At 38.0% G+C, this 72,089-nt stretch overlaps 1 protein-coding gene across 1 annotated transcript; it reads right to left on the minus strand.

The window, feature by feature from the left end:
- Positions 1 to 869: 869 nt before the first annotated feature.
- ZDHHC2 (zDHHC palmitoyltransferase 2) lies at positions 870 to 54,482 on the minus strand (the record flags this gene model as incomplete). Its single annotated transcript, XM_084231446.1, has 12 exons — positions 54,072 to 54,482; positions 23,677 to 23,703; positions 22,409 to 22,503; positions 18,630 to 18,750; positions 17,217 to 17,286; positions 16,422 to 16,454; positions 12,945 to 13,065; positions 10,617 to 10,749; positions 7,650 to 7,776; positions 7,261 to 7,353; positions 3,037 to 3,149; positions 870 to 910 (listed from the first exon to the last, which is right to left on the minus strand). Exons 1-12 carry the CDS (start codon positions 54,196 to 54,198, stop codon positions 870 to 872), a joined length of 1,101 nt encoding a protein of 366 aa, XP_084087572.1. The 5' UTR covers positions 54,199 to 54,482.
- Between the last annotated feature and the right edge of the window lie 17,607 nt (positions 54,483 to 72,089).

Below are 72,089 nucleotides of genomic sequence, written 5' to 3' on the forward strand. Positions count from 1 at the left end.
ATTATTACCACACATCTACTCATCAAAACCACAACAAATGAAAAACCAGGTATCCACAGATATACTCAGATACATCAAATTTTTAGATGTTACTCTCTTTCTTGCTTCTCTTAGATTTAGAATTCTGGATTTCACTTCTGTAATCTCTTGAGAGCATTACTGTCCAACTCTTCATATTATATTTATTTTTAACAGTTGATATAGTTGTTTTGTTCAGAGGTTTATGGCTTTGTTCTAAAGGGGCTCTTTATTGTAGCTTGCTATTGAATGCAGACTTATAAATATATTGTTTTAAAGAAACTGATTTGGAACTAGAGACTTAAATAACTGTGATATAAAAAAAATATTTGGAACACTTATTTTTTTAAGAATGACACAAGCGGCTGTCACCGTAAATAGAGATGACAAGGTCTGTGCTAACAAGATGTAACTGTAACTGTCTGGGACTTGAACTCATGAGGTTATGCTAATGGATGGATAGTGATATGACCACTGTATATCCTGAAGACAGAAAAAAAACTAAAAATTGCATGATGCTATGAAATGATTGTTTCAAGTTCAGTATTTTAGGATCAATCCTGCCATTTAACACATTACTATAAAAGTGAATTTTGTTCAGCATACTTCTATTACTTATCAAGTAAACCTAAATGAACTAATGCTGAAGCTAGATCTGTGTCCAGAGCTCTCTGGCATGATTAATGCAATGCCAAGGGCCAACTAAGACAACTTCTGATTTGAATCACTCAAAAGTGTTTATAGGAACTATTTCCCCAGGAAAATTAGAAAACTGTTAAAAATGTAAAACATAATAATAAAGGAAAAGACATCTTACTTTCATAAAGTATGAATTAAGTTTGTTTGAAGAATTAAGTCTCATTTTCCATGGTTAATGCAGGATTACTCATACCTTCAGGAAAGAAGATAAATTATTATTTTTTGTGGTTCCTTTTGAATAAATAGGTAGAGATTTATTTATCCATCCATATATCCCCTAGTAGACATCCAAAGATGACTTATAAACAGTATGGGTGTTTTTAAGATGGTTAAACAGAAACACAAATACAGCCACGCCTGATATCACAAAAAATTTTGAAAAATAAGTGAAATGCATAAGTGAAGTACGAGCAAAATGGCCTTTTTATTATTATTAAATATATTTATTTTCTTACATCGTTGTTCATTTTTGTACAGTATTGGATCTCTCCTCTCAGGTAAAGTCCCGGTAATTCTCCCACCACCACAGCACCCCTAGTATCACCATGGTGTCTTGTTTTTTCTTCCCCTGTTTTGAACCATCTGTCTCCCCGTCTCTTGCTGTATGCCTCAGATCTATGGTCAGCTTGCAAGTTTTGTCTTTTTCCTGACCCTTTGTTCTCTAAATTCCGCATGTAAGTGAAATCATGCGATATTTATTTTTTTCCTTTTGGCTTATTTCACTGAGGATAATCCCTTCCAGCCCCATCCATGTTGCTGCAAATGGCTTGAGTTTTCTTATGGCTGAGTAGTATTCCTTGGTGAATATACCACATCATCTTTGTAGTCATTTCCAAGTTTTTCATCTACCTACCTCAATCTAGTCAAAGCAATCTTTGAGTCCTTTCTCCTCTTATCCTTCCCAATTTTCTGTTCCTTCTTTTCATATCACCCTTTAAACTATAGATTCTCAATTCATCCATCAAAGTAACAGAAAAATTAACCTACTATTCTAAATAACAGCATAAAAACTGAAATCATTTTTATGTTAATGTAGAACTATAATGATGAAACACGAATCCCCTATGAAAAAAAGGGAATTCTTTGTCTTTACACACCCACAAAATTGACTCCCCAAGTGCATATCACACTTCCTTGCCTCTAAACTAATGGATTTGAGGAAAAGTAAGTATCACTAATTTTTCAGGACAATACCTAATCCTTTCCAAGAATTGAAAAATGAAATAGACTTGAACATGAAGAATGAGAAACTAAATTATGAATATTCAAATGATGGAGATCGTGGGAAGGCATTTACGTTCCTTAAAAATAAGATTAAAGAAAGCCTATAGTTCAGAAGAATATGAGTGATTACATATTTAAAAAATGCCCTTGGAATTTTTATTCAGGATTACTTGCTTTTCATTATTACTAAAATCCCAGAGATTTCAAACAAACCAGTAAACACTTTAAAATGCAAGGAACTGCAGTCAGGCAGGAGAGAGGTGAAGACTAGAAATGAAGGTGAAAGGATTGTGGAATTAAATTAACTTGGAGGTTTTCTGGCTAAGAGTGCCTTAATCATAGATGTATGGCTTTGTACTCACTTATGGGGACACCACTCACATATGCGCACACCTGCGTCAATGATCACATTGTTTTGGTTTAATTCATACCGACTCTGAGAAATAAGTATTTTAAGGATAAGAAAGCTAAGTCTAAACGAAACTAGGTAACTTAACAAATACCACATGATGTTTAGCACCCAAGTTGGGATTCCAAATCAGTTTTGACTTCAAAGCCTTGCTGCTTTGCCAATAAACTGTATCAACTGAAGAAATCAAAGCTTAAAATCAACAACAAGAGAAATGTGAGTGACATATGAGGAAATAACAGGTAGAGTTATGGTTATTATGCAATCACTTTACTTCAACATTTTGAAATTGGATAGACATGTTAGAGCAAAAGAATGATATAATTTTATATCCTCAGCAAATATTCTTCAACCTTTTGCCTAAGTTGGGTGGATGTTTTTCATTTTTTTAATAAACTACATTTGAGTTTATTTCTATCACTTTATTTAATATGCACTAATAAAGTCTGGTTCTATAAACTGGAAAAAAGCAATGTAAGCTATCTTTTATAAAACTCTTTTTTCCTGCTAACAGACATTAATGAACAGCATAATTAGAAGTTCTTTAAAAACAATTCTAAATTTACAGTGAGAATCCAAGTCCAAAGCAAGATAAATCCAATAGGTCATATAATGGAATTATTTTTTACCACTTCCATCTTTTCAGAATAAAATATACAAAAATTGCCAAGTAAACACAAACTTACCAGCTATGCCTTTTCCTGGGTTTGTGCCACTCTCTGTCCAAGACTGAGAATCAGTAAGAAGGTGACTCTGGGACTCTCTCAATGGTTTTGCAGGAAATTGATGGTTTTCAGGACTGAATAATAACAATCATCATATTAAGTCTTGATAGTATTAAGTTGAATTTTTCTTATAGTAAGGAACTCAAGCCACTGATGATGCAACATAATTGTAAGAATTACCCCAGAAAATCTACGGAATACAGGGACAAGGCATTAAGTCAAGCTGACACACAATGAAAAAATCTGTTCTCTTTAGTTCTTTTTTCATTCTTCTGGTTACAAAAAGATGATAATCTCTTATGCTGGCAAAGCTCAATTTTTAATAGCAAGAATCAGCCTCAGCCTCAGCCTTTGGCAGATAAGGGAAGCTAGTTAGAAATGAGTACTTTATTCTCAATTTTATGTTTTAAAGTTTATTATATTTATGTCAACTTATACTAGTTTCTCAATTATGATAGTGATACCAAGTTTGGTTTAAAAATAAAATTAAGTGCCAATTTAAATAAATATATTAAAGATAAATGTTAGTATTTAAGCAGTATGTGGTTACGGAAAAAAATATGATGGTGAAAATATAAGTTTAAGAAAAACTTGTCTAAATGTTTCTAAAGTAGCCTGACTGGTACTCAACAAAGAATTATTTTTCTCTATAAAACTGAAACAACAAATCTGAGCACTATCTTGCAAGAATGTTGAAAAAATATCTGACATCAGATCTTACGAATTTAATGTTTCATTTGGGGAATGAGTGGTTTTATTTTTTTTTAAATAATAGATTTTATTTTTATTGGGGAATGAGTGGTTTTAAAGGAATTTAAATTTTAAAGTTAAATAGTTATGCCACATATTGATATAGTGGATGACACAGAAAAAAATACATAAAATAACATTTCACCTATGTAGAAAAAATTACTGATTTGAAACTGTCAGTTAATTTTTAGAATACCCTGAAGAGTAATTATGTCTCAAAAGAAAAAAGTACTAAAGTTCCTCCAAGAACAAATTCACATATTTCAGTTGAATATAACTATTATAATTTTTTAGAGACTATGCTTTTTCTCTTTAATTGCCTCATATGTACAATTTGAGAATATTTCAATCATGTACATCCTTAACATGTCCTTATTAAATTTTTGGAGGTAAATCTTAAGTAAAAAAGAATGTCTCCAATTCATATGAAAAATATTGCCTACTCTAACATTTATTACTCCTCAGGAAAGGGACCATTTACCCAGGTTCAGCATACTAAAAGGTCCTAGTTTAGAAATTTCTTATAGAATCATTACTGCTAACAAGACTCTAACAATGACAAGAGTCCATTCATTTTATAGTATTCACTAGCACCTATTCTATCAATGAATAATGTCCTTGATTTCATGGACAATTTCATTGTAGTTGAGGAAGAAGAAGAATAAAATAAACATACAGTATTGAAGCAGCAAATAGAGCTATGTCAACAGAAAAGAGACGGTTTCAGAGGAAGTGGAGGAGTAGGTTACTATTTTACAAAAAAGGGTTTTCAAAGATGGCCTCCACTGTGAAGGTACACCAGAAAGTGAATGAAGAGAAGTTTAGTATCACTCAGATTCCTGAAGGAAGTATGGTTCGGAAGAGGAGCTGGCAAGTACAAAGGCACCAAATATGGGCATGCTTGGTATATTTAAGGATGAACAAAATCTTGTGTCTGAGGACTGTGGATGATGGGAAAGTGGCAGGGATGCCATCAGAAAGGTCTGGGGGCTAGATTAGACAAGACAAGGTAAGGACATTCATTAGCTTTGATTCTAGGTGAGATGGGAAAACAACAGAAGATTTTGAGCAGAAGAATAACACAATCTGTTTTGTGTTTTAAAAGGATCACATTGACTCTTTAATGGGAATAGAATTGAATAGGGCAAAAAATGGAATCAGAAAGATCATTTGGGGAGGTATTGAAGTAATCATGTGAAAAAAAATAGCTTGGGCCAGAAACCAGCCATGAGGTGGTAAGCAGATATCCAGATTATAGATAAATTCTGAGGAAACATCTGAGAGGTTTATAAATGGGGTAAATTAAGGAAATAGAAAGAAATCTAGGATGACTCCAAAGTGTCTGATCTGAGCACCTGGGAGAATGAGCTCACTAATACCATATATGGAAAAGAATCAGGCTTAGGGTTGGGGTGAGGGTGTAGATGACTGAGAATCAGGAGTTCTGCTTTGCACCTATTCAATTGGAGATGACTTTCAGACATCTGGGTGGGAATGTTGAGTAGATAGCCAGATATAGAACTGTGGGCTTCAAAGGAGAGAACAGCACTAGCCATAGAAATTTCATATGAGCTAATCAGGAGAAATTGTAGAAGTCAATAGAAGAGACTTTAGCGGTCAAAATACAACCTCAGCATTTAAAGGAAAGGAAAGGAAAGCCTAGAGAGGTTACTTCACCTCTTCAAGATTACCTATTTGGGTAACAGTGTCAGAAGTAAGATTCTTCCCAAGGCCCATGGGATAACTAGGAGGAGGAGAGATACTGTAACTAAAAACCAAATGTTCTTAAACTATAAAAAACACTTAACAAGGGTTAAAAATGATTGAAAACTACCATACTTTATAAAAGTTTGAAAACATTCTGAAATAGATTATTAAAACAAGATTTTTTTTTCTTTCTTTCTTTCTTTCTTTATTTTTTTAATAGAGGCATGCTTTATTTGTTTGCTGGTTTGTTTGTTTGTTTTGTTTTTTTATACATGCACTGGGTACAGTCAGAAGCGCGGGAGGGTGAGAGAATTCACCAGAGCCAGAGCGGGGAGCAGAGCAGGCAGAAGGACCGAAGTACACTGCTGAGGGGAGCAGCGGGCGGCAGGAGAGGTCTGCGCGCCATGTGGGACCCTCCTCCGGTGGCCGGGGAGCAGCCGGGGATCGAACCGGCGCCGCAGAGGCCGCGCGCAGTTTCGCAACTCAGCGCTCAACCGCTGCGCCACGGGGGAGGCCCAAGATTTTTTTTTCAGTAAGGTATTTAAAAAACCCAATTAATAGCTCCATGGAATTTTCAAGGCAATCCCATAGTTTGACCCAGCAAGACTCTACTGCCTTTGAATGTCTTTATGAAATCCATCAGAATGACCTCATTAACTGGTGGAGTATGCACACAACTAGCTCTAGGAATGAGGTGGCAAATAGGTTTCATCTCTTTTGACAACTAGAAGTGATTTTGGAATGGCTGTGAAGATCACTGCCTTGAGAAGAATTGTGAAGTCAAATCCAGCTTTAGTGGATCAAGTACTATGATCCCTATTTGACTTTACAAGAAATATGCACTGGATTGGAGGAGAGGAAGCATAGGATTGTGTACACAGCATACTGGCAACTAGTAAAACCGCTCAAATTTAAGTAGGAATATTATGGTTATGTTTGTGCTATAGATTTTCATTTAAAAATTAGAGAGTCTGTCTTATTCAAATAAACATTTTATAATATATAAAAAATCAGTGTTTCAAACTTAGAGTTTATACACAGCCTTTCATAAGTTTAAGTAGTTTTGCCAGTTAGCAACATCAGAACTGTCAGCACTTCCCATGGGCATTCTTAAATTTTTGATAGACTGGAACCCAAACAGACTTACAGCAAGGCAAATATCTTCAGACATTGCATTTTCAAGATCCCTCCCTTCTTTCTCCATGGAAATAGTTCTGATTATGCTTAGAGGTCTTTAAAGAGAACCAAGATTAGGGTGCACATTGCTAGTGGAATTGATGAGTGGCTATCTGGGATGCCATTTGATCTATAAAAGCCTGATCCAGGAGGTTCTTCTCATCTCTTTATAACAGTTACCACAGAGGAAAGACATGGAGAGTCAGAGGAAAGTTCTCCCTATTTGCTTACCTGAGCACTAGGGGAGCTAATTTGAACTTAAAATTTTTTTAGCATTACATTTTAGAAATCATAGTTATGTTTCAGCCAACCAAAATGTATACAGCATAAATACCTGTTTACCCACTACACAGATTAGATAACATAATTTCACAAATATACTTGGAACTCCCTACGCCCGCTCTCCAGTCATACTTTCCTTCATTCCAAGTGGAAATCATTGTGATAAACTGCCTCGTGCTTCATATTCAAAGGGACATATGCCCAATGTAAAAAAAAAAAAAAGGAAAACACATTCTTTTAAAGTAAAATAGGGGGATAAAAAAGGATTACTTTTTAGATGCTGAATTCAATGCTGCAGGAGTAGATGGTTGTTCAGGATCTTGATTAACAAGGCAAGTTGGAAAGGAGCAGCCATCACCTAGACTACAATTAAAATAAAGTTTTAAAATTGAACAGTCCAAAATATAATAGAGTAAAACTCTTAAAATGCTGATGTCTGTAAGCTGAACATAATTATGTTATGGACAAACATATATCAGACACTGACATCAAAACAATATGCTTAGGAAGATGATGAGTCAACTAATTCCTGTGTTGATATAATAACAAATCATAAAATAATACATTAAGAAACAGGAGTTCTAATGTAGAATTGTAAAGTTCTTTGATTGGATTACTGTTCATTAGTTTCACATTTGAAAAAACTCAAAACAAAGTACCTTGAAAAAATGGGTAGCAACCAGTACTTCTTCTCATCACCAAAAACTTGTCGCATGTTTTTACTAAAACCCAAGCTGAATCCATTCTTATCTGTTCCATGTCGAAACACTGGACTTCTAAACGCCTCTACAAAAGATGGTAGAGCAATTACATAAGTGACAGCCACAGCAACCAGTCACCCCTATATTTAGAAATGACTGAATTAAATGAGAAAACTGAAAATCAATAGCCAACCTGTACAAGTATTTATGCACCACTGACAATTTTGCAGCTTTAAAATGATTACACCTTTTTAATTTTTAAGTATCCCTTTTATTATGGAAGCTATATGCATTATAAAAATTAGAAAATACAAACAAGCAAATAAATTAAAACTACATTTTCTAGATCTTTTTTAAATAGATGGGTGGACACAGATAAATGATCAAAGGATATGGATACAAGTCTAGAGTCTTTTAAAACTCAAAATGAGTTTTATATATTTTGCAAATATTTTATAACCTGCTTGTCGATAACTTGCATTTTCCAATTTCATAATTCTCTCCATCTCACCAAAAAGGTACATAATAGCTGGCCTTCCTAAACCAGGATCCAAAGCAGCATATAGATTGTACCTGTCATGCCCTCTCTGCAGGTGAATGTTGAGATCCACAGTGGCTGTGGGATTATTTTTTTTTAAAGATTTATTTATTTATGCATGCAAGAACTGGGGTACAGGCCATAGGTGTGGGAGGTGAGCGGAGTCACCAGAGACAGAGTAGGGAACAGAACAGATGGATTGACTGAAATACACTGCTGAGGGGAGCAGCGGGCGAGTCAGGAGAGGTCTGCTGTGCCATGTGGGTCACCTCGCTGGCGGGGATTGAACTCGTGTTGCAGAGGCTGCGGATAGCTTCATATAGCTGCGTCTTAACCCTTTGAGCCACCAGGGAGACCTCCCCTCCTCCAGTCTTCTTAAGTAATGCTGAGATGCAAAAGCTACACTCTTATGTTTGGAATACGAGCAAACATGGAAATATAAAGCATTTTGTCTATTAATAAAAAGAAAAATCTAACCACATTGAAGGTGCTATGAAAAATGTGACAGTTCGCAAGAACTTTAGCATTTTTCACTGCTGATTATAAAGCTTTTTAATAATGTATTTTTATAATTACAAGACTATGTTGTCTAGAGGAAGTCCTTTCACTATGACCAGTTCAATCAAGAAGTTTCTAGGAGCTAACAGTTTCTTGAAACGATTTACTTCTTGAGAATTATAATTTATAGATGACTGTGGTACATATACACAATGGAGTATTACTCAGCAATCAAAAAAAAGATAAACACATGCAGTTTGCAGCAACATGGATGGAGCTAGAAGGGATCATGCTCAGCGAAATAAGTCAGAAAGAAAAAGGAAAATACCGGATGGTCTCACTTATAGCAGGAATTTAGAAAACCTAAATAAGGGACCAGGAAAAAGACTAATTAATACAAAGTAAAAATCAAAATCAACAAGCAACTATAAATCAGAGACACAATGGGGGGGCAGAGAGAGGAAGGATTAGAGTCAAAATAAGGAGGGGGTGCAATTGTATGGGGACTATTACCAAAATGAAAATGCATACATTGTGCAAAACTGAAAAATGATGTAAGAATTATATAAAATAAAATATTAAAAAAAGTATAAAAAAACAGAAAAAAAGAATTATAATTTACTTGTCCAACATGTAAGTTGAAACAATCTACTTTAAAAATTATTATAGCAATATTTTCACCTTAGTTGCGTTTTCTTGACTATTAAAAATCAACATTCATTAACTATAGAATACAATCAATCTTCACTGTTTCAATAATGGATTCTTGCAGCTAAAAGTGATTTGACATCACAAGGATATTAGTCCTGGCTGCATTTTTTAGTTTAGAAGACTCTATTTCACTTAGTCCCTTCTTCTCAAACTTTATAGTATCTTTTTTTTCCCTTCTATAGTTTTCTAGAATTTCCCTCTATAGTTTTCTCAATATCTTCTAACTTGTCTCATAAAAGGCTTTTTTTTTAATTCACAGAACGTAAAATTAGTCATATTAAAATGACCAATTCAGTAGCATTTAGTATCTTCACAATTCTGTGCAACTACTCTCCACAAAAAGTCCTGAATTATTTTCCCCAAAAGAAAAACCATACTCATGAAGCAGTAACTCCCCATTTTCCTTTCTCCCCAATCCCCAGAAATCAACAATATGTTTTCTTTCTCTATGAACTTACCTATTCTGGATATTTCATACAAATGGAATTACACAACATGTAATATTTTGTTTTGGCTTCTTATACTGAGCATATTTTCAAGGTTCATTCATGCCAGAGCATTTATTAGTTCCACTCTCCTTTTTACTGCCCATAACATACCAGTGTTTATTTTTTAAAAGATTGATTTATTTATGTATAGAAGAACTGGGGTACAGGCCAGAGGTGTGGAGGGTGAGAGGATTCACCAGAGACAGAGTGGGGAGCTGAATGGGCAGATCGACTGAAATACACTGCTGAGGGGAGTAGCGGGTAAGACAGGAGAGGTCTGCTGTGCCATGTGGGTCACCTCCTTGGCCGGGGATCAAACACATCCTGCAGTGGTTGCAGTGAGCTTCATAGTGTTGTGCCTCAACTCCCTGCACCACTAGGGAGGCCCCACACTTTGCACGTCATAATTGCTTTTATGTTTGGGTATTTATTTTATTTGGCCCTTACCATGGACTGTTTTGCCTTGTTCACCACTATAAATACACAATGCTTTCTTTACACACAATGGACAATCGATTAATACATGAAATGAGTGAACTTGTATAGGTCTAGGTAATCTCCCATAAAGCAATGTCTACAACAAGAACTATTTTCACTTCAGGATAGGCTGGTATTTAATCATATGGCAACTTTTGATGAATATCTATTGATGTACTTAACTTCTGTTAACTACAATAATTGAATACTCACCTAATGTAGATTTATTTTTGCTGACTAGCCAACAATGATAGCCAAACAGAGAAGACAAGCTGACAGAAAACATAGCTGCAGCAAAGAATAAAAACATAATATGGAACTTGGCTTGAGTATCAGGTAGGCCATTCTATAAAGAAAGGAAGAAAATAAAATGCTTTGTCAAAGGGGTAGGTATTCCCCTACTTTTATAAGTAAGATTATTTTTGCTTAAAATTTTTCTTAAATTTAGAGATGAAGATACATGATTTTATGCAAAACTGAGGGAAAAACTATATACTCAGATTAAAATACAGGTTTACCAGAATATCAATATATGGAAAAGGTATTAAAATTTGGAATGTTTATTTTGTCTTCCATGACTAAACATTAGAAAAGTTGTGATAGTGTGTATGTATGTAGGAAGCTTGTTAAGAGGAATTATAACATATGACTTTTACTACCTGAATATGTTTTGTTAACGTACCACACATTTACAAATGTTTATTTTTATATAATGCCAGGAAATGAAAGTTAAGTGGCATAAATTAGCTACTATTCTCATTGATGTTTTATATTACTTCAAACAACAGCATCAACCACAAGAACACATAGAACAATACATTCACAATAATACTTCAAGCTATTTAAGTGATAGCATCACAGAAAAGATCAACACTAGAGTATAATATGTGTCTAAAATAAACCTTACAAATCCACGGGATGTCAAATCCAGGCTATGTCAAAGCAAAATCAGATATACTCTCCATGTATGTATTGTCCAAGGAACCTCAAATTCACTCTTGAATGACAGATAGGCTTAGGGCTATGGACACTGAATGAAGACCCAAAGCTGCCAGGAGGTGGCCCTTTCAGATAGAAAGTTATACTCTTCAATACCCTGCAGTAATCTCCAGACTGACACAAGTCAGAAGATCTCACTAGTGGCTTTTGACAACAACGTCCTCACAGAGACTGGTTGCTTCTTTCAAATATCTTTATGGAATGGAATTAAAATCACTCACAGGAATGAAAGCAGTAAGGTGATACTTTCTCAGACATTCCATTAGGGATCTTTTCTTCAAGATGGACAAGGGAAGCATCACTGAATGCTAGGCACCATGGCCATTGACATGGGTATCCCTAGTGCTTAGCTTTGTAACTGGTACAAAGTAGGCACTCAATAAATCTTTAGTAGTGAATGTGATTCAGTTTTCACATAAATGATCTAGCAATTCAAAAACTCTTATCATAATAAAAAAATAATTTAATGAAAATAATAGCGCAATCCAGAGGATAACTTTTGTTTTTTACCATTGTTTGGAGTATTATCTATATATATTTAAAATACTCAATTTTAATTTTGTTTGACTTACATTTAAATTACATAGTACAGAAAACAAATGAGTTACCTAAAGCCTAAGCAACAACACCTAATAAAAACTCAGGACATTCCAGATACACATAAAGCACTTCTATTTTTAAATACCAAAAAATCTATGCAATCAATTCTTTATTTAAAAAAAATATTTATTTTATTTATGCAAGAACCAGGGTGCAGGCCAGATGTAGGAGGGTGAGAGGATTCACCAGAGACAGAGCGGGGAACAGAACAGGCAGACTGACTGAAATACACTGCTGAGGGGAGCAGCGGGCGAGACAAGAGAGGTCTACCTCACCATGTGGGTTGCGCTGAGGCCGGTGGGGATCAAACCAGCACCGCAGAGGCTGTGGACAGCATCATACGCTGCACTCAACCACCTGCGCCACCAGGGAGACCCTATGCAGTCCATTGTTTTATTGGCAGTGATTAAGTTCTACAGAGTTGCACAAACAGTTTGTAACTACTAAACCATCTTTCCTAGGAGAAATACTGCATTAGGTTTCCATGAACCTCTGGTCACAATACTTTATTCAACAGATCAATGTTAACACAGAACTCATAGGCAACAGTTCTCTAACACATGGCTGAGTAAAGCTTATCTATCTTTTTTTTTTTTGCTCAGAAACACCAAAAAGCACAAAAATGCAAAGACTGGGGCATTAAATAAACTGAAAAGCACACTTGTTTAAAGTATGAAGTTTGAAACAAGAAGGCAGAGAGGGAATTGCTTGTGGGGTAACTGTGCATATCTGCAAATGACCACAAACGCTCTATGAGCATTAATTCTGGGATTACAAATAAGTTTTAGCAAATAGGTGAATTCAGGAATACAAAATCTGTGAACAACAAGTACTGGGTATATATAAATGAATCCTACTGTATGAAATTAGTGTCTGACATAATTTGCTGGTGAATTTGTATGGCCGAAAACAAACAAAAAAACACCAAGGTAACTGACTTACTGTCCAAAATTTGATAAAATACTGTAAGTCCGTAGCAGCAATAAAAAGGCAATACAGCAGAGAATAAGCCAAGAAGAGGAGGAAAAATTTATAATTTGAAAATCCAACACAATTGTTCACCCTGTTAACAAAACAGAAACAAAGTTGTCAATGAATTATATTTTCAGCCTAGGTATTCATGTGCTCCTCTTAACAGAGGTTTCCTATCATTTAAAGTACAGTAGCATTTCTTTAAGACTCACTCATAAGATTTCATTACACACACAAGCATTAAGAAATCTACTTCACTAAAAAAGGAATTTCTGTATTTAGATTTTTTAAAATTCAGTATTTAACACTTTTTTAAGGAATCATGAACCATATATATTTCATGTCCAATTGTGCAAATAAGTATGTGCCTAAAAGCATAGAGCTTGTAAGAAACCTAATAAAATCAGCAGATAAGAGGAACTTACAAAGTTCTTTCACTATATTACCTTTGGTTTGATTTGCAACTACGATTAAGTAATTTTAAATCTTATTAAATGGGAGGTTTAAAAAAAGAATCAGAGAGGAGTCAGACAGCCAGGGTTACAATGCACATATGACACTGACTTTGTGGCCTTGAGAGAGTGGGACAGTCTATAAGAATTCATCTTCCTTATCTGAAAATAAGCATTCTGAGATACTTTTTGAGCATAAACTTGATTCCAAATATGGAGATATGATTCTCATTTCCTTCTCCAAAATTACTATATTATCAATAAGCATAAATACAAATACAACTTATACTTTGTAGTCACATTTCTATCTTTTCTTTTCTTTTCATGAAGACAAGGGAATTAATGGGTGACCTTGTGTAACTGTGATACAACACCTAAGTAGAACTGGCTAATATCATCACTGGTTGAGTTAACTGTGTTAGCTTGTGTAATAAGCCTACTGCATAGAACACAAACATATTGCTTCCTCTCCTCAAATGTCTTTGTTCCTACTCTAATGTTGGTAATTTACTATATCACTCTCTTTTGATTTTGTAATAAACAGAAAAAAATTATTTCCACACTTTTAAGTGGAACAATGTTTATATGAAAAATGTTCACTCAATTATACACGATGAATAAGTTCGAGAGATCTGCAGTAGAGCATTGTGCTTATAGCTAATAATATTGTACCTGCACTTAAAATTTTGTACAAGGTCAGATTTTATGTAAGAGTTCTAACAATTAAAAAATTATATTAAAAATAAAAATTTAAAGGTAAACCTTTACTTGGTTTATAATAAACCAGAAATTGGGGGGGGGGGGGAGAGGACAAAGAAAAATTTATATTTCTACCACAAAAAATTTAAGGAAAAGGGAACTACATGAGATTTAGGTGGGAATTTAAGGGGCTTGTATATAGTAAATAAATTCATAAAGAAGCAAAAAATTCTAGATACACAACTATCTGAACAAGTTATATTTAAGGCTCTAGGGATTCTAATGTGACTACAAATCAATTACTGAGATTGTCTTTCATGACATCTGAATGACATAACAGCAAAAAAAAAAAATCACAAACAGTTTCAAGTCTAACTCCATTCTGTCACAAAAGGGTAAGTGTTGTTTCAAGAGGAAAGAATGGCAGACACAGGCTGGAGTGCTGTGAGGCTTTGGACGATGTGGGTGAAGACAAGGACTCTTTGTGGACTAGAAGGAAATGAGAAAGGATAGGAAAGATGTTGTTTTTCCTACAGGATTGTAAAAGCAGCTTTTGTATTAAAAGATAAATAACATTTTTCTAGAAAGTAAATTTATTTTGATCATAGAATTGATGACACTGAATTTAGTTAGGTTACCTTCTGTGTAAGGGAATGGTGTAATTTGCCATGTCAGGGTCAATAGGAGAAAGTCAATAAATAAAGACTATATTTATTTGATATATATTTTAAACTTGGGGAAATAAAGTGATAATATTTATTTTAAATAATTCCTTATTCTCTTCATATCAGACCCAGTTAGGGTTAGATACTTTAAACTGCCTACTGCTTTGTAGATTCAATTTGAAAAGGAAGAGGATAAATTCTGAGTCTGAATGATCTTATATGAAGAAACAAAACATTCTAGGTAAATTTCCCTCTTCTGTTGTTTAAATTTAGTGTAAACCTCTGTTACTGCTGAGTCTAAACTGGGTAAAGAGCACAATATGTTGTATAGAACATGACTTTTTTTTTAATTATTTTTTTTAAAGATTTATTTATTTTTATATAAGAGCTGGGGTACAGGCCAGACGTGTAGGAGGGTAAGAGGATTCACCAGAGACAGAGTGGGAGCAGAACAGGAAGACTGGCTGAAATACACTGCTGAGGGGAGCAGCAGGCGTGACAGGAGAGATCTGCCGTGCCATGTGGGAATCTCCCCGGCCAGCCGGGAATCCAACCGGAACTGCAAAGGCTGCAGACAGCTTCACAGCGTTGTGCTCAACCCGCTGAACCACCACTGCACCACTGGGGAGGCCGGAGAATGTGACTTTCAAAGGGCAAAAAATTTACCATGTGACTGAGAATCACTCTAATCTTTCTAAGCCTCATTTTCTTCCTCTATAAATTGGGGCTTTCTGTCACTGTTACAAAGATTACAGAATATATTTATATATGCATGTATATATGCGTGCATATAGTGTTTATATGTATGTATATAAGGACTAAAACATTTTGCATATAAATTAACAGTAATAACATCCTCAGACCTCAAAAAATAACCTCCCAAATCATAACAAATAGGAACATTCTGCTTTCAGAAAACAGGGGGAAAATGTATATGCTTCAACCTACACCTAGCGTGGATTTGTGAGCATGTTTACCTTTCTGTAGTGCCACCCCTGGAAGAAAATAAGAATCATAGAATAACCATGCTAATGTCCAAATCTTGGCTGGCCATGTTTGTGTGGCTATCAGAAGTATGTGCACATTGAGGTGAAAAATCACAGGGAAAGGAAGAAAGTCAGCCTTCACTATGTAATTAATGTTATCTTTCAAATCATCTATTAAGTTACCTAATTTCATGAGTTAGGAATATATGAAACATTAATGAATTTTAAATGGAGCCTGCTGTTTAAACATATGTGTGTATTTGCTATTGTACTCTTTAAATTGTTAAAGCTTGAAATAAATTAGTTCTGTATTAGAAATTCCTAGTAAGTTACTGTGTATATAATAATTTGTGCATTCTGGTATAATCTCTGGGACATATTTTAGAATGTTTGTACTTTGTGCATGCAAAGAAAATATGAGAAATTAACTTTTACATCATTAACCTACTCTTTTTTTAAATTATTTTATGGAAATTCTCCTGAATAAAGGTACTTTTGAGCTAGTTAAATAAATATTAGAACCTAATCTGAAAGTACTTCCTAAGTCAACAAAGGCAATATTTCATTGAAACAAAGATTTAAATAGATAATGTTTCAATTTATTAAACTTTATGAGAAGCTTGCAAAGTATACAGCCATGCTCACCATGGGCAATGATGATCCATCTTCAAGATACATCTGAAAAAAAGCAGAAACACACAAAATTCAACATCCCACACAATTTTAATCACATTAAATTATAAAGGAAATATTAAGCAGTTATTTCAAATGAATAATGGTAGGTAAAATACTGCTAGGAATTGAACAATAGAAAAAGTTTACAACTAAAATAAAAACTACAGCAAAATCTATTTACGATACATAACTTTAAATTCAAAATATATATGCTTCAAGAGGCAAATCAAATACCTCATTTTTCTAAAAAATGCAACTTGCTAATAGACAACTATTTTATGCTAAAGAAGGAGCAATGTCAAATGTTTATGGCAAAGCTGGATAAAATAAGTCAGGAAGTACTGCCCTTGTAGTATATTAAATATATTGCATCTGGATGTCATAAAGTCAATGGAATTATCCTTATAAAGATGGGAAAGAATCACAGAAAAAGCATTTGTTGAGATGAACTAGCCAAGTCTGAGCTGCTTAAAACCCAGCACTTTGTGTCAGTATGAATCTGGATGGCAGGCACAACTAAAGAATGCTTTTCAATCCGTGCCACGGCTGAGGAATCTTCTTTGCCTGAGGAGGGCAGGCAACAGCAGCCTTAAGACATACTGGTGTCAATAAATGCAAGTGATTACACAGCTATGTTTCCTAAAAGAGGTCTGAGCAACATGGATAAGGGAAAAAGGTAATAATCTGGAAAACAGTGAGAGAAGAAGCATAATAAATAACAAGACTGTGAGCATGTAGATATTTTAGAAGCAAAAGTTTTCTTACTTATCACAGACAGAACAGTGATGGCAGCGATCTGGTTTTATAAGTTGGCATCTGTCACAATATCGGATTGCTAGGAACAAAAAGCTCCACTTAGTTTTAGATTTAACAATGAATTGTGTATATGAGAAGACCTCCCTCCCCATCCCAATTAACATTCTAAAAAGCAAATGGAATTTAAAGTTCTTTCTAAATTTGCCTGTTCTGCTCCCCACTCTGTCTCTGGTGATCCTCTTATCCTCTCCCCACACCTCTGGCCTACACCCCTACTCTTGTATGCATGAATAAAATAAAATAAATCTTTAAAAAAGTAAATTTCTATCAATAGAAATAAGATATTCAACTCTGTGTAAATACAAAAAAGGAATGACTTGCTTGCAGCCTCTTTTCTCTGGGTACGTTTCCTAGGAGAATGTGTTAGGGAAATTTTTCTAATGCATTCTGTATTGTCAGTAGTTACAGAAAGGCTCACAGAATGTGCAAATATGTCCATTTCTATAAAAAATAAACTGAATATCTCCCCCAATTAATTCCTATACATACTGAGATAACTAGGTAAAGATACAAACACATTTTAGAAATGCTATGAGAAATACAATTTATAAATTTATGAATAAACTCTACCTTTCTTCTCTAATACTGGTATCCAAGACATGGATGGTATCCAGTCTGCATGATTGATCTGAATATGCTATTTCATATACAAACTTCTTACAGGCTGAAAACAGCCTACCAAAATTATAGGAAAGCAGTGGCGAAGTAGGCAATTCAGTAGGATCAGTAAAATGAAACTAAGAAATTTAGTATTTGGAAAAATTCCTTGCAACAAATAATTATCAATATTACATTAGCTAATGTTAAAAACTGTGAAAAGGGAAATAGTCTCAATAAACTAAAAGTAAAATGATCCTTTTTTAGACAACTATGCCTATATGGAGTTGCTTTCAATATTGAAATAAGTTCTTAATCATCCCCTTACAAAGTTGTTTTTTAGTAAGTGCAAAAATGGATAGCACAGCCTGCTCACGTCCTGAATAAAGAAGTCTCACTGCCACATTCCAAGTGAAGATATCACTGTATCTCTATAAGGTATCAGAGGCGCAAATGAAGGACTAAGTTATAAATATTCTTTCCTTATACCATCCCAAATCAAGACTTCACTGGTTCTAATATTTCATGAAGTCACAACTAAAAATGCAGAACAAAATTAAAGTCAATTCTGCTTTGGTTGATCTCCAGGCTACAACACTAGTCATGTTTCTATTGTTTTATAGAATTGACCAGGAAAAGATTTAAGAGCATTCCAAGTTATGACGCGATGTTTTTCAGTGAGCATATGACAGTTATGAGCATAAAACACGCTTTCTAAGAGTCATCACATCCTGTTATGCCAAAGCACACAACCTCGACTTCTACCTCCAGACATGGTCCTGGTATAGATTGGAAGATCTTTGGCTGCTCGCCTGAGAACTTCCTGATGAGCTTCTCCTCTTGGCTCTCTCTCCAACAATTCTTTCTCTGCATAAGAGAGATGGAACTGTGGAACAGATTTAAATTTTTATCAGTATTTTCAAAGAAATGATAACATACTGAGCTATGCATTCCAATAAGTATGCATAAAATATTGATGGTATATAGGGGTTATATTCAGAGACATAAAAGAATCTGAAATCTGGATAAGTCTGTTAACCTTATAGAGTATTAGTTTATGCATCTAGAATAAGGGAGGTAGCAGGTTTCCAAGGTTCTTCAAGGAGGAATATCCTTAACATGACAGAACAGCAAAGTCCTGTGATGAAAGCAGAGTTAAAGTAGGACTTAGAGGTAGTGCAGGGCTAGGCCAGGCACAACCTTTTAGGCTACGGCAAGGAATTTACCCTGAGTGAACTCGATATGATAGGGAAGTTCTCTGCAGAAGGAGATGATCTACCTCATGTATTGAAAAGATCACTTTGGTGACTTGATGAAAATTCAAAGAGGCTAAGGACAAAAGCAAGGAACCTGTTAAAAAGGAAGTGCAGATGGCCTCCCTGGTGGTGCAGGCAGTTGATCGCAGCACTGTGAAGCTGTCCACAGCCTCTGCGTGCAGGTTCTACCCCGGCCAGCCAGGGAGATACCCACATGGCGCAGCAGACGTCTCCTGACTTGCCCGCTGCTCCCCTCAGCAGTGTATTTCAGTCATTCTGCCTGTTCTGTTGCCCACTCTGTCTCTGGTGAATCCTCTCACCCTCCCGCACATCTGGCCTGTACCCCGGTTCTCGTATGCATGAATAAATAAATCTTTAAAAAAAAAAAAGGAAGTGCAGATATACAAGTGAGAGATGAAGGTAGTTTGGGCAGGGTAGAGCAGAGGAAGGAGCATGCATGAGCTTACTCCACAGTTATGGTTTACAGAATTTGCTGATTAATCAGATGCAGGGTCTGAGGAAAAAGGAGTTACCAAAGATGACTTTTTAACCTGAAAAGCTGAAAGAATGGAGTGGCCATTATTGAGATGGGACACTTTAGGAACAGGAGGTATGGGGCAGTGGGTGGGAAATTAGTATATTTTAGAAAAGGTGAATCTGAAATTCCAATTACATGACAAATAAGTAGGTGAAAATTAGTCTCAGTTTAGGGGAGAAGACCAGGCTAATGATATTAATTTGTGACTTTCTGGAATGAGATGAGATGTAGATAAGGTAGATAAAAAAGAGACACGGTTGAGTATTTGATTTATGGTACATTCCAATGCTTTAGAAATTCAGCAGCTATCTGAGAAACCAGCAAAGGAGACCAAAAAGGAGCTGCCACTATGGATAAAAATAGAATTATTTGGATAAGAAAGGAGGTAAGAATCCTAGAAAGAAAATAATAGCCTGGTGTATACAGAAAACCATATATAATTAAGTACTAGACTATAAAGTGGAAAGTCAGAAATTTCTACATAAATCATTGCTGCTAAGTTAGGGAGGCTGTGAGAAATGTTAACTTACTGAATTGGTACAAGAAGTAAAGTGAAAATATTAAATTTGAATTTAGATGGATCACTCCAGCTTTAGGGTGGAGGATAAAATTTTGGAAGATCCCAGAAAAGGAATACAGGCAAGACTAAACAGTAGTACCATAGAAAAGATAGAAATGTCACAAACAAAAGAGATCACTGGCACTCTGAATTAGGGTGATAACAAAAAAAGAACAAGGAAGGGGTTAGAAATGAAAAAGAAAAATTAGGAAGTGAAAACATCAGCAGGATTTGATTTCAGGGGAGGAGTGAGGAGTGAGATAATATGAGTGTGGCCTGCCAGCTCCTGGCTTGAATGATGAGGTGGGTGGCAGCAGCATTAACAGCATTAACTGGTAGAAGAAACAGATGAGTCACAATTTAGAGAAGGGCAAGTAGGTGACTTCTGTTTTTGATGTGCCGTACTTGATGTGTCAGCAGAACGATCAACGAGCTGTGTTTGACAGGGAGATGAATGTTTGAAATTCAAGGAGCAGAGCAGAGATAGAAATAGATCTGGAATTTGTCAATACAGAGATAAACCAGCAGTGTGGCTGAGATCTTCTATAACAGAACACAGCAACTTTGTTCAAACGTACAACTGTGGGTGAGAGAGGGTAAGAGAAAAGATAGTAACGAAGCAAACATAATGGGAGGGAGGATGAAGAGATAAAAATAAGTAAAGAGCAGAAGAAAAGGGCTATTTTAAAGCATTCTAGGCCAAGTACACCATTGTCTGCAAATATTTGTGATTTTGTTTTTAATATCCTTTTCCAGGTCACATAGCATACTGACTAGCGTTCTGGAACATGGATGCATTTCAAGCATATTACTTCAGGAAACAACTTTACAATGATGCCTAGACTGTGTTTTTTTCTAAACTTGACCTATTAAAATCACACTATCATTACCGGAGCAAAGCTTATTTCTATTCAACAAATATTTGCCAAACTATTTACAATAATAAATTATAAGCCAAGAATACAAAAATGAGTAAGACACAAACCTTTATTCCAAGAACATTTAACCAACATAAAAAAGACAGAAACAAACAGCCAGAATGATCTTTTCAAAGTGAAAATTTGGTTATATCATTCCATTTTAAAACTTCTGTAGCTGAGACTGCTAGTTTTACTCCAATATCCACTCTTTCTTCTAACAAGGTGAACAGGGCTGTTGAGATCATTACATTCCCAGTCTTTTTTCTTTTTTTTTAAGATTTATTTATTTATGTATGCAAGAGCTGGGGTGTAGGCCAGAGGTGTGGGGGTGAGAGGATTCACCAGAGACAGAGTAGGGAGCAGAACAGGCGGACTGATTGAAATACACTGCTGAGGGGAGCAGCAGGAGAGGTAGGAGAGGTCTGCTGTGCCATGTGGTTTGCTCCCTGGCTGGCCAGGGATCGAATTCGTGCTGCAGTGGCTGCAGACAGCTTCATAGTGCTGAGACTTAACCCCTTGTGCCACCAGGGAGGCCCCATTCCCAGTCTTCTGTGCAAGGAGAGGTGGCCAGGTAAATAAGTTCTAAATATAAGTAGAAATGGCATCAGCAACTGCCAGAAAGTGTCTCTAAAGGAAAGACATTTACTTCTGCTCCTCTTTCCTACTTTCTCTAGCCTTCTGGCTAAAATGTAGAAAGGTTGTACCTAACTGGAGCAGACATCTCACCCAAGAGGTGATGTTACTCTGACTGCACCTGTCAGAGTAACAAGATAGAAGGGGCCTGGGTACCTGGCAACTGTGGACTAGCTACTTTGAGAAGATTAGTGGAGTCATTATTTTGTTGTTGATGATGTTTCTGGTGATTGACATCTCAAAAATACACCAATAGTATGATAATCATAATAGAAGCATGTCTGCTCTTGGCTTATTGTTCTACCTATCATCTATCTATCCACTTATCTTCTCTCTCTCTCTTTCTCTCTCTTTCTCTCTCTCTCTCTAATTTTCTGTCTAACCAGTTATATATCCTGACGTCAGACTGCAAAGTAAAAATGGCACACAGATTAAATATTAGAAATATAATACTCATTCAGTACAACAGATGATATTTGCTAAAATGAAAATTCAAGTATTTATGACACATGAATATTAAAAAAATCATTAACCTCAATAAGCTTACAATATTAATTAAAAAGACAAAATTAATTCTTCATACATCAGTATTACTGATTTCCATCTTTAGGGCAACTTTACTAATATTTTAAACTTACTTCTTTTGAAGGATTCATTGGTAATGTGAAGATAGTTTTCCAATACGACCAGACAAACATTGCAAAAAGTAGATGATAAGCAATCAGGCACACAACTAAAATATGAGAAACATAATTATCATTGGAGTAATACACACTAAATTTTGGTATTCACAAAAGATCTGCTTGTTCTAAAATAGCCAAATTACCAACCATAGTTAATACATTTTATTTTGAATATTTTATATATATTAATTTTTATTATTGTAAATAACTTCATTAATATAATACTGGAATAAGAACAAACCAATGAATACTTTTTTTTTTTTTACCTAAAACCAAGGGCTTAAAATAAATCCCTAGTAATACATAATTAGATCTACACCCAGGATTAGAATGTTCCCATATCTGTAGACAGACTCATCAATTGGCAGTGGCTACAAGGGACCATTTTGTAAACTGTGAAATACGGTATTTGCGTTTGCAGCTTTAAATAGTAAACATAGCATTAAACAAATGTAAAAACATTCAAACTTTAAGAAATTTGCTTCAGTAACATAGAATTACAAAAGCAGTTTCTGTTTGAGAAGCTGTTTGCTTACTCTGGTCAAATCTGTCATCCCTAATTGTCTTAATGACAATATATTTAAACAGCTGCCATCTGGACAAAGGGATTTCCTCCAATAGGAAACAAGTGTCATGTGGGACAATTGTTAAGAAAAGCATTCAGGATACTTTCATCAGGTAATGTATGCAAACACATTTTGTATGGGATTTTAGTCTTTAAGCACTATGCAAATACAAAATATAAATGTTTATAAATGATAAAGATTAATTCTGGACAATACATTTATCTATAACAACTTTATTCTGTAAGATATAGTAAATAAAATGTGCTGATTGGAAATAAAGCACATTTGATATTTTCAAAACTTTAACAGTAATTTCTAACTTTTTAAAAATATTTATAGAATCATTAAAATATTAAATTATCCCAAAAGTTATTTAAATCGGTGTGTGATTAGAACCAGTGATAATTTTCATGAATTATATAGCTGAAATGGAAGATTGTTGGTATTCTTGTATCTTGAAGCTACAAGAATCTTTGGCACAATTACTGCCATTTCAGAGTAGACCTTTCCAAGCAATCAACAGAATTCAGTCTAGTGATTAAGAGAATAAGCGACCTTCACACAAAGAATAATTCATTAATCCCAACCAGATGCAAATAAATTCTATTTGTTTTTTAAACTATTTTTAACATTTTATATATAAATAATATCTTTTACCTTGTTCTCCAATGTTTTCCATGGACACTATTAAAAATTGGGAGAGAGAAAGAGAGGTAAACAGGTTATATGAAGCTTATGGTAAACAAAGGACCAGAGACACAGGCCACCAAGTAGATTAATAATTTGGCTCCTCTTCAAACCAACACTCTAAATATCTGCTCAACTTTTCTAGAGGTGAGGCACGCATGGTGTGGAAGAGAGGGTGTAGCTTCAACCCTGCCTCTATTAACACTTTAGCCAGGGCTCCCATACAAAACAAACCTATCGATCACACCCGCTGGGGTCTTACTTTTATACTGATTGCTTTCTTAGTTTTCCTTCCAACTACAGAGCTCAGATGAAAGCAATGTTCTCCAGATCATGACATTTCAGGAGGCATTTACTGCTCTTAAGAAGTTGGCAACCACCTAGCTAGCTCCCCAGAAAGAATCAAATGTTGTGTCCATGGCATACACTCTTATCAAATTTCTCTAAGTAAAAACTCTTATGCCCAAAGACAAATCACTTCCTATACACAACGAGGAACCCAGCAACTGACTGAAAAGCTGTATTCCTGAGGGGCCGCTGTAAATATCTGAGGGAGCAGGAGCCTAAGGACAGGAGCCGCAGTGCTATGACAAGCGGTGATAAGAAAATGCATTTAGTGATCCAGGCATTCTGCATTGCCTACTAGCTTTGTTTCCCATTTGATTATCCTCTATTTGTATTAATCTTTTTTTAAGTAAACTTTATAGGAAGTAAAGTTTAAATTTTTTTATTTTTTATTTTATTTATTTATACAGCACTGGGTACAGTGAGGAGCAGCGGGCGGACCCTCGCCCGGTGGCCGGGGCGGGGATCCGAACCGGTGCTGTGGAGGCTGCGGGCAGCTTCGCAACCCAGCGCTCAACCGCTGCGCCACAGGGGAGGTCCCATTTGTATTAATCTTTAGCAAATTTTGGCCTCCATAGTGTCACAACTGAGGATTTTATTTTATTTATTTATGTATTTTTATTCCTATTCTGCTTTTTAAAAGGGTACACTATTTCAGGCCCTGGAATATAATTTCATTGCCTTAAGCAGCACTGGAAACAGAGGATAATGAGAGGCATTTTTAAGATTAACTGATGGAGCCACCCTCCTTCCCAGTGGAGCTACTGAATATCTACGTCAGTTTACGCATTTCTAGAGAGAAATTATTTGACACACCTTCACATATCAAAAGTTATTATGACCATTCTAAATGTACTATTTTTGTCCAAATAATATATGATTTCAAAATTTCTTACCAAACTTGATGTGGTCCTTTTAAATGTTTCCTGGACTCTCAATTTTCTTTAATATTTATGATCCCAGAATGGGACAGGTAGGCACAGATGATCGTTGACTTACAAATGGCCTGTTCCACAAGTGTGCTTATAAATCAGCCAAGTTAGAGTTTACTTCTCACAGAGTCCTGAAGTAGTTACTCTGAGGATTTCAGAAGGACCCTAGGCAAGCCTGTCTTCTGTATTTGATCCCACCGACCCTTCATGCATCTCACTCAAGGCACTGACTTCCCGGGTGTCTTCAAGAGGGCTCAAAATTATATACAACCCTAACTTGTATCAACTCTGCCTTAGAAATTAGCAATGCTGGAAGCAATGGAGCTAATCTAAAAAACTGGAAAAGCAATTTAATTCCATTTGCACATTTATATATGAGTGACCCTTAATGACTATTCCAATGATGGTTAATGACCATGCTGGTGGTTTAAAGAAAATGTATTTGATAACCCATGACCCTAGCTGTCAGAATTAAAAAAAAAATGAAAATTTAAAAAGTACAGTTTATATGAGTTGATAATCTTTTTGAACTAGACCACTATTATTTGGATATGTATTCAGACACATATTTTCAAAAGCTGTTTTTGCCCTTCAAAGTTTGTTGCTCAAGTAAAATACATGAAAATCTAATATCCTCTGTGTTTTCATTTAACAAGTTATACACAGATACTTGGCTTATGTATGTAATTCCAGTAACATTTCTACAATTGTGACAATCTAAAGTCTACATCCAATTACAATCCTACAAAGATTATGATCCTATCCAATTTCTATAAAAATAATATACAAAAGGGGCCTCCCTGGTAGCGCAGGTGGTTGAGCGCTGCACTGTGAAGCTGTCCGCAGCCTCTGCAGCTCGGGTTCGATCCCGGCAGGCTGGGGAGAGGCCCACATGGTGCGGCAGACCTTTCCTGTCTCGCCCGCTGCTCCCCTCAGCAGTGTATTTTGTCAGTCTGCCTGCTTTGTTCCCCACTCTGTCTCTGGTGAATCCTCTTACCCTCCCACGCATCTGACCAGTACCCCGGTTCTTGTATAAAAATAAATATTTAAAAAATAATAATAATAATATACAAAAGGATGCTTTTCAATCTAAGTCTGGCTTGAATAAATATACTTAAAAATGTAACAGAAAAAATCTAAACCCCCCCCCAATCCCTTTTGCATGAATTATCAAGCAATCATTCAATTCAGGGGTGAGTCAACTACAGCCCCCAGATCCAAACACAGGAGTTTGGTGGGGAGGAAGAAAGAAAGAAAGGGAGGCTTATTTTAAGGAATTGGTTCATATGGTTGTGGGGGCTGGCCAGTCCAAAAGCTGCATAGCAGGCTGGCCAAGTTGAAGAGCCAAGGACTAGGTAATGCTGCAGTCTCAGATCTAAGGGCAGTCTCAAGGCAGAATTCCTTCTTCAGGGAGTCTCTTCACTCAAGACCTTCAACTGACTGGATGAGTTCTGCTCAGCTTATCAATAAAGTATCCTATTTTACTCCAAGTCCATTGAATTAAATTTTAATCACATCTAAAAAATACCTAGACTTCCAAAATACAAACAATTTAAACCAATTTTACCTCAAATAAAAAGTAAATAAAATTCCTCAACAATATGTAGGCTAATATTTAATTGAACTGACTGCCATAGCCTAGCCAAGTGGATATGACACCCTTAATCTATAATTTAGTTTTATTCCTGAATAGATTCACAAAGAAGATATGTGCTGATCTTTTGCAACAGTTCTCAAGCCACATTTATTACTTACTAAAATTAATAAATTAGAATTATATCTAGCAAATTAACTGAAGTACATCTTAATGTATCTCTAAAGGGAAAACAATAAAATCTTTGGTCATACTCTAAAAATCCTAAGCCCATCCAAATTAAGTTTATTTTACACTAATTATGATTTCCCAGAGTTTGTTATCAAATCCTATTTTCTCAAGAGCTCTAAAAATAAAAGAGTTGGGGCCTCCCTGGTAGAACAGAGGTTAAAGACACAGCGCTATCAAGCTGTTGCCAGTCACTACAGCAAGACTTTGATCCATGGCTGGCGAGGGAGCTGGGCCACATGGTGTGGCAGACCTCTCCTGTCTCGCCCACTGCTCCCCTCAGCAGTGTATTTCAGTGGATTGGCCTGTTCTGTTCCCCACTCTGTCTCTGGTGAATCTTCTCACCTCCCACACCTCTGGCCTACACCCCAGTTCCTATATGCATAAATAAATAAAATAAATCTTTAAAAAAAATACAAGAGTTGATTTGGTCTAGATTGATTCAAATTCAATCTTTATAACGAACAGGGGATTATCTCAAAGATCATTCTATTCCTACAGTTTACCAACTGATTTTTTTTTTAAATTTGGCTTTAGTGATTATATACTAAGAGTTTGCTATAAAAAATTACAACCATTGATAAGTAGCAGCCCAGTAAACTGTTGGTGACTTAAATCTAGTTTAACTTTTAGTCACAAATACATCCAAAATCTAAATACGCCCTCATAGTAGATAAAAAACTGTATTTCCCCCCCTTAAATTAGCAAAGAACAGTTACATAATTGTTTCTAGAACAATTTGGTTTTTGGGTATTTTCATCATAAGCGTACCACTGTGATCTTTTAATTTCTCTTCTTAATCTGATCTTCCTTTTTCTTCCTTCAAATTCAAACTTTTTTTTTTGGAGGCATAATATACTTTTATGGTATATAACACAGTGACTTTTCTATATAAAACTACTAGGCTATTTCTGGATTCAGTCTGACACAGATACATCTTAGCCCCATAAATGCAATATGATAATGAGGAATACCAAAAATAAAGACTTTGTTCTAATGAATGAATCTTAAGGATGAATTTATAGCCAAACTATATTTTTCCTGTTTATCTTTATCTCATTTTTAAAAACATTCACTGAATATACCACACGTACACTACTGAGAATAAAATGGTAAGTGAGACTCCATCCCGGAGCTAAAAATGCTTAAGCGTTTATGTAATCATTTTAGTTAGAAGTTAAAACAAACTGAACAAACAAGGACACAGTTATTAATTCTTATGGAGTAGAAAAAAACCTAGTCCACAAATTGTTCTCAAATGTATTGAAATTTTTATAAATACTAAATTTAGTAATGAATAAAGTCGCCGTGTTACAATTGGTAAAAAAAAAAAAAAAATTGCAGTTAAGTAATAGAAGCAGCTCAGTTCAGAAGTTTAAGACAAAAATTGTAGCAATAGGACAAATACACTTTAACAGCACCTGTCTTAATAAAATCTTGTCTTTGACCACGTCTTTAGCTGCCATCCCTGTTTTTCTGAATCTTTCACATAAAAACTTATTTAAAAAAATTTTTTTGCATACAAGAATTGGCGTGTAGGCCAGAGGCATGAGGGGGTGAGAAGATTTACCAGAGACAAGAGTGGGGAGCAGAACAGGCGGATGTACTGAAATACAGTGCTAAGGGGAGCAGCAGGCCAGACAGAAGTCTGCTGTGCCAAGTGGGTTAGCTCCCGGCGGGGATCAAACACAGGCCTTAGGAGTGATAGTGCTGAGACTTAACTCCTAGGCCAGCAGGGAGGCTCCAGTAAAACTTACTTTAACAATCATGCCCCTAATTCCTGTTATTTCCTCCACTAATTCTAACTGATCCTTCATCCTTAATATTCTATTGCTACCACTCTAGTCAAGGTCATCAGTACCCTCCTCACCACTAATTCAAACTCAAGTTTCTCCGACATAATTAATTACACTCTTTGAAAAACTCTGATGGTGAACTTGTTCATGAAATTACAAAGTGCAAGCCCCGTGGAGCAGGATTTGCATTAATATTTTCAGTTGAATTCCAGTGACAATCTTTTCTAATAAAGTGTTTTGAATTTATTTCCTTTACAACAGATCTATGTAAAATTTTAGACTTTGTCAATTGTTTTCTTTTTCCTTTGTGACCCGCAGGCCTTCACACAACTCCTCACCCCATCAGCAGCAGCAGCCTGCTGTATTCTGCCAGCTTCTGCAGCTACACCTCCACCTTGCACAGTTATTAGTAACTGGACCTTCTCCCTCTCCTTTTACCCTGTTGGTTAGACTAAATGGTTTCCTTTTTCTTTTTTTGCTACATCAAATGCCTGTGTTTGATTTTGTGGCAGTGGGTGGTTAGACCCAGAACCAGTGAGAGAGGTTCTTACCTGTACAGACCCTTCACCCAGTAACAGCTGAATGACATGTAAATTGAGTTCATGAGACTGTACATTGTGATGTATAATTCAATTATTCAGCTAACAGTCCTCCTAAACCTGATTCTCTTTGGTTTTTTGTATTCCCTTAAAAGACTCCTTTATAAATTGCATGCTATCTTTTTCTTCTTCAAATGGTCTTGTTCCAAAATAAAACAGAAAACTATGTTCTCAAAACAAAACAAACTACATGACCTAAGGCAAAAATCACTGCACAAATAAATTTATCAGTAAATTTGTAGGAGCTGCTTTGTCAGGACAGATAAATAGCTTCAGAATAGAAGCCAAGAGAGAGGCTAAGGCTTCATAGCACAAAACTTGGATCCCAAACACATGGCTTCCAGTTTGGGTTCTCTGTTATAATAAAAGACAGAACCAACATTCCTAACCACAAACACCCAGGTAATCTACATTCCTCACTGGATCCCCACACAGTTCCTCAAAAACATTTTATAATAAGAAAACCATGGTCTCTTTTAAAACGTACAGTGATGACATTAGCTCGCTAAAAACCCTGTCATGATTTTGCACTGGATTTACAATTAAGTCCAATCTTCTTATTTGGGCCTCACTGGTGGAAAATGTTCTGGTCCGACCTATCTCTCCAAAATCAGGTCTCATCACTCATCCTCTTGCTCACTTAGCTGCACACAGTATGACCTGCTTCTAGAAGACACTAAATCTTAGTGTCTTTGTCTGGACTGAAAAGCTCTTCATCTGGATTCACTCTTGGCTAACTCTTCATCAGCTTTCAGGTTGCAAGTTTTAAATGGCAGTCTCTCATGGAGGCCCCTCTGACTAGCTCATCCCTGCAATCACTGTCTGAGACTGTAATCCTACCTTATGCTCAGGGGATTTGTTTCAAGAGACTCACTGGATGCCTGAAACCATGAACTGCAGGAATTGTGTCTATACTGTTTTTTTCCCTATCCATACTCATGGTAATTTATGAATTAGAGACAGTAAGATATTAACAACAGTAACTAGTAATAAAATGGAATAATTATAACAATATACTGTAAAAAAAATTGTGTGGATATGGCTAGTCTCTCTTACTCTTTTCTAAATATCTTATTGTATATAATATTTTCAGGCCACCATTGACTTCAGGTAACTGAAACCATAGACAGCAAAACCACAGATAAGTGAGAACTACTGCAGATGGGTTTTTCTTTCTTTCTTTTTTAGCATAATCTATACTTATTTTTGTTTCTTTTCCATGACCTGCACTGAGGTTTGAATACTGACTCTGCCATCTGTTGGATGTTACTTGGCCTCTCTAGGTCTTATCTCAATATTTATCTCTTTTGGGCTGTCTTGAGAATGAAAGTAGGTAATGTAAGTGAAAACCCCTAGAATGGAACATGGCACTTATTAAGGGCTCTATTAATGTTAGTTAAGTATGGAGCATTAATACATCAATGACCAGGAAGCGTGAATAGTAGGAGTTTTCCAAAGTTTAGTGTTAGCAGTTTTATAAGCAATTTGAAGAAGGAAACTGTGCATTTTTAGCTTGCAATAGTACAACAATTTTCTGGAAAGTGAAATGCCGAGGTGATAGGAATAATTTGTGAAATGTGAAAAAACAAACAAACAAAAACAGAAAAGTGAAGGTGAATTACAATGTGGGCAAATATGAGAAGAAACTAAACCAATGAATTTTAAAAGTACATTTTCTTTCCCTACTTCTCCCAGAATGCCTTTCCTCTCAACTCTACACCATCCACACACCTACTGTGGCCTGTCAGATTCTGATAGGGCCTGACACGCATCAAATCCCAACATGAGGAACAGAGGAGTTGTGTAACTGGAGCCGAAAGTAGGACTTCCCAGGTCATTAGATGCAACCTTTTTGCCCCAGCCCAGAATTTATATCTAATAAACTAAACTGATCAAAACTTTGGAACACGATTAGGGAATTATTTCTGGAAGAGTGGCACAAGGTAATGTCAAAAACAAAAAACGAACAAGTGAGTTAGACGTATAGCTCATGATATAGGGAAGTCTTTAAGAATAGATTAGGTCCAAAAGATCATGCAAATCATTTGGACCTGCGAGGGTAGGCATTCAGATTAGCCATCAAAAGTCTTTCTAATGTATAAATCACCTTAAACATAGAGTTAATAGGACTACAAAAAGTAGCTATTCTGTTTTAAGAGAAGTCTTTTGAGTTTGCAACATCCAAATTCACCTCTTTTCCATCATAGTGAATTTGCACATACTTTTCCTCACTACTGGGCTGCGAGAGCAGCATTAATCCCACCCCAAGTCTCCAGTGTCATCTGCCGGATTAGTCTACTCACATCAGATTCTGAAGCTCTGCATCTTAGGACTTCAACTTACGAAGTTGGTGGAATAAATCAATCTCTCAAATAAACTGTAGTTTGAGCAGGGTGAAGCTGGACAAGGGTGAGGGGACGTCATTTGGCTAGGAGAGGGGTGGAGTAAGATGAGAAGAGGTGACAATAAATGAAAGGAAGGGAGCAATTGTTGAATGCTTACTATATGCCACTTATTGTGCTGAATTTTAAAAATATTTATCTTATTTAAGCCTTAGAAAAATTTGTAGGGTAGGTGTTTTAATTTTAAAAGTTGGGAAGACAATCTCACAGAGGTAAAATAACTTCTAATGTTATTCAAGTCATAACATATGGAGCTGGTATCTAAATATAGGTCTGCCTTACCCCCAAAACACTTCAAGGATTCAGGCCTCCCTGGTGGCGCAGGCAGTTGAGCACCGCGCTGTGAAGCTGTCCGCAGTCTCTGCAGTGCTGGTTAGATTCCCGCTGGCCTCGGAGCAACCCACATGGCGCAGCAGACCTCTCCTGTCTCACTCGCTGCTCCCCTCAGCAGTGTATTTAGTCAGTCTGCCTGTTCTGTTCCTGGCTCTATCTCTGGTGAATCCTCTCACCCTCCCGTGCATCTGGCCTGTACCCTAGTTCTTGTATAAATAAAATGAATCTAAAAAAAAAAAAAAAAAAACACTTCAAGGATTCCCCATGGCCTTCCAGGGCCCGGGGTATCTGGTGCTCCTGACGGTGTACCGCTTGGCTTTATCAGTCAGCCATCCTCTCCTTCCTTTGGCTGCTCCACATACTGGCCTGCTTCACACTCAAGCCACTACTGTCACTTCGGATTAGGGATGCTCTGGAGAGCAGGGTTTTAAGAGTCCTCTTTTTATCATTCTTCCTCCCTAAATCAATTTAAATGTAACCTTAAAACAGGTAATCTCATAAACTTTGGGTGCAAATAATTCAAATACTGGGTCATATTTGAGGGCAGTACTTGGACTTTCCTGAGCTTTTAATTCAAGAACTGGGAAGGGACAGAGGTCTAGCTTCCTAGGACAAGAATGATGTGATGACATTGGGAAAATTAGGAGATGGACAGGGATTCCTGGCCTCCTTCGTCAGCAGCAGAAGGAAAGAAACTCTTGATCTAATTCCTGGGGTCTGTGCTGCCCAGATACACAACTCAGCTACACCTATCCAGCACAGAAACTGACAATGAAGAGAGCGAGAACATAAATTCATCCTGGAATGGTAATTTGTAGTATTTATGGTGATAAAATTTTTTTCCCTAAGATTTATTTTATGCATACAAGAGCTGGGGTGCAGGCCAGAGATGTGGAGGTGTGAGAGGATTCACCAGAGACAGAGTGGGGAACAGAACAGGCAATTGTACTGAAATACACTGCTGAGGGGAGCAGCAGGCAAGACAGGAGAGGTCTGCTGTGCCATATGGGTCAGCTCCCTGGCTAGGGATCAAACTCATACTACAGTGGCTGCTGATAGCTTCATAGTGCTGAGACTTAACCCTTTGTGCCACCAGGGAGGCCTGTTAACAAAACCTTCAAGTTAGAAATATTTCTCTCAACACATTTCTTGGCAACTTGACCAAACTATTGCTCTAAATATCCAACTAGGTCTACTCTATGGAAAAACTAAAGACCAGAACAGAGGCCTCCCTGGTGGTGCAGGGGTTAAGTCTCAGCACTACCAAGCTATTGCCAGCCACTGCAGCATGTGTTTGATCTCCAGGCAGGGAGTTACCCACATGGTGCAGCAGACCTCTCCTGTCTCACCTGCTGCTCCCCTCAGCAGTGTATTTGTAAATCTGCCTGTTCTGCTCCCCACTCTGTCTCTGGTAAATCCTCTCACCCCCCACACTTCTGGCTTACACCCCCGTTCTTGTATGCATAAATAAATTAAATCTTAAAAAAACATAAATAAAACTAAAGACCGGAATATGCCTACTGAATGTTTGTGCGCATCGCACCAAAAGGTCTTTCAATTATCTGCTTTGAAAGGGGAATAAAGACTGATTCACAATTATGGCCTTGAAAAATTAATTGCTTTCCCTATGACAATAGGAAAGACAATTTATGAATCATTGACTGTACTAAGCAGTGCACTTAAATAAGGAATTCTGACTTCAGGTTGGTCCCTGCTCAGTGTCCTTATTTCAAAGCTTACTTAATGGAACCCTATCATCCCTCTGTCTCAAATTAAAATAAAGGAGATTCCAAATGCCAGCAAGTTTTGCACATTCCAGTATAGGTGTTTTACTTATCCTGATTATTATTTTTTTTTAAAGATTTATTTATTTACACAAAAACTGTGTATAGGTCAGAGGCATGGGAGGTTGAGAGAATTCACCAGAGACAGAGCAGGGAGCAGAACAGGCAGATGGTCCAAAGATACTGCTGAGAGGAGCAGAGGGCAAGGCAGGAGAGGTCTGCCGCACCATGTGGGAATCCCCCTGGCCTGCCGGGAATCAAACCCACACTGAAGAGGCTGAAGACAGCTTCACAGTGTGGCGTTCAACATGCTGTGCCACCAGGAGGCCCCTTATCCTGATTATTACATAGAGTTGCTTGGGCCCTCCCTTTTCCACACACAGCTGCAATTCAACTCAAGTTCCTAATTCCCAGATCTTCTCAAATCTAACCCGTCTTCCTTTCCAATTTCAGATACCTTTTTGGGGGTTGGGCTTGAGAGACCACGACTGATTCCTCTACGCCATGCAAAACTATGGTGGGCACCACACCTGGTATTGCCAGGTTCCCATGTAATGGTTGTTTACCATGGAGGGAAGGTAAAGTAGGGATTTAAGATCTTGAAAACATCCCCCTTGTTAGTCAGAAACAAAATTTTAAAATTAGAAGGGTCTTAAGGACTATCTTGCCCACTTAAGTACCCATCTTTCTTATATATGTGTATACATATTTACTAGTAACAAAGATTCCACTTATATTTTGGCTAATTCAACATTTTAAAAAAATATAGAAGATGAGTTGGAAACAAATTTTTGTACTATATTTTTTAATTTTATTACAGCAATCGCTCATTATCTCATATATTCCTCAGAATTATCACAGAGGACAACAGAGTATTTTTTTCACTACCAAATATTAGCTGTCTGATTTATTAAGTAGAAAAATTAATACTTCTTATTTGCTTTTCCAAGGAAACAGAAAATCTTTTAAAATTACCTCCCAGGGTTAGCAATTACATTTCAAGTACTACATGATGGGAATACAAATAACAGCACAAATAACACATTTAAAAATTAAACCACTATTTCTGGGTTCATATATATTATTTGACACTTATGGAGTACTTTACAACTCTACAGAGAAAGGAAGGGTACAAAACTCTAATTCCAACCTTCGTGTTTATGGTGCTCATCAGAATAGAATTTACAGAGGCACACTTGAAGGAATGAATTATAAGGCTTCAAACAACACTAGCACCAGTAATAATTACTGCAGGACAGGGTTGGGCTGCAATATCTATTAAAACATGCAAGAGTATCAAGCTAGTTGCTGGCTTGCGCTGCAGTGCTGAGTAACTGGAAAGCACTATTTTTTTTGTAACTCATTGCCTTATAAAGTTACCATACACCATCTTTCTTTGATCTCAGCTTGAATGACAGTATGCCTGTTCCTTATTTGCAGCAAATCATACTCTTGCCTTACTTTGCATGTATCTATAGCACTAGCACATTATACCTGTCAGTAATTGCAGTAATAGTATGCATATTCAGTTGCAGCAAAAGCAAATTTGATATAATCATAAGCTGACAGCTTGCAAATGAAAGATTTGCATTATTACTGTGGTAAGACAGCATATTATAATAATGCAATATAACACAAATAAAGTCTTACTATGTATTAGGTGTATTCATTAATGTACAATGGAAGATCGAAAAGATTGTGCAAGGAATTAAAAAGATAGTCATCAATATTTGGACAGAGTCCCTCTGCTTATTATGAGCTGCAGCTCATGTATTCTGCCTGGATGTTTCCTCCAGTTAAATGTCATCTTTGCTTTCTGTTCCTAATGCCACTTTCAGTCACCCTAGCAATATAAATACCTTGCTATTCATTCATGACTTGTGTTCAGTCCTTGGCTGTGGTGAAGGATGAAGTCATGATTAATTCCCTGCGTCACTGATGCCCTTGAAGACAGGTTGTTTCCCTACCCCCCACTTTTCTCTACCAGCTCCAGTTTATGTGGGGTATGTGCCATTTACACTTTCCAACATATTGTTCTTTAAAAAGATAAAATTTTTAGCAGTTAGCATTAGTGCTCTGGTAACTAAAAAAACTATTGTTGAATTTTATGCTCGGTAAGCCAGCAGTTCTCAACTTTTCTGCCCTGGGCATGCCTGATGGCCAGCATTCTCATGAGGAACACTCTCCCTAGTAATGACGACTGCCTCAAGGGGTAATAGGGGATTATTCACAATTCACAATTCCCTTCCATCAATTTATGCTAAACCTTAAAAGTTCAGGTAGTTAAAAGCTATTGCAGTGACACTGCTATCTCCAAAACCCTTCAAATTTGGACATTTTTACATGTCCAAATATAATGGAATCATAAACCACCTGCTCTAGGAAAACAGTATGGAAGTTCTCCAAAAAAGTAAACAGAATTACTATATAACCCAACAACTCCACTTGTGGGCATATACTCAAGAGAATTAAAGTCAAGAACTCAGGTATCTGTACACAATGTTCATAGAACCATTCTTCACAATAAGCAAAAGGTGGAAACAATACAAATGTTCACCAACTAATGAAGGGACAAACAAACAATAAGATTACTGATACTTAGAGGAAGAAGAAAGTTCTGACACATGCTACTACATGGATGTACCTTTAAGACATCATGCACGTGAAGTAACAGTCACAAAAGGACAAACATATGATTCCAATTATACAAGGACCTAGAAGGCTCAAGTTCATAGAAAGAAAACAGAATAGCAGTTGTGGAGACTGAGGGGAAGGGGAGAATGGGGAGTTGTTTAATCCGGAGATGAATAAGTGCTGCAGGGGGCACTATTTACAATAGCTAAGCTTTGGAAATAACCCAAATGCCCCAAAACAGATGACTGGATCAAGAAGATGTGGTACATATACACCATGGAATATTACTTAGCAATCAAAAAAGATAAACTCATGCAATTTGCAGCAACATGGATGGCGCTGGAAGGGATCATGCTCAGCGAAATAAGCCAGAAAGAAAAAGAAAAATACCGGATGGTCTCACTCATAGCAGGAATCTAGAAAACCTAAATAAGGGACCAGGAAAATGAATAACTGTAAGAAAGAAAAAATCAAAATCAACAAACAACTATGAACCAGAGACACACTATGGGGTGGGTGGGGAAAGAAGGGCTGGGGTCAAAATAAGGGGTTTGCAATTGTATGGGGAATATAAAAATAAAATTTAAAAATATTTAAAAAAAAAGAAATTGTAAAAAAAAAAAGTGCTGCAGGGGGATGTTGGTGATTGCCATACGGTATGAATGTGCTTATTGCCACTGAATTGTACACTAAAATGTGGTTTAAAATAGTAAATTTTTATGTTATGTATAGTTTATCACAAAATCTTTAAATCTTTGTGTGTGTTAAATCACAGAGTCTCTTCTCAAACCACAAATTAAGTTAGTTTCTAACTTTTGCTAAGGTTTTTTTTTCTCACCTCTCCTTATTTCCACAATGAACAGGGGTTTTGTTGCTTAAACTTTTCAAGAGAGTATTCCATAGAGAAAAACAAAGTTTTACTAAGATGTAAATGTCTAGTTAGGCATTTCTGCTGAAGTAGTTCATTCATGAGTCTTCCCAGATTCTCAGTGCCTTAGACTTAGAAGAATGCCTTGGCAAAATCACAAATTCCACTCCTCCTTGACCTTTCTCAGTCAATAGGAAATATATGAAAGAAACACTGAATTTAAAATCCAGGGAGCTTTGAATATTAGCATCATACATGTACCTGTCTCAGACTGATCAACTTTAAATCTAAGTTAAATTATGTTCAGTATACTCTATTTAAGAAGTCTGGGAAGAGGAAAGAGAGAGTTGGAACTCTTGGAAATTTGTTCTTTTTTAAATCTAAAATGGATACAAATTTCGGCACTATAAAGGGAGATTTTAGTTCTCAGAAAATTATTACAATGCAATGCTGGTTAAGTGGGAGTACATCCTACAAGTGCACTTATATTTTTTAGTGATTATTTTACATCAGGGCAAATATTCATTCTAAAATCATTCTTAACTATTTTTAAATTTTCAAATGTGTTCTACAATTAATTTTATCATCTAAATCCTTACTACAGATGAGTACATTTCATCATCTATAAAGGAAAAAAAGAAGGCATTCTATTTTTATGTTTGAGTTAGGGCTTCAGCATATAAATTTTGAGGAGCTACCATTCAGCCCATGATCATTTGAAACCATAAAAACATTACAAACTTATGAACATCTGAGAAATCAAATAATAAAAAGGAAGTATAATTCCGTCCTAAAAGATTTGTTTTTTGATGCTTGAAATGTCTACTGTGCTCCCAAAAGACTCAATTAAACAAGTTCAGTTGGCATTCACTCACGCATTCATTTAATAAAACCATGTATGGAATGCTACTATGCACCGTCCTCTGTATCAGGGCCACCATGGCTGCAGTGGTAACCAGACATAGTTAATGCTGTCATGGAATTGTCTATAGATTATCTCTGAAAATAAAAGGTTAAGCATGCTTAATAAACACTTTTTACTTTGGATTGAATTAATTCAGATAGCCCAACAATTTACACATGTGTTTGTTTTGTTAAGCTGATTGTTAAAAAAAAACCCACAGGGCCTCCCTGGTGGCGATGGCGCAGCGGGTTGAGCACAAAGCTGTAGAGCTGTCCTCAGCCTCTGCAGCACAGGTTCGATTCCCAGCTGGCCACAGAACTACCCACATGGTGCGGCAGACCTCTCCTGTCTCACCTGCTGCTCCCCTCAGCATTGTATTTCAATGGATCCACCTGTTCTGCTCCCCACTCTGTCTCTGGTGAATCCTCTCACCCTCCCGCATCTCTGGCCTATACCCCAACACTTGCATAAATAAATAAATCTTTTTAAAAAATAGTTCATAAAAAAAAAAAAAAAACCACAGTCCAAAAATGAAGTCACCTGTGGTAACCATCAAGACTTTAACACTTACCCTAATTGCAGTTATAAACTCCCCCAGGAATGTAGTCTTAATGGATCAGTATGGAATTTTCTGGTCAGCACCAAAGGAGTAATATTTTCTCTTAGGAAGATGAGAGATCCGTCATATTGACTCCTTTCTTTCCCCAGAGTACTTCTATCAGAGTTGACTCCTTCATCCTCTATACTTCAGCCCCCACCTCCCCACTCCCACAACCCCAGGCTCCAGGACATGCTCTTTTCTTCCATATAACCAGTTGCTTCTCAGTTTTCTTTGCTGGTTCTTTGCAAGCTCTTCTCATGAACTCTCAGTGTTGGTCATCTTTGGTTCTCATCTCTGCTCAGTTTACATGCACACCCTTGATTATGCCAATGCTCTATTGTTAAGTTGTTAAATCCATTTATAAAATGCATTTAATATAGCATTAAAATATGCTATAATTAAAGTCTTGATTAAGTCAAACTGGTCCCTACCCTCTATCCTGTCACATTAACTGACCTCCCTGGCAATGCCCTGGATAATCACTAGTCATAATTAAGTACTGCGTCTTTCTTTCTTCCTAAAACATGTCATATGGAGTTGCTTATATGATCACAAATTAGCTCCTGCAATTTGTTTTTTTTTTTTTATAAATTTTATTGTTATATTCCCCATACAATTGCAGCCCCCCATTCTGACCCCAATCCCTCCCCTCCCGCCCCCGCCCCCCTAAAAGTGTCTCTGGTTCATAGTTTTTTGTTGATTTTGATTTTCACTTTCTTATAGTTATTCATTTTCCTGGTCCATTATTTAAGTTTTCTAGATTCCTGCTATGAGTGAGACCATCCGGTATTTTTCTTTTTCTTTTTGGCTTATTTCGCTGAGCATGATCCCTTCCAGCGCCATCCATGTTGCAGCAAATTGCATGTGCTTATCTTTTTTGAATGCTGAGTAATATTCCATGGTATATATGTACCACATCTTCTTGATCCAGTCATCTATTTTTGGGCATTTGGGTTGTTTCCAAAGCTTAGCTATTGTAAACAGTGCTGCTATAAACATAGGAGTGCAGGTGTTCTTTGGAATTGATGTTTCTGTGTCCTTTGGGTAAATACCTAGGAGTGGAATTGCTGGGTCATATGGAAGCTCTATGTTTAGTAGGTCCAGAAATCTCCACACAGCTTTCCACAGTGGTTGGACCAGTTTGCACTCCCACCAACAGTGCAGAAGAGTTCCTTTTTCTCCACACCCTCGCCAACATTTGTTGTTGCTAGTTTTTTTAATATGTGCCATTCTCACTGGTGTAAGATGGTATCTCATGGTAGTTTTGATTTGCATTTCCCTGATGACAAGTGATGTTGAACATTTTTTCATATGCCTGTTGGCCATTTGCATTTCCTCTTCAGAGAAGTTTCTTTTAAGCTCTTCTGCCCATTTTTTGACTGGATTATTTTCTTTGTTGTTGTTGAGTCTCATCAGCTCTTTGCAGATTTTTGTGATCAGTCCTTTATCATTAGTGTTGGGTGCAAAAATGTTCTCCCAGTTGGTGGGGTTTCTCTTTGTTTTTGTTATTGTCTCTTTTGCTGTGCAAAAGCTCTTTAATTTGATATAGTCGCAGCTGTTTATCTTTGCCTTCACTATCACTGCTTTGGGTGATGTGTCTGTAAAGATGTCTTTGATGTGCAAATCACGTAGTGTTTCGCCTATATTTCCTTCTATATATTTTATGGTTTCAGGTCTTATGTCTAGTTCTTTAATCCATTTTGAGTTGATTTTTGTGTATGGTGTGAGGTGGTGGTCAAGCTTCATTCTTTTGCATGTAGCGACCCAGTTTTCCCAGCACCATTTATTGAACAAACTTTCTTTGCTCCAATGCATAGTCTTTGCTCCTTTGTCAAAGATTAGTTGACCATAAATCTGTGGGTTTATTTCTGGATTTTCTATTCGATTCCATTGGTCTGTATGTCTGTTCTTGTTCCAATACCATGCAGTTTTGATGATTATGGCTTTGTAGTATAGTTTGAAGTCTGGGAGTCTGATGCCTCCATTCCCTTCTTTTTTTTTCAGGAGAGCTTTGGCTATTCGGGGTTTTTTGTGATTCCATATGAATTTCATCAATAATTGTTCTATTTCTTTGAAGAATGACATTGAAATTTTGATTGGAATAGCATTGAATCTGTATATTGCTTTTGGAAGGATGGCCATTTTAATAATGTTTATTCTTCCAATCCATGAGCAGGGGATGTCTCTCCATTTCTTTGTGTCTTCTTCTATTTCTTTTAACAGTGTTTTATAGTTTTCTTTGTATAGGTCCTTTACCTCTTTTGTTAGATTTATTCCCAAATATTTGATTTTTTTTGTTTCAATAACAAAAGGGATGGTCTTTTTGATTTCTTCTTCTTCAGATTTATTGTTTGTGTATAGGAAGGCTACTGACTTTTGCGTGTTGATTTTGTATCCTGCCACTTTACTGAACTGATTGATGAGTTGAATTAGCTTTTCTGTGGAGTTTTTGGGGTTCTCTATGTATAATATCATATCGTCTGCAAATAGTGATAGTTTGACTTCTTCTTTTCCTATTTGGATTCCTTGGATGTCTTTCTCTTGTCTTATTGCCCTGGCTAGGACTTCCAGTATTATATTGAAAAGCAATGGTGAGAGTGGACATCCTTGTCTTGTTCCAGATCTTAATGGAATTGCTTTCAGCTTTTCACCATTGAGAATGATACTGGCTGTTGGCTTGTCATAGATGGCCTTTATGATGTTGAGGTATGTTCCTTGTATCCCAAGAATTTCAAGGGCTTTTATCATGAATGGGTGTTGCACTTTGTCGAAAGCTTTCTCAGCATCTATTGATATTATCATATGGTTTTTATATTTCTTTTTGTTGATGTGTTGGATAACGTTGATTGATTTTCGGATGTTAAACCATCCTTGTGCCCCTGGAATGAATCCAACTTGGTCGTGGTGAATTATCTTATGGATACATTGTTGGTTTCTGATAGCTAAAATTTTATTGAGGATTTTTGCATCAGTGTTCATTAGGGAGATTGGCCTGTAGTTTTCCTTTTTTGTGTTGTCCTTGTTCGGTTTTGGTATTAGTGTAATGTTGGCTTCATAGAACGTGTTTGGTATTGTCCCTTCCTTCTCAATTTTTTGGAAGAGTTTGTGAAGGATAGGCACTAATTCGTCTCTGAATGTTTGGTAGAATTCATTTGTAAATCCATCAGGTCCTGGGCTTTTGTTTTTGGGGAGGTTTTTGATTACCATTTCAATTTCGCTAATTGTAATTGGTCTGTTTAGGTGTTCTATTTCTTCTTTATCTAGCTTTGGGTGATTGTAGAGTTGTAGGAATTTCTCCATCTCCTCTAGATTGTTAAACTTGTTTCCATATAACTGTTCATAGTAGTTACTGATTATTCTTTTGATTTCTGCTGTGTCCGTTGTGATTTCTCCTCTTTCATTGATGATCCTGTTTATTTGTGCTTTCTCCCTTTTTTCCTTTGTGAGCCTGGCTAGGGGTTTGTCTATTTTATTGATTTTTTCAAAGAACCAGCTCTTGGTTTCATTGATCTTTTGGATTGTTTTTTTAGTTTCAATTTCATTTATTTCTGCTTTGGTTTTTATTATTTCTTTTCTTCTACTGGTTTTGGGGTTTTCTTGTTGTTCTTTTTCTAGATCTTTGAGCTTCGAGATTAGGTTGTTTCTTTGCGTTCTTTCTTGTTTCTTGATGTGAGCTTCTATTGCTATATATTTTCCTCTTATTACTGCTTTTGCTGCATCCCATACATTTAGGATATTGGTGTCCTCCTTGTCGTTCAATTCAAAAAATTTTTTAATTTCTTCTTTGATCTCCTCATTAGTCCAATGGTCTTCCAGTAGTGTGGTTTTTAATCTCCATGAGGTAGGAAAGTTCCTTGCCTTCTTTTTATGGTTTATTTCTAGTTTGATGCCTTCATGGTCAGAAAAGATGGTTGATATGATTTCAATCTTGGTGTATCTGTTGATGTTTGTCTTGTGCCCCAGTATGTGATCGATCCTGGAGAATGATCCGTGTGCGCTTGAGAAAAATGTGTACTCCGTTTTTTTGGGGTTTAGTGTTCTATAGATGTCTGTTAAGCCCAATTGCTCTAGGTCTTTATTTAGAGCTTTGGTTTCTTTACTTATTTTTTGTCTTGTTGATCTATCCATTGTTGATAGTGGTGTGTTGAAGTCTCCCACTACGTATGTGTTTTCTCTGATGTCTGTTTTCAGAGAGGACAACAGTTGTCTGATATATTTTGGTGCTCCTTCGTTTGGTGAGTATATGTTAATGAGTGTTATTTCTTCTTGAAGTATTGTCCCCTTGATCATAATGTAGTGACCATTGGGGTCTCTTTTTATCTTTTTGAGTTTGAAATCTGTTTTATCTGATATAAGTATAGCTGTTCCTGCTTTCTTTTTTGGTCCATTTGCTTGTAGGATTGTTTTCCATCCTTTAACTTTGAGCCTATTTTTATCTTTTGTAGCTAAATGTGTTTCCTGGAGACAGCAAAAGGTTGGGTTTTGTTTCTTAATCCAGGCTGCAACTCTGTGTCTTTTTATTGAAGAGTTTAGTCCATTTACATTTAGAGTTAATATTGATATGTTAACATCTGTATTTGCCATTGTGTTTGTCTTTCCTTTGATTTTATTTATTTATTCTTTTAATAACTTTTTTTTTTTTTTTGGCCTTCTTTCATTGTTATTCGTCGCTCTGAGGTTCTGGCTTTAGGACTCCTTGTAGTATTTTTTGGAGTGGGGGTTTAGTTGCAATGAAATTCCGGAGTTTCTGTTTGTCTGGGAAGGTCCATATTCTTTCTTCAAAGAGGAAGGAGAGCTTTGCGGGATAGAGTATTCTTGGTTGGCATCTGTTTTCTTGGAGTCTGTTGACTATGTCCCTCCACTCTCTCCTTGCCCGTAGTGTTTCTTCGGAGAAATCTGATGTCAGCCTGATTGGTTTTCCTTTGAATGTTATCTGTTTCTTCCCTCTTGCCAGCTTCATTATTTTTTCCTTGTCCTGGATTCTTGGGAGCTTTACTATTATGTGTCTTGCTGTATTTTTCCTTTCGTCGTGGAAGTTTGGTGTTCTTCTTGCTTCTTGTATATCAATTTTCAGCTCCTTCTTCACATTTGGGAAGTTCTCTTCAATTATCTCTTTGAATATTTTCTCTGTTCCTACATCTCTCTCCTCTCCTTCTGGTATTCCTATAACTCTTATATTTCCTTTCCTCATGGAGTCAGATAGTTCCCGAAGTCTTTCTTCGTTCTTTTTCCTTCGTACTTCTCTTTCCTTCTCTGTTTTGGTTCTTTTTATTTCTGTGTCTTCAAGATTACTTATTCGTTCTTCCATTTCATCTATTCTGCTTTCATTGCTTTTCCCAGAATTCTTTAGTTCTTCCATTAATTCTTTGATCTCCTGCATTTCTTTTACTTCCCTCTTTAGGGACTCAATTTCTTTCTTCTGACCATTGTTTTCCCTCTCTAGGGACTCAATTGCATTCTTCTGATCGTTGATTATTTTTCCCTTATCATTGTTTTCCTTTATGACTTCTGTCAGTTTTTTAATCACGGCAATTTTAAATTCTCTTTCTGGAAGGCTCAGAAATTCTTCCAAGTTATTGTCGTTGCAATCTGGGGGCTGGCTTTCTTTTTGTGGTGTGCTTTTTCTCTGGAGAGTTGCTAGGTTGCGTGTGGTTCTTCTCCTCCCTACTGTCTGTTTTCTAATTTGCCGTATGCGTTGGGACACTGTGTTGTTGGGACTGGCCGGCATCTTGGGTGGGCTTCTCTGTTCCCCTCTGGTTCTTCCAGGAGTCATCTGTCAGTTTCAAGCAGCCTTTACTGGAGAAAGGTCCCTGTTCTAAAATGCCGATGTGGGGACACACCCCCCCTTGCGCCTGGTCTGCCCCGGCGGTGGGTTCCTGCTCCCCTCTGGGCTTGGACTGCAGGCCAGAGGGGGTCTGGCGTGGGCGAACTTCCCCCGCTCACCTCTGGCTCCTGAGGAAGCCTTCTGCAGGTAGTCTTTACTGAAGAAATGTCCCTGTTCTAAAATGGTGATGTGGGACACACTCCCTGCGCTTCTGGTCTCAGGCACACTCTTCTGCGCGCCTGGTCTGCCCCGGCTGTGGGTGCTCGCTCTCCCTGTGGGCTCAGACTACTTGTTCAGAAGGGGCCCGGTGTGGGCTAACTCCCCAGCTGGCCACTAGCTCCTTCAGTAGCCTGTGCTGGGGTCAAGTCGCTAGGTGGCACCAGAGATCTCTCCTAGAGCCCTTGGGGAGCTGATTTTCCACCCCGTGGGACAGGGAGCAGAGCGGGGATGGTAGGGTACACCTCAACGGCTTTGGGGTGCTGTGTCTGCCTTGTGCCCCACCGTCGTGGGGAACCCACGCCCCTAATTTCGTGCCCCGGGTCTCAGTTCCAAAGCCCTCAGTTCCAGGACGCGGGCTGTAGCCCAGATCAGTGGCGCGGGAATGGCGCCTTTTGAATCCCGCTCCCCTGCCTGGGCGCCTTGTTCCTGCTCACTCAGGGAGGGCCTCCGCCGTCTCCCCGCAAGCCTAGGTCGCAGGCGCAGGGCCCTGGGCAGCTGCAATCCGAGCGCCGCTTTCGCGCAAGCTTACCGGGCGGCCGGGGCTGTGTGCTGGTGCTGGTCTGGTCTCCTCCTGGGGGGCGGGGCTCTCTCTTTAATGGCGCCTGGAGCTCACCTCCGCGGCGGATCCTGCAGGGGTCGCCTCAGCTCCCGTTCACGGGGTGTGGTGGCTGATATAGTTCCTTTCCACTCACAGTCCCACTTGCTGCATCCGTTTTTCTTGTTGGGCGTTTTGGTTTGTTGTTTCCCTCGTCTCTGCCGGTCGGAGAGTGCCGCCTCTGTGGGCGGGGGAGGGGAGCAGGGTTCTGCGCTTCCCTCCCTTCTCGTCCTCTTTTATGGCAACTTTCTTCTTTGGGCAGTTTGCTGGAGTCGTCAGTTTATCTTCCGTGTCCCAGTTCTCACTGGGACCTGCCGCTTTTCCTCCCTATTAACTTTTTTTAATGGGAGATCTTACTCGCAGCGTCTCCTCGCCGCCATGTTGCTCCGCCCCTCTTAAAGAATTCTTAGCTCCTGCAATTTGGAGCAGGCTTATTATGCTTTCAGTCTGAGGCTCATCACTCAACATCAGCTGTTCTGGAGCAAGCTGTTTTTCCCACTAAGTACTCCCAATGTGAGTAATATGAGTATCATAGATATTGGATTTTATTTTATTTTATTTATTTGTTTGTTTGTTTGTTTATACATGCACTGGGTACAGTCAGAAGCACGGGAGGGTAAGAGAATTCACCAGAGCCAGAGCGGGGAGCTGAAGGACCGAAGTACACTGCTGAGGGGAGCAGCGGGCGGCAGGAGAGGTCTGCGCGCCATGTGGGACCCTCCTCTGTTGGCCGGGGAGCAGCCGGGGATCGAACCAGCGCCGTAGAGGCCACGGGCAGCTTCGCAACCCAGCGCTCAACCGCTGCGCCACCGGCGAGGCCCGATATTGGATTTTAAATCACACCATCTCTCACAGTCCTACAAATTTGGTAAAAAGCCATTCTTCGAACTCAGCCACATACCCCTTTGAAATGATCTTTGGGTCCCCACAAAGATCAGGGACACAATCTAGGGTGAATTGTAACCAAATAAATCTATAAAATTCAAGGAAATGCATGACATGCTTTTTACATGAAATTATAACTACTATAAAATGATCATGAAGATAAGTAAGCTATCCTGAAAATAGTGTATTCTTTGGATATTTGACTTGAAAGGACATAGAAAAAAATGTTTTGTGAAAAACTGTTAGTAGCTTCTCTTGTTAGTGCATGCCTTTGGACTATTCTGCTTCTCCAGGTTGGCAATTAATTAAATGATAGCAGGAATGCTTAACTCACATTTCACATGAGGATAAATTGCAGGATACCATGGAGAAATACGGGCCAGGAAATAAAACTCAGTCATCCATACAAATATTTTTTTCATTTGTATTAAAAATGTAAACACCTCCCAAATAAGCAAGGATTTTGTAACATTTCAGACACAGATACTTATAATTGAAAAGTTACAGTCAGATGAAAAGTCAAATAAGGAAAAATGCAACATAAATGTTTCACCCTGTGATACTATAATTTTGAGAGGAAAATTTCAAGCAATCATAGCTTGTTACTTTACTGCTACCATATGTTTTTTAAGAAATCAGGGCATACAGTTCCGCCTGGATACCTTCACCTCCACCCTCTGCCCTGCAAATTCACTTTACACATTATAATAAAATTACCCTTGAAGAAATTAGAAAACTGCTTCAACAGTTTTGAATGAACTAATGAACTATTAAGAAAATTAATTCAATTTTGTCATACTTTCATTATTAATTCTCTACCTCAATGGCAATAAAATCATAGTATTCCACATAATATTATGACTGTCTTTCTAAATGATCTTTGGAAAACTATATTCCCAACAGAGAGCATTAAGGATCTATGCTACATTTTAATCTATCATTTTTCAGGTTAGAAATGAAAATATTTCTAGTCATTATAAGCAGTGTTGGAATCTCAAGGGACCCTTGAACTCACCACTTCCTTCAGGGAAAAAAGGTTGAGAAATTTGATACAGCTTTTCAGATACATGAAATCAGCAGTATAAATTACAAAATGTAAGTCATGGTTCCATTTTTCTGAGAAGAAAAACCACAACTATTTCATCAGGACAAAAAATAAAAACAAACAAGAGAAAACAATCAATGAGTATCTTCTCATTGAGAACTTGTCATCCATCCTCATCTCTGGAACATTTGGCTTTGCTTTTTTTTTTTTTTTTTTTCTTTCTTTCTTTAGTCTATCTTTCTGGCACTTCTTTCTGCCAATAAAGCCAAAATAACAAAACACCTGCTCTTGCTAAACCCTGGGATGTGGGTGCAACCACCTCCTCTCAGCCAGCTGGATGTTCCGAATGAGCCTTTGACACTGGAACCATCTTCATAAAGTCTGGGGGAGCAGGGATGGCTTCAGGCCTTTGATAACCAGTCACCAGGCATTAGCTCCTTCAAACAGCCATTCCTCCTGAATAATATCATCTCTGCTTCATCTTCGCTTGATTTCTGCCTGTTTTCTAAGCTAGGTCCTCCAGCTTCCAGGGATTCGATAGGCTATATTCATGAGGTTCTCTGCCCCCACTCCCTCCGTTTCACCCTCCAAGTCACACACCCTGAGCTGCCAGCATCAAGGAAGAAGTGAGCTGAAATGCCACCTGTTTTGCAACAAGGGCAGAAACTGCTAGTCATAATTTTATCCTAGTAAGTTTATATGTGATAAGATTCATATTATGATGAGGAAATTATTACTCCGTAAGGGCGCTCTATCAGTTCTTTTTACCTGCTCCTTTGATTATTCTTTTATCTTGGCCCACCAAGCAATTCACAGGCTACTCAGAATGGGTGTTTCCTTTTCTATTTCTTGCTTTTCTTTCTGCTGTGGGTGTAGCATTCTGAAAGGTATTCCTCTCCTCATGCCCAAGCCAGCTTGACAAGACACCAAGAAGCTCAGGGAGTTTTTTTTCCCCCAAGCAGCAAGTTTTTTCTTAGCTATTAGGAAAAGATTTCTATTAGGCTCTGCTCTAAATCATTTCTGTGGGCAAAAGTGCCTGGCATGTAACAAAGGTTCAATACATGCTTATGAATGCTACTCAATCCCTTCCAAAGCTGACCTTCTTCTAATCTTATGGAAACACCTTCTATAGAGACAATTAATTATCTTGATTTAAAAAACTATTCCTTCAGCTTCCATTTAATTACTGGAAAAACTTGATCAAGTATTTAATGGCAGAGATGATATTCTCAGTAAGCACTTGAGAGCAAACTTTCTAAAACTGTAGTTAAATTGAGCTTTGACTGCTGGATTCTATTCTCTCACTTATTTACATTTATAATTGCATATCTTCAAATTAAAAATGGATGGGATAGACTTAATAAAAATCACAATGAAACTAATTCATTCAACAATTACAGAGCACCTGTACATGCTAAGCATTCTGATAATTGCTTTGTTAATGGTATCTCTAATAGGATATATTAGCAAACAGTAACGCTGCATTTTTCAATACATCAAGAGAAAAATAATTCTCTGAAACACTAAATGGAAGCAAAAAAGCACAAGGCAGAGTCTTATTATCTCTTACTTTACCAGGGACCATTTACACTAAAGGCAAAGGGCAGCATAAAGAATTTGGAGTATATCATATTTTATTTTGAATATTTGAATTTTTAGATTTGAAGACATGATTTTAATCCCTCTATTCACATTTCAAATCTTCAAATTATGACATCAAGAAGTCACAAACAGGGCCTCCCCGGTGGCGCAGCGGTTGAGCGCTGGGTTGCGAAGCTGCCCGCAGCCTCTGCAGCGCCGGTTCAATTCCCGGCTGCTCCCCGGCCACCAGAGGAGGGTCCCACATGGTGCGCAGACCTCTCCTGCCGCCCGCTGCTCCCCTCAGCAGTGTACTTCGGTCCTTCTGCCTGCTCTGCTCCCTGCTCTGGCTCTGGTGAATTCTCTCACCCTCCCGCGCTTCTGACTGTACCCAGTGCATGTATAAACGAAACAGACGAACAAACAAATAAATAAATAAAACATGCCTCTATAAAAAAAAAAGAAAAAAAAATTAAAAAAAAATCTTATTACTATAAAAAAAAAAAAAAGAAGTCACAAACAAGAAATAATTTCTGAGTTAGACACTGCAAGTTTTACAGTCATCAGTTTTCTATAGATGCGCCTTCTATCTCATTTAACACTAGTTCAATAATTCTAGATAGTAACACTTGTATTCCCAAGGTCACCTGTGTTGTTTTTTTTTTTCTAAAAAAGCTTTAATGTGTTACCTAATTTTTTAAATGATAGTTTACCAAAAAGCAAGTACACATTTCTTTCACTGTGTGACTCAAACTCATTTCATGACGGAAGGTAAATTAGAATCCCATTCAGTCTCCATACTTGAGCTTGCAATGGGCTTAAATTAATGGGAGGTCAGAGTTTTACAGTGTTCAAGTACAGGTTTCATATATCTTATTGCTAAGAATGTTTGTTTAAAAGAAGGAAAATATGACTATATATCTCCCAAACTGATATCTAAGAATGTAGATTAATTCACTTAATTATTGAACATCATCAATATAATCACTGTGGAATATAAGAGGATACAGTCATTTTTGAAATATGTATTAATATAAACTGTCAAGCCCCAATACTCCAATTGGCTAACATCTAACATATTCCAAGGATAAGCAAACTACTGCTGAAAGGTCAAGTTCAGGCCCTCCAACTTTTTCTAAATAAAGCTTTAATGAAACACAGTCATGCCCATTTGTTACAGTACTGTCTAAGGCTGTTTTGTGCTACAATAGCAGATTTAAGCAGATACCATAGAGCCTGCAAAGCCAAAGGTACTTAGTTTACTATCTGGCCCAAACTAGAGATTCTTCTAAAGCTATGAAATCATTACGTGGAGACTGCGGGTTCACTCTGTTCAGAGTTATGTTAACTCTAATTAAACAAGAAAGTTTAAGAGACTTGCTAAATACATCTTTATTAGTTTAAAGAGATTTGGTGTTGGGTTCGGAGGAAAAGGAAGACATTTTAACATTTGCACAACTGCTGAAGTCGTAGCCAGCAATTTCACTGGGTAATCTGGAGAAAGGATGCAGCACTTATACTAACTCAGGAGCATGTAGCTTCAAATGGTCGAAGGGGTTGGCCTAGGTCATCTCCAAACTTTTCAATCTTCATATTGCTTAAAATCACTTAAGTAGTTAGAAAATTCAGAAGTGTATGAATATACAAATTAATAGCAAATGTATCCTAGCCCAGCCTAAGGTGAGAGAAGGGAAGTAAAACATGTTAGAAAGATGAAAGCCAAAATGGTTGAACAAGGGTATTTCTTGTACTATCATTCTTGAAACTTTGCCCATTTGAAGTTTTAACAAAAGGTAGGAAAAGTTTTAAATTTTTAATTATTAGCACTGAAAAGGAAAAATCTGTTATTCTCTTCAACAAGCAACAGACACCACAATAACTCTTGTAAAGGACTGTAAAACATGAATGTGTCTAGTGTATTCACTGATTCAAGCATGCCCAGAGCCAGCAAGACTACCCTTACTGCAACTCTGTACCAGCAAGCACGACCTTACCAATTTTACCCTTTGCATTTGTCTTACTTTATGGAAAATGAGAGACAAAAGAAGCTAGGAAAAGAGAGAAGGAAAGAGGGGAAGAAATATGAAGAAGAGCCTACTTAATCAACAAACCAGATAAACATGTTCTGAATGATCACAAGGACTAGCATTCCTATTTTATCTTTTCTTTGGTGGTATAGAAAGGAATCTTACTACAAACACTTGACTCTCATACAATAGCTGTACAGCCCATATATTTTATAGATGCACATATTCCAAAAAGATGAGTTTATTTTTGTAAGATACAAACACTAAGCAAACATTATGCTAAGAGAAAAAGTGCCTAGAGAGCCACACACATCCATGTTGTTAAATATAGAAACTAACTGTAATGAGAATCATTATCGCCAGTTTCCAAGGATACCAGGATAAGCACTACTCCTAAATTGCAGTTCATTCAGCAAAGGGCACAGAGTAATTTATATTCAGGGTCATACCCAGCCGACAGCAGATGTAGGAGGACGACCAGGGTAAATCACCCTGTTTGTTCTATTCTACTTGTTACCTGCTCCAGGTCCCAGCCCCAGACCTTCACCCTCCACCTTCCACTCCCAGTCCTGGCCACTGATTTAAAGGTGAAATTTGGTAAATCTGATTTTAAGCAGTAACTTCCAAGAGAAAAATAATCCACAAAGGTTAGTCTGAGGTTAATGCAGGGTGGGGGTACAGGGGAGTGGAGAAGTGGGGAAGGAAGTTTGGCATTCCCATTTGCTTTGTTTGTGAAAAGGAGAGAATGCTGTCCTTGTGTGTCTGTCACACTAGTCGCCATTTTTCCCCAGTACCCATAAAGGAACTGTATAATTAATTCCAACTTCACACCTAACCAAAGCTATCCAAGCTTTTAGAGCCTACCATTCTTAAAGTGCAATTATTTGTAGAATCAAATTCATTTTCAACTTGTTCTCTCTTCTAGACTCCTTGTTTCTATAGCAATAAAAATATGAAAACTACTTTCTGACAACCTCTGAGGCAGCGTTGCCTCTGAATCATTTATTTGTTTATTCCAGACCATTTATTGACTGCTTTCAACATGATGGGCATTGTGCCCGGCCAAGTAGGCAGTGGTAATAAGGGATATGAAACTTCACTTTCGAACACCAGGTAAAAATATCAATAACAGGTCATGTCACTTAGGCATTCTCTCTCTTAGTCAAATTTTTAATTATTAAAATAGTGATGCGGATTTCATGGGTACATTAGGTTTATCTTAAACTTGAAGAAAGTAAGTATAAAAACATGATCCAGATAAAACAGCCATTTTCCATTTTTACCTCCCCCCTCACCTGTCCACCCTATCCACAGAGGCCCTCAGCTAGAGACAGAGGTACTTATAAGGGATGAAAAGCTCTTCCTGCCTTCACATGCTTCCTTCTGATGGTCGTGAGACACCGCATCAGGCTAAGCATCTTAGTTTAATGTGATAATATGGGAGAATAAGCTGCTTGTTTTGGTAGTTAAGAAGTCTTATAACCTCCTTTTGCAACAGTACATTAAGTGAAACTATTGCCTGATTTTAAGAGGGTAAAGAAATGAGACACAACAAAGGTTCTAATAGTTATGTAACATATAAGGTATATCTGAACAAGGCAAGCTTTCTTAATATTTATTATTAACAACTAATACAAATCACCTTTCTGAAAACTTTTTCTCCATACCATTTAGAATATCACATGTTGACAGGCACTGTCCGAAAGATTTCAATACAACCAATCCTATTTTAAAAACAGACTCACTTCACTTGTACTGAAATGTTATCTCTAAATTCAGTAAAAAGTAACATTAGCAAATGTTAAAACCATTTGAAATGGGAAGCTAGTGTGAGTTCTCTTAAAAGTATATTTTAATGAAAAGCATTAATTTTGGTATATTATTCTGACTCCTACTATTTCTCACAGGGGACAACAATTTAAGGTTAGATGATTTTAGACCAGATTGTATGTCTGAATCTTGAAGCTCTGAAAAATGCTTAAGTTGAGAAAATTCAACTAAACAGGCCACTATTTCACCCTCTCTTTGTCCCACCCAAGGCTAGTGCCTGGCAGGGCAAAAACTAACCCCTTTCTTAGGTGGAACAGTAAACACCAAACACAAGCACCCATCACTAGCAGAAAGGTGGCTCATCGTTTCTGATAACACTGATTAGCTTTCACAATACCTTGGAAGATAAACGCCTGCTTACAGCAAGGGGCACTATTATATTCTCTAATAGTGCATAATCAACTTTTTTTTTTTTTTTTTTTTGGGAGGGGGTAAGCTTTCAGCATTGGAAGTATCCTACCCACCAGTTCAGGACGCTAAAACCTGGACTTAAGCCACTTGGCACTCTCGATGAAAAACCTCGGATGGTCATCTCTGCCCCTCCACCCTCGCCCCCATTGTTTTAATACCTAAATTATGGCCCTGCGGATTGCATAGGTCTTGGAAAACACTTTCTAGTAGCTCACCCCTCCCCCACCTCCCTTTAACTAGAAAGTGTCCAACTGGCAATCCTCAAATTATAAAGGCAGCAAAAAGGCTCCTGCGCGCTGTCACACATTTTTAAAAAGTGGATTAAAGACAACCAGGAAAGGAGAGCCCGGCACCCGGGGACCACGGCCACCACCCCCAGCGCGGGGCTGGCGCAGCGCCGCTCCCGGGCCCGGCGTGGAGCCCTCCAGCCTCCAGCGCAGCCGTCCCGGCCTCCGGGCCGCGCGGGGGCTCGGGCAGCGCAGACCCGGCTCTCCCCGGCGCTCCGGCCGAGGTAGGGGGTGTGGTTGGGGCGGCGGCGACTAGCCCACGGCGGAGAGGGTGTCTCGGCCGCGAGAGCGCGCGCGCGTGTGCTGAAAGGGGGCGGCTTGGGGGGGGGGGTCACCGTAGCCCGGAGTTGCGGGGGGCAGGCAGGGGCAGTGCGCGCGCCAGGAGTGCCCGAGGCTGCCTTCGGCCGCGGAGACGCCGCGGGCTGGCAGCGTCCGGGGGCGCGAGGGGGGCGCGAGAGGGCGCGAGGGGGGCGCGAGCGGGGCGCGACGGGGGCGCGAGGGGGGCGCGAGGGGGTCTCCGGGCGGGGCGGGAGGGCGCGCGCGGCGTGCGCCCCGGGTCCGCGCGTCCCGGGACGGCCGGCGGGGGGCCCCCGCGGGGTGGGCGAGGCGGAGGCCGGCGGGCGCGCGCCCCGGCGGGCACTCACCTATGCACAGCTGGATGGCGTAGGCGTAGTAGGACCAGCCGAGCAGGAGGCTGATGAACACCACCGGGATCCAGTACAGCACCCGCCGGCACCGCCGCCTGACGCTGCCCGGGCCCGAGGGCGCCATCTTCCAGCCGCAGCCACCTGCCCAGCCCCGCCGCCGCCGCCGCCCGCGGGCCTGGCTCCGGGGCGGGCTGGCCGCGCCCGGCACCCCCGGCGGGACGGGCCCGGGGGCGGCGGCCGGTCTCGCTGCGGCCACTGCCGCCGCCGTGGCGCTAAGTCCCCATCCCGCCGCCCCGAGTCAGCGCCGCGGACCCCGGCTCCGGCCCGTGGAGGCGGCGTCTGCGAGAGGAGGGCGCGGAGGAGGACCGCGAGGAGGACGGCGAGGAGGAGGCGGGAGCCTCCGCCCCGCCTCCGCCCGGTCCCCCCCTTCACCCCTTGTCAGCCCCGGCCGCCTCCCCCGCGCGGCCCGCGGCGCCCTCCCGCGGGCTTTGGGGGAATCTGGGGGGGTCTCGGGTGCGCCCCGGGGCCCCGCGCGCCCTCGCTGCCGGGCACCTCAGGGGCACCCGAGGTGGGAGTCGAGTTGCCCACCTGGAGCCTCTGCCTCCCGGGTTGGCCCTGGATTCTGGGTCAACCCGGGGAGGCGGGGGGCACAGGGCCGTCGGCTGCGCTCTCTCGGGGTGTCGGGTCTGGGGCATGGGCGGCCGGTTGGGGAGCTGGAGCCGCCGCACTTTGGCGGAGATGCGCGGGGGAGCGCCCCGCCGCGGGTCTTGGGCTGGGGGCGCCCTCCCCGGCCCCGGGCGAGGCCCTGCTAGAAAGTGTGGGCGCCCAGGCCACGGTCGTGCCCCCGACTTGGAAAATTCTCGCTTGGACTTGTAGGTCGCGATAAACAGGCGGAGGGCGGCTGCGGGGCGAGCTCTCCAGACCCGTGGGACTGTGCTTGGGCAGGGAAGGTGCTGACTTTACGCTAAGGACTTTGGGGGTGGTGGGGAGGGGGTGGGGGGCGAGGGGGGGCGAGGGGGGCGCGAGAATGCACCGCCCGAGGGGTGTGGAAGCTCTGCTGGCGCGGAGAGGGTGTGTGGAGTAAGGCAAAAGCACCTTTGGTTGAGAATCTAGAACCCGCCAGAGTTAGAAACCCAAATACTTTGCTCTGAGCCTTTGAACTGTTTTGTGACTTTTTTTAGTGATTAGGAGAGTAACCGCGGGCCCCGCCCCCTGCTGAGGTTCTGGGGCCTCCTTCCTTCAGCTCTTTTCCCTGCTCATTCTTCACTACAGTATTTTCTTTTGTGGTGGCGCGTCTAAACTTAGCATATAGTTGGTTCTAAAGCGGTTGCTAAAAATCCTGGAAGGGATCCTAAAAGTAGTTAGACCAAAACCCTCCTTTTTTGATGGATGAAACGGAAACAAATACGTATGCTTCTGAAATTGTTGTCTTCTCTCTCCCCCTCCACCATTTATCTGATTATGGACCCACCTGATACCTCATAGCAACACCAGAATAAATGTAGTGTATTTGGATTGCACATGTATAGTGGGCACAATTTTATACATCCACACACACACCATCCAGAATACCATATTGAATGAAATTACTTCATATTCTTTTGAAGAATGAAAAGATAATACAGAAGTAAAAAAAAAAAAAAAAAAGTACCGAGCTGCATGAATTCTGTCAAATTACAGGGCAAAGAAGCTCTTGTGTCTTTGCGATTATCTTTCTGTGACTGGATTAAACAGCAAGCAAATCTTCTCTCCTGAAATAGCGACTATAGTACACACACACACACACACACACACACACAGCAAATCTCTTTACACTTCTACTCAACAATGTAGAGAAAATGCTAGGCAGGTTTCTTGTTGGGACTTTAAATAATTGAGATGGGAACATTTGTGTCCCAGGGACTCACTTTATTTTGGTGCAACACCTTATATGACATTTTATTGGCTATCACATAGGGTAGATTGGCATAAAACATAACTTCCCCAGACTCCCTCATTTTTCTCAGGAACCTGATACTCTCAATCAGAGGAGATGAAAAACAAGAAATAAACGTCCTTACCAGGACTGCACTGTGGCCATTAAGATGAGCAAATCTGTGATTGAAGGTCAATGAAGTCTATTAAGGAATGAAAAGGAAGGAGTCAAATTTCCCACCCTGGGAACAGTTGGAGATAGTGCAAATTGTGCCTCTATTGACAGTAGATTATACAATACCCGGGTTCTGCTTCTCTTCTGATAGTCTTATAGGCTCTTGAGGTGGCAAATGGAATAGCATGCTGCACAGTTTCACATCTTTCACTCGTTTGGAAGAGTACCTAGGTGTAACATGGAGGCCACCTTTTTAAAATTATCTAAGATGTTATTTAATTGTGCATATTAATAACAAATAGTTGTGATATAATTGCAACCTATGTTTAGCTATTTTAAGAGCACTACTGCTACTGAGTTCTCCAAGAGTAATATAATTATCTTAAAAAATGTTCTAGTTCAGAAAGAATCATCTCTAAGGCCACACAATGATAGTGTTTATCTCTGGATAGTCTCTAATTAGACAGGCATAATCATGCACACACAAATGTAAGTTCTTTGGTGAGTAGCCAATCTGTAGATAGTAGGCTTTGATGAGAGTGGAAAGATAACTTTAGTTTTTAGGAATAGAGAACCTTTGATTTTTTTTTTTGCTTTTACATCAACAACAAAGCAATTTGAGTGTCACAGACAACGAAGAAACTACACCGAGATTTGCCATCTAGGGAGAAGTATAGAAGCTTCAACTCACCAAATTTGTACTCAATGATTACAACACATTGTGAATTTCATGTAATAAATGTAGTTCTACAGCCATTTATGAAAAAGAGAGTCAGTCACAGTGAAGGAGAGAGAGGACAACATAAAAGGAAGGAAGTAGCGTGATTGCCAGATGATTCATCTTGGAGGGAGTCGCCAAGAAGAGGACCCATCAAGGTCCCAAGAAAACTTTCTTCATCCTTTCCAGGTATTGGTGGAAATGTAGTGCATCTGGATTTTATATGCTGTCCCCACTCTACAGTTTATCAGTCATTAATCTCGAAAACCACAAATTAAAGTATAAGGTCAACTTTGTTACTCTCAGATATATGAAAAACTGATTGTGTTGATTTTTGCTATTAGGTTGTGGTGCTTGATAACAACTGTCTCCCAAATGGTACATGACTGAAAGGAAAGAAGCTGAGGTCTGGATCTACTCTTTCACCTACCACTATCCCATCTTTACTAGAGTGCTCAGCACAAAACCAGGTAGATCCTCCTTTATTGTTTCCTTAAATTAAGCTAATCACTGTGGGTGTGGGGGAGTGGTGAGGAATTCATGACATCAATGACTCTAGTGTTAAATTTTGCTTTTATATTAGCAGCCAAGGCATTTTCTGTAGAAGAATAATAGAATGTTGAATTCACATGTTGTTTTGGACACATGTAAAATAGAAGCATTTTTAGCAAAGGAAATTGGTTTAGGGCATGTGAGGATGAGGTAGTACTATTGATATATAGATACACTTTGACTATCAGAGATGTATAGTTGACAAGAACCTGGAATGGAATGGAGCAAATGGAAGATAATTTCAAAAGCCTAAGGAATGTGCAATTGATTGGGTCAAAACGTTGGAAAAATTGTAAAAGTGGGAAAAACTGTCTCTGGGCAAACCTTGTCTAGGCGCTCTGTGATAGTACTATCGTCTCCTACCACTAGATGGCAGACTCACACCAAGCAGTGCCTCTTGAGGCCTTTGCATAGATTTCAATGGCATCAACCCTTACCTTTACCAAACCAATTATATATTATGAGTTATAGCTTTATGAACAATTATACATAATTATAATGAATTATAATTATATTAAAACAATACAATTTATGTTAAAATTTGGTGGCTAATGATTAATAAAACCATATTCAGAAAATTTTAAAAATTAAGAGAAATTTTTTATCTGGCAAATCACTGTTTCCATTCTTTATAGGCTTTACTAAGGTTAATCTCTTGAGAAATAAAGTTGGGACTCTTTTTTAAAGTAATGTTTTTCCTACATCAACCCCATCCCTTGCCCCTAAATGGAGAGACTGTGAACCCAAAAAGAAGGAAGATATTTACTCCCCATGGACTGGCAGGATCTTTAAAAGGTGACACAATGGTACAAGTTGATCTCAGATTATTAGAAGTGGCCATTGTGGGGCTGAGAGTTTAATGGTCAGCAGATAGTGACCAAAGGTAACAAATCCTGCAGTATGGTAGCAAGTGTCCAGTGGTGTCAGGGTCAGCAGTGGCATCCTGTGTGGACCATCCTTGGTGGCAGGATCTTAGCAATGCATCTACTCTACTCCAGCTCAAGCTAGATTCTACAGGCTTTCTGTTGATTCTGTGAGTGCCTTATATACTTACAAATACATTTTTTGATGTAAGTCAAGTAGTGTTGACTTGCATGTGCAACCAAGACCTTTGACTGGAATATAGCATACCATTTAATTCAGGATACCATTTCCTGAAGGGTTAGTTTCTGCTCATGGAAACAGAGGATTCTGCTGCTAGCCACTTGTGGTTATTTAAATAGAAAATCAAATCAAATAAAATAAAATCTTCTACTTCAATATTTGCAGTACACACATTTCAAAAGCCTGCAGTCACATTTAGCTAGTGGCTACTGTATTGGACAGTTAAGATCCAGAACAGGTCCTCTCTGGTGGTGCAGGGGTTAAGTCTCAGCACTGTTAAGCTACCACCAGCCACTGCGGCTTGAGCCAACCACTGCAGCATGAGTTTGATCCCTGGCCGGGGGAGCTGACCCACATGGCACAACAAACCTCTTCTGTTTCGCCTGCTGCCCGCCTCAACAGTGTATTTCAGTAGTATTTCAGTGTATTTCAGTGTATTTCAGTGTATTCTGCCTGTTCTGCTCCCCACTCCTCTCACCCCACTCCCTGTACCTCTGGCCTGCACCCCAGTTCTTGTATGCCTAAATAAATAGAAACAAATCTTTTTTAAAAAAAGATCTAGAACGTTTTCATCATCATGGGAAGTTCTGTTGGAAAGAACTGACTAGATAGTTTATCTTGTTTGAATATTAATAAGGTAAGCTTTATATTTATAAATACAAGAAACAGAAAATCTCTAATTATATTTCTACTATTTTGAAGAAACAAATAATGAGAGGTAATTGGAAGTTGAAGACACTTTTAGGTTTATAGTATTAGGAGCTTTCTTCCTTTGAAGATGTGAGTCTAACAAGTAAGGAGCCAGTTGGATAGAGGGATAAGAAGTAATACTATAGATTCTACAACCTGAGACTTGTGTACAAATGATCATTTTCAAAGGCTGTGCAGGGAGAAACTTACCAGAATATTATACTCAAATTCCTTTAATCTTGGATTTAGCATTTCAACCAGCAGTGCTGGAAGATGTAGCCTTATTGCTGAATAACTCCAACCTTAAAGCACAGATCTGTCTTTTTTACTCCAGTGGTCATCAGGATTCTTCCTGTTCTGTTGATTGAGCGGATAATCATTGGGACATGCAAAGAGTAATTGCTTATATTCAGTTCTGTCTCTGTCAAGCTGTAGGCAAGATTAGTCATGCTGGATTTTCTGTATGGCAGGTGTGGGAGGAATTGTCATGCCCAGTGATCTGTACATAAACTCACATTGGTTCTGGTTCAAAAAATTCTGTTATATATAAAAAAATTAATATACATTTAATGTTTAATGTTAAATAAAATTCATTATAGAATATTAATGAATATTAACTCTAAAAATATTTCCAAATGTCAAAAATTTTAAATGTAACTTGGAGATCAAGTTCAAATTGCAATATCTAATTGCAGAAGGAAAAAAAATCTAACCAAGGTTTTCTCAGACCTTCAAAAAGATCAGGGAAAACGAATAATGAATATTTAATGATGATAAACAAAAAGGCCCATTGGCTTCAGATTTGAAAAATTTTGATCATTAGGGATTCTTCCATCAGCTAGAATCTGTCCAGTGTAAATTATGTCTTAAGCCTTAGAGTCTTTGAGTCTATAACTATTTTCAAATGATACTTGGAAACTCCAAATTGTAAATTTCCTTAGATTATTCACTGGTTGATAAAACCTTTCTCCATTTGCTCATATTTCAGTCTCTTTGGTAATGGGTCATGCAATGAAATGCTAGGGTGGCAGTGGAATATCAATAACCTTTATATCTGGAATATGAGACAATGTGGGCTTTTGTTTTCAAATGCTCAGTATAGTGGTTGAGGGTTCAGAACCCAAATGATTAGAGGTTTTGGATTTTTGCTTATTATTACCCAAATAATAGGTCTGGTCAATACATTCCCATTCTTTTAAGCTTTCTCTTGAGTTCATTAAAATATTAAAGACAAATTTCCAAAAAGTAGGAAAGACTTGACAACTTGCATAGTCACCTTGTGCATTGTGGAAAATGTGCTAATTTATTTCATATGCTAATTTCATTATAATGTAGAAAGTAAGCAGTTTTGGACTATTTTTAATGGATATAAAAGGTAACTTGGACTTTATTTATACAGAATGTGATAATGAACCTTTTCCAGGGGTAAAGGTTACATATAGATATGTATAATTGCTCCTTAATTAGCAGCATTTTGACACAGGAATACACATATTTGGAGGCAAATTTCAGTGACTGCAACTAATATTAAAAAGTCAACATTCCAGTATCCTATTAAATACAGTAAACACTGTGATAACTTATACTGCCTCCAACACTGAAGGCTTGATGTTCAGGATCCTCTTGCATTTCCTTCATGATTTCCAGTTTCCACTTGACTATAGTCAGCTGGGGAAGAATAGATTTCTGACTGCCACAGCTCTCGTTAACCATAACTTCTGTGAAAATATCACTTGAAAGTAAGGTGCATGAAAGTATAAGCACTATAAAAATGGAATGATTGTTTCTGCTTCAGAGGAGTTTACACATACCCATTTCATTTGGAAGACAACTTAGGTCATATCTTAAGTTTTCTTTGCAGATTTAACTCTACAATTATTCCTTTATGAGTATTAATTCTCACTCTTTGATTTTGTTTTGTTTTGGTCTGATACTTATACATGGAAAGTGTGACAGCTTTTGAAAAAAAATCACTTCCTTGTCCAAACTCTTAATGGTATAGATAAGAAAGCAGGAATACAGCGAGGTTAGGTGACTTCCCCAAGGTCATACTGCTATTGGGTAACTTGGTCCTTCCAGCTCTCAGCCTGCTGTTCTTGGCTCTATTGTGAGCACAGAAGTCAGCTAAGGCCTTTTCTTTTCTCTTATGTTTTATTTTAGACTCCAAGCATGACTTTAAGACCCTATTTAAGACCCTAAGCCCAAGAACTTAAAAGTTCATGGTAGGAAAAAAAAAGTAAAATGTCTTTTTAAACTATAAGAATATTAAATATATAAAGAATATTAAATATACTTGGGATAGTACAATATACTCAGGTAAAAGATCTAACTTAGAAAAAGCAGAAGAAACACTTAGGGGCTCAGAGGATGTTGACATTTTGGCCAAAACCATTTATTATGTGAAAAATATATATATATATAAATGCCCACTGAGTCCTTATTTAGAAGGTCACTATTATCTTTAATTATATCTTTTAAGATACAAAATCATAACAGAATAGACACTACAGAATAATACATTACAAAAATTTTGGAAATAGCCATGTAACAGAAAATTTGGAATAGAGACAGACAAAAACCTCCCATGACTTCAGCAACTAGCACAACCATTGTTGTTATTTTAGAATGTCCCCATATGGTCTCTTTTTTGTGTATTTTTTAAATATGCAATTTTGGGTTCTTGCATCAATATCTCAGCACAAATGTTTTTCACATTACTATCAGGTCAGAATAATTTTTTTAAAGATTTCATTTATTTCATGCATACAAGAACTGGGTTGTAGACCAGAGGTATGGGGGGTGAGAGAATTCACCAAAGACAGCGTGGGGAGCAGAACAGGCAGATCCACTGGAATACGCTGCTGAGAGAAGCAGTGGGAGAGACAGGAGAGATCTGTTGTGCCATGTGGGTTAGCTCCTTGGCCAGGGATAGAACTTGTGCTGCAGTGACTGCCGATAGCTTCATAGTGCTGAGATTTAACCCTTTGCACCACCAGTGAGGCCCACAGGTCAGAATAATTTTGAACATTTGTACAATATTCTATTGAACCGATCCTCTATTGTTAGTATTTAGGAGCATTTTCTAATATTTTACTGCTGTAACATAACATAAATAGCATAGTTCACATAGCATTTCCTTATTTTGTTTTCTTTGTCTAGAGTCCCAGTGGTAAAATTAAATCAAAGAGTCAAAGTTTGAAAAGATTATGAGTTGTAGTGTTTTATTATGTCCACAATTTGATTCTCTATTCAAAAGTGGAGGCTAATTCTCCTCCCCTTGAGTGCAAACTGGACTTAGTGACTCACCCTCGTGCATGCAGGGCAAATACTTTGTCTCTAGTTCACTTATCTTTAGGTTGAGATGGACTGTACTGAAGGAGCTGTACTTAAGGCTATCCTCAAGGAACCTCAGCCACACCAGGAACTGATTTAGATGAGATTCTGAAGTTTGAGTTGATGAGTTAGAGTTTGTGGATTTTGTTTGGAGTACAGTACAGTACAGTACATATGAGAAGAATGTAAATATTCTGTGGGTAGAGAATAGACTACATTGATTCTGTGTCCACAATTTTCTTATATTCCTCTCTTCAAAGAGGTAGACTACTATTTCCCTTCTTGTGAGTGTGGTTGGACTTAATGACTAATTTCTAATGAACATAATAAAATAGAGAGAGAAACCTTAGAAACTAGGTCACAAAAGACACTGTGCTTCTCTCCTCTATTCTGAGAGAAGGTAGCTGCCTTGCCATGAGCAGTCCTACTGAGTAGACCGTGTGGTGAGGAACAGAGGCTTCCAACCAAAAGCCACATGAGTGTGCTTTCTTGGAAGGTGATTCTCCAGTTCCAGTCGTACCTTCATATGACCCTGTTGTCCTAGCTGACACATCTTGATTGTATCCTCATGAGAGGCCTGGAGCCAGAATCACCCAACTGTCCAAAATGGTGTGAAACAATAAGTGTTTTCTTTGGCAGCTACAGTTTAGAGGTAATTTGTTATACAGCAAGAAATAACTAATGCAACCACAAAGGAACTATTGTTTTGTAGCATATGTCTTAATAAGTTAAAAGATGAAGCACTGAGTAAACATCCCAGCTCCAGATAATTATGTCAAATTATTTTCATTTAAGGTACATGGAAAAAGCCAGTGAGAGATAGAGAGAGAAGAGAGAGGGAGGGAGACAGGGAGAGAAAAGAAGGGAGAAAACAAGAGAGGAGAATAGGAATGAAAAAGAAAAAGTGAGAGGGACATGGGAAAGGTGACCAGTTTGTGGCTATGTCCCAATGTAATTGTGAATAGAATATTCTTTCACTATCAAAAGTGTTCTGATACAGATAATATGTTTGAATGATAAATTATATGACCCCAGATATAGGCCAATATCTTAGCTTCCCTTCTACTCAGTTTTCTAACTTAATATTCTATCTTTCCCCCATGTCTGGTTGATCACAGCATCTCTTCGATCTGCCAGTAAGTCTAAGTTTCTCACCAAGTCATAGCCTGATATTAACACCTCTTCCAGGAGTTAGAAGCCACCTCTGCTCTTATAGCACAGTAAGCAATTTATCATAGCAGTAAAGAGATTGGCTCAGGAAGTAGGCAGACCTGGAACTGAATCTTGGATGTTTGTGTGTATTATACATACATACATATGTTAGGAACTTTACTATGTGCATAGTATGTTAGCTACTATCGGTATTTACTATCATGGCAGGCAGAGTCACCTCAATAAGGTTGAAGCTCCTTAGTTGTTGCAACATGTATTGGACTAGGGAACTCTCAACTGTATGAGGAATTGTATTTATTATTTTTACTATTAGAAGGCAAAGTTAAAGAAATGTGTTACGTAAAGTAAAAGTTAAGCAAATGCTATGTTTGGTCCTCAGAAGTGATATACCTTCCTTTTGTAGTCATTCATTCATTCTTTCATTCATGTATTCACCCACTAATCCATTCATTCTGTCCATAAATATGTACTTAGCTACTAGATCCTAGGCACTATGCTAAACACAAAATTGAATCATACTTTTCAACCAGAATAAAACTTTATTCCCTTTTTTAAATTGCAGTAACATTGGTTTACATGACTGTTTTAAAAGTATAGGATCCCTTCCGTCAGATATTGTTACCAGACCCACACCCACTAACAAAACACCCATAGTCGATTATGCCCCCTCACCACCTTGCACTCAACCCCTCCCCCTTTGACAGCCTCAGTTCTATAGTCAGCTTTCTGAGGTTAGTTCTTAGTTTGGCTTTAGCTGATCCTTTGTTTGTTCTCTCTATATTTCACATATAAGTGACACCATCGGTATTTTGTCTGTTTCCTTCCGACTTATTTTACTTAGCATAATCCCTTCTAGTTCCATCCATGTTGCCACAATGTCATGAGTGTATCTCTGATAGCTGAGTAGTATTCCATTGTGTATATATACCCCCCTCTTCCTGATCCACTCATCTATTTTTGGGCACCTAAGCTGTTTCAGTAGCTTGGCTATTGTAAATAGTGCTGTAATGAACATAGAGTGCAAGTTTCCCTTCAAATTAGTGTTTCTGTACTCTTCAGATAGATACCTAGGAGTGGAATTGGTGTATTCCCATTTCTTAAAAGAAAGTATTACATTAAAAAAAGGTGTTGTGTGGGAATATAACTAGCAATTTTGAGGATGTCCAGATTTTATTTTATATTAGCTATGAGCAACAGAAGTAATTTTCTGCTATAAAAAGAAAGGTATTTTAGCTTTTTACTTGATTTTTTTAGGAGTGGGAAATGCAAATTAGGTGAATATATAATTAGGGATCCTTGAGATATCAGCAGAAGGAACTGACAGGAAGATAGATTTTTTTTTCTATTAGCCGTAGGCATTCTTTTCTGTTTTTAGGAAAAAGGAAAACTAGTAGACAGAAATAGTCCTAGGTACATGGAATATATATTTCACATATACTGCATAAAAATATTCAACAAAGATAGGTAGGTGTGTGAAAACCAGAATTAAATATATGAAGATAGTAATGACAATTTAGAATAGGAAATACATATAGGCTGAGTTAAAAATATTTGACTATATTTACAATAGAGAAAATTTAAAAATATTTTCCCTATTTTTATTCTACTTTAATAATAATCAATATTCCACTAAAATAGTAACCATTTTGTATTTTTAATAGCCCATTTTAATTACCTTTGTGTGAATCTTCATGGAAGTTTATGAACATGATTATAAATAAATAGATTCTAAATGAATAGGTTATTAACTTTTATTAAGTATTTACTTCAGGCAATTTCCCATTTAATTCTCATAACATTTAGCTAAAATTTAGCTGTTACCATTATTTCATCTTACACATGATAAAACTGAGGTGTAGATAGTGTGAAAATCTTGCTTAACTATGAAGATAGACACTAAGAGAGTCCAGATTTGAACTCAGGAATTTTGATTTTAGAGGCTGTCTTAACTATGCTGCTTGAATGGGCTAAATGCATTGCACCTGTTTATGCCTATTTTCAATTTGTCTTTTTTGAAATAGCTATGTCTGTTTGGATTCTACTTTTAGTCCTTGCCTATTTTCTCCATTCTACTCAAGGATGACGTAAATATGTAATTATGCAAGTCCACACACATCAGTTGAATGATACAATAACTCATTCATTCATTTGAAAGGTAGAAACCAAATTTATTTTTAAAGATACCATAGAAACCTAATTGAAAAATTTCATGAGTCACCTAGGTACCAGAATCTCAAGTAAGGAGAACCTCAGACAATTGCTTTTAGAAAAGTGCTAATCAACTTCCCATTCATCTTGCACGAAAAATGCCTCTTTAGCAAGACTTGTATGACAACAGTAGTCGTTGAAGTGCAGATGTGAGAACCCTTTCAGTGGCTTCTAAAGAACTGTTCCTTATTCTTCTGTTTGAAAATGACAATATGATGAAGTAAGATGACTGGTATTATCCTGGATTTGGATAAACTGAATACAAAGTTGACATCATTATTTGCTAGTCATAGAGTTTTTTTTCTTTGTAACTGTCATTCATCATTTCCTCCTCTAATGTATCCCAAGACTAGGTTTTCTGTGACAGTCATATGTCATGGCCCTTAGCACTGCCCTAACAGTTGAGGGATTGACTGTGTATCCTGCAAACCCCCATTTTTACCTGATAGCTTTTGCCCATGTAAAATAAAAATGTTACAATATCTTACTATTATTTGTTTATAAATTTGCATTCTGTTGAAGGTATCAACTTAATTTTATACCTTTTAAAAAATTTAACCTAACTGAAATTTGGTTGATAGAGTCCTAAGTGATATTGATGAAAGTCAAGGAATCAATTCAGAGACATCAACCTCTCCTACAACTTAATGCTATGCTGTTGCCATGCACTTTGGGTGTCATGAGCAAAATATTTAACATCTTAATATTCTCTTCCTTTTATCTAATACAAAAATCCATTTTTTCCTTTATAATTTTAAGAAAATCAATATCCACTTCCAAATAGCTTAAAAAATTACTCTGTTTCTACATCTCATCAAACCCACAGTCACCCCTGTACAATGACCCAAATTTTCATATCCCAGGGAAAGGCTGGCTACATAATTTTTGGAACCTAATCAATAATGAAAATGTAGGGTTCTTTCTTTAAAAAGCAGGAAAGAATACTAAGGTTTAAAGTGTATTTTTTTTCTTTTTTCTCTCTCAACTTGTGGTGTTTTTTGCTACTTAATGTCATTTTAAATAAGTAAAAATGAAACATTTAAAATTATAGTGGCACAACTTTCACCATTCATCTTTATATTGTGCAATGCCAGTTTTAAGTGCAAATATCAGAGCATTTACATCCTATGTGGAATCACCAAAATTACTTACCATGCATTTGATGATAACAGCTTCCTAGAGTGCTTCTAGTTGGCCAGAAGATGCATACACAAGTCAGATTCAGGAGGTTGGAAAGAGGAAGGGAAGGTTCATCTAGCATGAAGCAAGTCCAGGGTATGCTCCTTTAGACTTGGAGATACTTGCAAGTTGAATATAGACCTTCACCGGTATCCTGGGACCCCACCCCATGATTCTGGAGGTCTGTTCTGTTGCCTAGGTCTAGTGTCTGCCAGGTTCTCTATCATGCCAGCTGTTGGATGGATGTACCGTCCTTCAGATGGGAAAGCACCAGGGAAGTCCAGACAGATACCTCCCCTTTCTGCTGGCCTGGTAGGCCAACCCACAGTGACTGGGCCACCCAGCAGGGTATTGCAGTCTCTGGGTTAGCATGCTCTAAATACTTGGACTAGGAGCAGGAGGAAGGCTTGTCTCCACTGAACTGTGGCCTTTGGTTGGCTGCTAACTGATGTACCATGGCCCTGCTGTCCTAGGCAGGATGGTCGCCTCCAAATTCTGCCCCAGACTCTGTGGTGCATGACTACCCTCCTCTATTCCTACCCAAAGCAGCACCTACTCCCCTGCCAAAGGGTTAGAGGGTAGAGGCAGTTACTGGGCAGAAGTAATGTTATTAAGATAACAATATTTTGTGATACAAATTATAAGAATTTCAAGATGGTGACTGCAAAGCATAAAACCTCATACGTGGGGGCCTCCCTGGTGGTGCAAGGGGTTAAGACAAAACCTATGAAGCTATCTGCAGCCACTGTGGTGCAAGTTCGATCCTTGGCCAAGGAGCTACCTACATGGCACATCAGATCTCTCCTGGCTTGCCTGCTGCGCCCCTCAGCAGCGTTTTCAGTCAGTCTCCCTGTTCTGCAACCTACTCTGTCTCTGGTGAATCCTCTCACCCTCCAAACCTCTGGCCTGTACCCCAGTTCTTGTATGCATAAATAAATAAATCTTAAAAAAAAAAAAAAAACCTCAAACGTGGGACTGTCCTGTCACGAGGCTTTGGGCAACTGTGCTGGTCACATGGCCTGAAGCTAGCCTTGCCCAAGAACACTGTGGAAGAATTGAAAGAGGGGAGGTTTAAATAACATATTTATTTAAAAAGAAATAACTCGTTTTGTTGTTCTTTCTCATGATTCATATGTGAAAAAATTTAAATGCCTATTTTAAGAATATGAGAAACATCATACCTAAATATAAAAAATCCTACAGGAAATGTAATTTTCCACACTCAAACCATACTCTAGCCTCCTGGTTAATAAAAATGGTAATATTAGCTAAACATACCCTATGTGCCAGACCTTGTGCTAGGCACTGAATATGAAATTATGTGAATTATCTAATCCTCACAACATGGGACAGATACAATTTTTAGGCCCAATTTAGAAATAAGGTACCTGATATAGGGAAGTTAATTTGTCTGAGACGAGGAAACAAAAAGGAATAATCTATGACAATCAGAGTTTATCAATAATATAGAAGAATATCTTAGAAAGCTTTGAAAGCACACATATTACAGTTGGAGGTGAAACTGGAAAAAAATGGTATAATCACATCAGTGGAAGCTAAAAAATCATTTGAGATGAGTCAACACTCATTACTTTTTCCAGACTCTTCCAAATCCAGGAAGGATGCCTTCTTAACAAGATAAAATATTTGTATCAAATCAACAGCAAAATATGATGTTAATTTGAAACATTAGTGATAATGCTATTAAAACAGGAAATCAAGTGATATCTATTACTGTTAGTATTTTACATTGTTCTGGAATCTATGATAAATGCAATAATACAGGAAATAGAAATAAGTGCATTATGGGAATAGCAAAGACATTTACCATCATTTGCATATAATACGGCTATCTGCCAGAAAACTCAAAAGAATCAGTCAGTACTACTAAGAGTTCAGTTAAGTGACTGAATGCAATCAACTGCATTTCTGTGTAATTAATCAGAAAATCAAATGGGAATGTTTCCCATTCTTAAAAGCAACAGTAAGTATGTACGAGCTAAGAAAGACCTTATGAGAAATAGTATGACCAGACAATAAAAGCTGTAACTCTTGAGAATAAATAATTGGAATAATTGTCTTTGGATGGGAAGAAACTATTACAAAGGTCTTATGATGGCTAATTTTATGTGTCATCTTGACTGGGCTATGTAGTCCCAGATTTTTGACCATACATTCTGGGTGTTTCTGTGAGAGTGTTTTGAATGAGATTAACCTTCAAATCAGTGGTCTGGATAAAGCAGATTGACCTCCCTAATGTGTGTGGGCCTTTCCTACCAGTGAAAGGCCTGAACAGAACAAAAGGAATGCTTAAGTAAGAGAGAACTCCACCCACTCCATTGCTTTGGAATTGAAACTGGCTATTCCTGGGTCTTGAACCTACTTGTCTTCAGACTGGAAACAAGTCATCAGCTCTCCTGGTTCTCAGAACTTCACACTCAGATAGAAACTTCACCATCAGCTCTCCTGGGTTTCCAATTTATTGACACAGTCTGTGAATCTTGGGACTTGTCAGATTCCATAATTTTGTGAGCCAATTCCTTATAATAAATCTTTTTCTACACATACGTATATTCTATTGGCTCAGTTTCTGTGGAGAGCTTTGACTCACACAGGTGTGAGTTCTTTCCAAATTTATTTTAAAGTGGTCCCAATAAAAATCCCACTTGCAGGAATAAGATACAATAACTTGAGTTCATCCAAAAGAATAAACAAGAATAGTTAAGAAATTTTTTGAAAAGAGGAATCTAATGTGGATATTGAAGGAGACAGAATCTCACAAAATATAAAAAATCAAAGCTAAAATAAAACAATGTGGTTGCAAAGATAGCCAATCTAAAGGGAGAAAATAGTATCTTCAAGCAGATTCGGGTATGTAAAGATGCTTAAAATATAGTTTGTATTATATTAGGTGGCAAAAAGGAATAATTATTCCATAAATATGCTGGGTAAACAGGTTAGATATTTATAGGGAAGTCTAGACATAAGTTCTCTTTTTTTCATCTTACAAAATTAATCGCAGGTGGATATTTTCAGTTAAATACAAAGAAAACATAAACCATACAAAGAATATTTATTAAATCAGGAGAGGAACTTCTAAATTTAAAAGCAATGGGAGAAATGAGGAATAAAGACATCACATCCAAATGCATGAAAATTAAAACCTTTGCTATACACACACACACACACACACACACAATATACACAGAATATTGCAGCTTACATGACAAATGGTCTATATATTTAATACATTAAGATATCAAATGAATAGATTTAAAAACTAAGGCCTCACTATGTGTGGCAAGGATATGGAAAGTTACTCTATAAATGATAAAAAAATATCAATGGTAAGCAAACAAAATGTCAAGGCAGGAATTTCTAGCTTCTGGTAGTGGTGGAGCAGCTTGACTGGACTACCTCTCCCACAGAAAAATATATGGTGCTGCGCCCCTGATAGCCAGAATACATGGCAGGAATCAAGGTGTGGAAGTGAGAATGGCTTTTCTCACTGTTACACACCTCATCCACCTCACAGAGTGTTTGCTTTTTATTCTGGTATCTTTTGATCTCTACCAGTTTGAACAATTTAGTCCTCAAGGAGGGCATGGTTCCTCCAGGAGACTTAGCAGTGACTCCGTGGAATTAGGAGGAGGAGACTGGTGTCTGGCATTTTGGACTATTTATCCCCATTCTTGTCCCATTCTGGGTTAGTATTTTTTCATTATTGCTTTATTTTAACTATGCTTCCGTGGGTGGAATATGCATTAATTGAATATACCACTGCACCTATAATGTAAGACTCTTACAACAGTATACTTTCTTTGACCCCTTTCTATTCTTTATATTATCATCAAATATTTTAACAATAAACTCCACATTGCATTATTATGATTTTATCACTCTTGCCTTTTATACATTTAAGTGAAAAAAATTTAGGGAAGTCTAGACATAAGCTCTCTTTTTTTCATTTTACAAAATTAATCAATTGGTACATTAAAAATATACCAATTATAGCAAACTGCATGCTTTTGTATAGGTCAGTTTCTGGATGGTTTCATTGCCTGTCAACCTGCAGACCTTTTAGCTTTGCTTTTATATATATATAGATACAGATTATAGATATAGATCTTTTTCACCGAGTTAACATTGGTTTGCATTGTTGTTTGTATTTCAGAAGTGTAGGATCCCACCCCCACCCCCTCAGGTATTGCTATAGTGCACCCACCACAAAAGCACCCATAATCCACCACCATAGTCCATTGCTTTTTAGTTTTCTTATAGTGAAATTCTGCCTGTTGTATTCTCTGATAATCTTTACCTGAAAGGGTCTCAGTTCCACTGTTACTTTTAAAGACTATTTGCTAGATATATATTTCAGGCCGACATTTTTTTCTTTCTGTACTTTAAAGATGTTATACCACTATCTTCTATTCTTCATTGTGATTGATGAGAAGTTTGCAATTATTCTTTTCACTAGTTTTGTGTTAATCTTTCTGACTGCTTTCAGGGTTAAAAAAAATTTTTTTTTCACTTTTCAGCAATTTGAGTAGGATATAATCAGGTGTAGGTTTCTTTATTTAGGGTTTGTTGAATTTCTGAAGATTCTAGTTTGTATATTTTTTCAAATGTCAAATTTTTTTTTGCCATTATCTCTTTAAATATTTTTACGCCTCTCCTTGCTACTTCCTGCCCTTCTCCTTCTAACTTCTGGATCTAGAGTTACACCATGGTTGGCTGCTTTATATGGTCACTGAGGCAATGTATTTTTTTTTTTCTCAGTAACTTTTCACTTTGCTCTTCATGTTGGAGCTTATATTTTTCTGCCTTTAAATTTATTTGTTTTGATAGGTAGTTCTATCCTGGCAGATCAACTTGATTCTACTGAGGATTAATTTTGGGTTTTATTAGGATGGATCTTGATTCATCCTTAATCTAGAGTAGACTTATTTTTAAGGTATGGCCTTAGTTT

Source organism: Talpa europaea (genome assembly GCF_964194135.1).
Source record: "Talpa europaea genome assembly, chromosome: 4".
Classification (NCBI taxonomy): domain Eukaryota; kingdom Metazoa; phylum Chordata; class Mammalia; order Eulipotyphla; family Talpidae; genus Talpa; species Talpa europaea.